General features: G+C 41.5%; 2 long non-coding RNA genes across 4 annotated transcripts; both read left to right on the top strand.

Moving 5' to 3' along the window:
* Nucleotides 1–2891: 2891 nt before the first annotated feature.
* On the top strand, nucleotides 2892–42946 carry LOC135324875 (uncharacterized). The gene is made up of 3 exons (XR_010386108.1): nucleotides 2892–2984; nucleotides 39138–39215; nucleotides 42785–42946. It is a non-coding gene; the product is annotated as an uncharacterized LOC135324875 (long non-coding RNA).
* Nucleotides 8501–11389, top strand: LOC135324947 (uncharacterized). 3 transcript variants are annotated; one of them, XR_010386170.1, is made up of 4 exons: nucleotides 8501–9131; nucleotides 10025–10073; nucleotides 10167–10296; nucleotides 10885–11389. It is a non-coding gene; the product is annotated as an uncharacterized LOC135324947 (long non-coding RNA). The 3 variants fall into 3 exon arrangements; XR_010386169.1 differs by having other exon boundaries at nucleotides 10025–10296; XR_010386168.1 differs by lacking the exon at nucleotides 8501–9131 and having other exon boundaries at nucleotides 9265–10296.
* Nucleotides 42947–72089: the final 29143 nt, after the last annotated feature.

The following is a 72089-nucleotide window of genomic DNA, read 5'->3' on the forward strand; positions in this document are numbered from 1 at the left end:
CACTGAGAAAGCATCCATGCCAGTCTCTGGATTATCAAGCCATCACCACACAGAGATTTACCTCGGTCAGGGAAATTTGTACAGGTAAATTTTCCAGCTGCTATGTTATGTTTAAGCAGGGCAAAGCATCTGGAAGGAAAATAGAAAGGGTCCAGTCTTCAAAATTTTTATAACAATTTTTGTTTTAATAAAATCAGTTTCTCAACAAATTATTTTATAAGACATGTGAGAGGAGCTGACATTTTATTTGCCATTGAAATGCAACCGCTTCTGGGGGGTGCAGTGACTTTGTAGCAAAGGTTAACACAGCTGCCAAGGGCAGCAGTCAGTGGCACCATACACCAAACTGGCTGCAGGGAAGGTGAGTAACAGGTTGAATGAACCTATTTTTACTGGAAAGTTTTCCTAACTTAATGCAAAATCGCTGCAGGACTTGTAGTGACCAGGAATGTGCTGACATCACTTTGATGTTTCATTGGTATTACGGGTACTCTTCGTAGCGCAGTCACCGCCCTTGCATCTCCACTCTGGAGGACCCACAACGGGGCCACTCGACGGGCGCCCTGTGAAGCCCCCCGTGCCGTGGGACGGCTGCCGAAGCCTCCTGCGGGGAGCCGGCTCCGCAGAGGGGCAGCGGGGCGCTTGCCGGGGCTCTCCTCGCCGCCTGCTCTAGCGCAGGTTAGTCAAATGCCTCCATGCGCACCGCGGAGTTTCAGAATATTGCCAGAGAGAGTCCTCCTTTGGGATAATATTCTTGAATCTCTCTGATGAATTTTGTGAATATAGTTTTTGCAAGAATACGTGTGATTCGTTCAGAGCCGAAGAAGGGTTGGAATCTGGTCTGGCTTTGACTGCTTTCTTGAGCCAAAAGCTCTCTCACTGCAAACTTTTCCTCTCAAATCTTAAAGGATTGTGCTTGCAGTAACTAACAAAGTACTGCATATTTTAGCACATTCAGGTTGATTTTATTTTATTTTTTTGCCAAGCAAATGATTCCTAAAAATATTGCTCCAGTAGATGGAAGGAAAATTTCTAATAGTTGTGGACACTGCTGACATCCGCAAGGCCACATCTTAAATAGTCCTTGATTGCATAATTGATGAAATGAAGCCTTCATTCTCAAGAGAAAATTACAAAATAATGAAAGGTATTAATGCACTCGACTCCACCAGCCACATACTCCGTGACTGAATACGTCCAAGCCGTTACCGCAAGCCCGAGATCCTGACGTGACGGACCTTTCCCGCGAACTTCCCCAAGCTGCACCTTTCCTCGGACAAGAAGTCTCCGAGGGCCTGGCGATGCCTGCGCCGCTTCTTTGAGCTCGCCCAGCGCTTGGCGTGCCGCAAAGCGGCTCTCCCTGTGCTCGCTCGCCGCGGGGCGGAGGAGCTGCCGTACCTGCTAGAAGCCCAGGGCACCCGCAGGGTTTTCCCGGGCGAGCTCGCTAGGTCTGTCTGGGCAAACGCGGCGGGCGAGCGCTGACTTGGAAACACCAGGTGTTCTGGTTGGTGCACGAGAATAAAACAACTGAAAAAGCTCTATGTAAATATATTAATCTAAATTCAATGTATTGTGGATTAACAATTAAAGCTTTCATGAAAACAAAGAGCTGTAGCATTTGACACTCTCAGTACTCTGCATTATTTGCAAACATCTCTCTTGCACACACAAAAAAAGAGAAAAGTAACCTCCCCACTCCTTGTTAATTTAACCAGTAATCATAATGGCAGTTCTCTGAAAACTAGTAAGGTTATCAATACTTTGTGACTAACGCAGCAAAGCTGATGACTTTTAGGCATCATTCTAATTTTGCAGATATATTTGTAATCCAATAGTCTCTTACTATTGTGAAATTGATTCCAAAGTTCTGCACTTGTGCTACAAATTTAAATATATATGTAACTACATTTATTATGCTAACCCCAAATGTATTCCCTCCAGTTGCCAATGTCTTGGCAACTTCGCAGTAGTGGTCTCTCAGTTCCAAAATACTGTACAATGTGGTGATTTGGTTTAAAGAGAGAGTGGATTGAATAAGTCTGTGAAAATTATGATTTAATTATATTCTTCTCCCACACTTGAAGGGGATCATGGAAGGAAAGGAACAGGTCAGCTTATGTGAAAGCTTTTTTTTAAGGGGAAAAAAATAATGACAGTGTGTGTCTTTTACATCTGTATTTCATTTTGAATTTAATATATAATTCACAGTTCTAGGGAGAAAAATATTACAGGGTTTCATATTACAATTTGTCTTACTGAAGCAGCTGTTATTTTCATAAGGCATCCGTTTAGTTGCAAGCCCCCTTTTTAACAGTGACAACATGAACACTGGAATAACTGTGGTACATACAGCATCCTGGATGACTAGAAAGGAAGAGTTATGAAAAACAAATATACAACTCAAACACGATTTAATATGGATGTGCAGTATATGCACAAAGCAGGACTCTGTTGGGGGCTAGAGCTATTACAGTTAAATTAAGCAGGTGGTGACTTTTTATACTCGAAACTATTTTCATCTAGTTGGGTAAGGAAGTATTCTGTAGAGCAAAAGAGAAATCATTTTTATTATGTTTACAACTATTAACATATCTGTTTCCCATTAAAAGAAGCGCCATTTGCAGCTCCTTCAACTTCAAGCGAATTGAAAGTGTGCTAGAGCTGATAAGTAAAAACCTACTTTAAAATATATAAAAAGTGGTGCTAGGTTTTTGCTCTCAGACTGCTATGAATTTCCGTGTTTTGGAATTTCTCTTTACGTAAAGCACGGCGCAGGAGTGCGTATGTGAAGTGCATCTTTTCAGGGGCAACATTTAAAAGGCAGGCGTGCCTCATGGCTGCGCTGAGGAGCAGGAGTCTCGTTACGTGGGGGTTGCTGTGGTGTTTTTGTTTTTTTTTTTTTTAATCCCAACAGAATGTTAAGTCTGAAAAACCAGAGTTTTAACCAGCTGGACAATGAACTGCTTCGAGTTACTCGGAAAGAAGTAAGTCTCCTCGACGGCGGCCAACTCCCCTCCGCCAGGGTCCTGCCCTGGCACCCGGCCGGCCGCGCAGCCCCGGGGGGGGGGGGGGGGGCGGACACGGCTCCCTGGGGGGGACACGGCGCCCCGGGGCCCTCGGTCCGTCCGGGGCGGCGGGAGGCGGCAGCGCGGGGCTCCCGGAGCGCGGCCCCCGCAGCCGGGGCTCTGCCGCTGCCGCTCCGGTGGCTCCGGGCCGACGGGGCGGCTCGGGGCGCTGCGGTGCTCTCGGGAAGCCCCGGCCCCCTCCGCTCGCCTCCCCTCTCGCTCGGCTCGTTTTGCTGGTGTGCGTTTGATTTCGGCGTGGAGGATCGGTGCGCTTTCCTTTGAGAGGCCGGGCTGGACGTGCGCGCCCGTCCCGGCGGGGTCGGGGTCGGGGTCGGGGACGGGGACGGGGACGGGGACGGCACCCGCGGTCGTGGGGTCCCGCGCAGCGCGGCTCCCCCCTGCCCCCGCGCGCTGCGGCCAGCCGGGCTCGAGGGCAGAGCCTCGAGGGGACGGTCGGGCCGTGCCGCATTAGCGCTTCGGGTGGCTGGAAGCAAAAAGAAGAGGGCTGAGGTGGCGCCGCTGTGTGTCATCTCTCGCCTCCCCGCTCTGCTCGGGCCCTCGCGGCCGGGCCCCGGCCCCGGCCCCGGCGCCGCAGCGGCTGCTCTCGCTCGGGTTGCGGGAAACGGGCTGCAGCGCAGTACCCGGACCGGGGCCACGCCGCTCGCATCCTTTTGCGGGGTTAAAATAAAATAAAATAAAATAAAATAAAATAAAATATAAAATAAATAACCCCCGGGGCTGAACACCTCCGAGGCGAGCGGCGAGACGACGCGCCGGAGCCGGCAGGGGCGCCCCGGCGGGGAGAAGCGGCGAGCCCGGCGGGGCGGCCCGGGGCCGGGGACCGGGATGCGGGCCGGGGCCGGGGCCGGGCCCCGCGCTGCCCCGGGAGGCCGCTGGCAGGGCCGTGCCCCGCCGCGCCGGGCGCCCTCCTCGGCGGTGGGCTCGCCCGGGCGGTGGCCGTCTGTCCCGTCTGGAGGACAGACGGGACATGTCTCGGCTGCAAACAGTGTGAAAAACCTGCTTTTGTCACGCTCCAGCTCGGCGTGCGGACAAACGCGACGAGTCTTCAAAAACAGCGTAAACCAAGGAACGGGATCCCAGAGACAACTAAAAGGAATGATTTAAAAATCAGTTTTCCTCCTTTGCTTGGTAGAAGTCAGGTGGTTTTCGCACTTGTCGGCTGGGAAGTGTTTCAGGACCAATCAGACAATAATTACAAGTAGTTTGTCTTCACTTCTTTTTCACTTTAGGTATCATGTTCAGTTCAGTTTTCCACATGATCCCCTTGACAATTGCTTATTTGTTGTTTGTAATAACGACTGGAGCCTGAGAATAATTCGTCTACAACACAAATGCATTGCTATAAACTACTTTTTATGTTGGGCTGTAAAAGCTCTTTGCACTCCAATACACAGGCAATACAATGTGAAGCTTTTTTTTTTTGTATAAAAATTATTCAAAATGATCGCTTCAATAAAAGTATTAATTTCCATGTTAGGTTATTTTTGTAATTAAATGATACTTGTATTAAGATCTTTTAATGGCAAAAGTAACTAATATTTTACTACTTCTCTAAATTTCATCTAAAGACACAGCTGATGAAATAATGGAAGAAAGCGAGTTTAATATAAAGCATGAATAATAAGTGATCAGAAAAAAAAAAGTGAAGGGAGATTTCATGATTTTGATGTCTCCTGGGAAGTGATTTTTTTCCCCAATATCACATATAAAACTGACTTTAAAAGATTTTCCTCCATATGGCTGTAAGATTAGTCATAACGATAATAAATAGTAATGATATCGTACATTAACTGTGGCAAATGAAATGAAACCTTCATAAAAAAAAAAAAGGAAAAAAGAGCAGGTAACTAAAGCACCACTTTTCTGGTCACCTCCTTCAGGAAATTCTCAGACTCTGCCGCTCATCCCTTCCCTCTCAAATATGTTAAGCAATTTAAAGGTTCAAATATTTGAGCAGAATGGTAAATACGGAGGCAGCTTTTATGTGGCATGTTTAATTACGCTTATTGCCGTACGGCCCAGGCAGGCTCCGCCACGCATGTGGGGCTTTGCTTTGTTCCAGGAAAGGGACCCCTTCCGCGGGGTGACACCGGCTGCAGCCACTTGGGGGGGGGGCACACCATCCTCTCACCCCCCTCCCCCGAGCCTCAGCCCTGGGGATGCTAATTCCTGTATTTTCTGTGCCTCCCCACACCTGTCCTGCTCGTGTGCCCCCCAGCAGCGGTGCCAGGAGCCCCAGTGGCCCCGGCTGGTGCTCTCTACTTCGGTTTCCCTTTCCCCTGCTGGACGAAGTAAAGGCGCAGCTTTTTCCAGGTGGGGAAACTGAGGCAGGAGCTGGCAGGGCACATCACTGGGGCCATTGCCTGGCCTGTGGGAGAGCCAAGAACAGACTCCTAAATGCTTGCGACTCCTTCTCTCCTCACCTCTCCCTCCAGCCGTTTTGGTGTCCTCTCACCCCGCCACGCTGCCTGGCAGGGCTCGGTGTGCAGCCCTGGGGAGACAGACAGCCCTTTCTTACACACCGTTAGCCCCAAAACAGCAACGGGTGACCACGGCCGTAGACGTGTGCCCTCTCCTCCCCCGTTGCTCGGCTTCCTCGCAGGCCCAGCCGCGCTGACTGCAGCGGGGCCGGTGGGAGGTCCTGCAAACCCGGCTCTGGTAGTGCCCAGCTCCGTTCCCGGCTGTACCGGGGAAGGGGCGGATTTTGTGAGGTCTGGTTATTCCTGAGAGAACTGTGTGGCCCCTGGCAGCACTCTGAGCCATGCGCTGAAGTGTGTGTGACCCAGGCCTTGGTGTCAAAAGGGAACAGCAGAAAGGGGTCTCTCATCAGAATTTACCCCAAATCCCTCAAAAAAAATGGAGCTTAGGTTTCAGTGATTTAGCAGGTCATACCCAAACTGGTTCTGCTTATTCTTATTGGAGTCGAGTGGGGATTTGCTTTGTGAGATAGCTTTAAAATGGTAATTTATTTTCCCTAAGCATGCAGAGAGCCACAACAGGGTTCTTCTGCCTCGGTTTCATCAAACTTAGTAAGGCATCAGGCAGCACTCCTCTTTGCAAAGATGAAAGAATGATTTTATGGGTTAGAAAACTTCAGCTTGCTTTGTAGTAGTAGTAACATAAGCTAATAAAAAAAAGCCTGTTTGTGTTAGTGCCCCATTTTCAGGGGTCACATGAATACAAAGACGCCCATATCTTACTGAAATTTTGTTGAGCTTTATGTGGGAATTGGTCTTGAACTCCTAATGAAGGAGGGAAGCATGAGACTTGAGCCAGCTGCCAGTGCTTTCAAGAGCTGTGCTTATTCTGAGGCCTTTCCAGCACCTTTCCAGATCTTTGGAGAGACATGGACATTTACATAGGATATATACAGCAATTATTATTATGCTTCATAAAAATTAAGAGAAAAAAACTCTGAGTGAGGAAAGAAACTATCTTCGATCTCTACTGTGAACTACTGGACTTCTGGACATGGTGGGGGTTAGAAGAGACAGTAGAGCTTTTTAACTATAAAAAATATAGACATCATGCATAGCTACTGCTGGAGTTGTAGACTAGCTATCACTGGCTGTTTTTAAAAACAATTTAGAGCAGCACCTATCAGCACAGGTTCAGGTATTCTTGTCTCTACAAAAAAGCCACTGAAATGGATAAGATGTCTCAAAGTGTCCCTTCCCTGTGTTTTTCCAATGATTTTTAACTGGTGATGCTCAAGGATACACTGCCTCCATCTCACATGGAAGTTGTTGTATGAATGAAGTGGTTTGGTTGGGTTACTTGGACCATATTTTTGCAATATGATCATCACCATAAAAGGATTATTCCCACTGATTATGGTAATTGTTTGTCAGGGATTAGGGCAACATTTGACAGTAAAAATTGCATTTTCACATTTTCAGTGATGCACAATTATCTTCATGGAAGCATAAAAGGGGTGAAGTGGAGGCCACCAGCTGAAACGTTAAGGCCATCACCCTGGTATTAAAGCCTGGTTAAGTTGATGTAATTCCCTAAATACATTTACTGGTCTCAAGGTAGCTGGGCTTTTTTTGTTTCCTCCACTGTTCCTGTAAGATGGCCATTCCAGAAGGTGATTTCTGCGATTATCTTCAAATTTCTAAGTCTATTCATGGCTGGTTTGTATTCGTTATCTTTTGTACAAAACATTTCTTTTCACTTTCATTGCTTTCTTCATGCCTTCTTTCCCCCTACTAGCATACATTTCCAGAGAGTAATCATGCTCTCTCACAGCGATGCTTTAGCAGGTCAAAAGGTCCAGTTGCTGATGCTCCGCTGGCCCGCTGCGTACCCCTCGCTTCTGGAGGCAGAGCGGTAGGTATGCTGGACAAACCAGCAGCAGCGGTAAAACAACTAACGTGTTTCTGTCTAATACATGCATAGCAGCTCTTCTGAAACTTGCACAGTTTTAAAGTCTATAATGGTGTAAGCCTCAGTATGACAGGCTTGACGCTCCATGATAGCTCTGCAGAAAATAGAATTAGATTTCAATGTTTTATGAAATTCAGTGTTTTAGAGTCCTTATATACCTGTGAGAGTACCTGAACCAGAGAGAAATAACATCACAGCATGAAAGAGAAGCTACTTCTTCAAATGAATTGGCATTTCAAGTCTGGATTTAAAGAGAGTAAACATGATGCTAGGGATTTTTAAACCATTGCTTCTAAGCTGCAGTAAACCAGCAAGAAGGTTTTTCTTGTGGTGCCGCAGCAGTGAAATAATGACATCTCAAGGCCTGTGCACAGCATTAACAGGGAAGGAAAGTCCCAGAACTAGGTTGACTCAGCAGTACCTGACCAGACTGCGGGATGAGCTTAGGAAATATCATTGCCTTCAGGAATTAAATGTAGAGGTTCTTTTAGCTTGTGTAAAGTTCTCTGTGCCATTTGAAAAAGGTACTTGGAGAAAAGTAGGCTGTTTTTTTAATTTTAATGTTTTACTCATCTGTTTAAGTACGTCTCTAGTTTGCTTTGTAAAATGTGAACAGGCATCCCAAGTGAATAACATCTAAAAAAATTGAAATTTCTCTATTTACTCTAATATCAACTCAACAATGTGGATATCAATGCGTACGGGTTCATCTCTCCAGCAGCAAAACCCCTTACGGCAGTTATTAAAAACATGCCACTTTACGTTATCTTCTAAATGCACAACCTCTTTATTGTATTCTGATCCAACAGGATAAATGAGGAAGTGATATTCGAGTCTTGTTGCTTTTCAGCCTGCTTCCAGTTCTGATATCAAAACAGAGTATTTCCCCCAATACACAATTAACAACTGCAAGATGCTTTCCGTATGTGCGTGGCTCCTTTCTGCAATTTTCTGCAATTTTCTTCGTTATGTTACAGTTCAAGCGAGGGCCTGTAGGAGATGGCTACGGCGCGTTCCCCTCCACGCCTTCTGAAGCAGGTTTTTTTAAAGGCCGGGGGAAGAACCTTATGCGATGCCTCAGCAGGAGCCTGTTTGACTCCCCCCGTCCACGGCCGCGGGAAGCGGCCCTGGCGCCATGCCCCGATTACTGCACGCTGCCTCCTTCTTTGTGCACTCTCAGGCTTGACTGATGCTGCCAAGATCTCTGCCCTTGGAGGGTGGTTGATGCCAATTGTTTCAGATTAGTGGGCAGTGATACTTGCTGTCCCTGGGTGGTCCAGAAGAGATATAGATATATATCTGCACGGTTCAAAATCTTTTGCTCCCCATGTGAGCTTCACTGGCTCTTTCCCCTTTTCAGCTATCCATTGCACAGCTGGCAGGGGACAATATTCAATATGCTTTTGTCATTGCTGCCACCACCGGATTGAGAGGAGAAGGGATTATGGTTGGAAAGGGAAATGGATTAACCCAAGCCCCCACAAGGCCCAGAGAAATATCAAAGTGGTGGCAAAGAGGAGCAGGAACCAGCGCTACCATGGTGTCAACAACCATGATTTTTTTTTCTCAGCTTTCAGTATTCCTGGCCCTTGTTCTTGCTCTGCTAAGGACATCAGAGAGATGTCTTCCCTTCTGACATTGCTTGCTCTCTATGCTGTGAGTCTGACCTTTTTTTCCTTTCAGCTCTATCTTCTTCCTGGCCAGGCCAGTTTATTTCTCCTCTTATCTGCTCAGAGATTTCTAATCCGTAAAAGCTCTTTGCCACATTTGACTTTTTGCTTCAAATCTCATCTCTCCTTTTTTTCCTTGTTTGCTGCCTCTACATTTCTCTTATTTTGCTTGGGATTTTACTAATTCCCTGGAAGAAGGCTTGACAGTGTCCGAAAAGAGCTCTCTGCCTGTTATCGCCCTCTTTTTGTTTTATTGCTCTCTCTCTGCTTTTTTTACTTCTGCTGTACTTTGAGATTTCCAAAGTTCTCCCTAGTTCAAATCCTTTGACTTGTGCATTTGGCCCCCTGGTCATGTCTTCTTTCTTCATCCTGTCTCCTCTTAATGCTTTCTCCATCTCATACCCATCCCTTTTTTGGTGGGGGTCTCTACATGCTCCTGTCCCAGGTCTCCTAATGGATGAGCAGAGTTCATTTCTCTCTCTGTCACATTGTCATCCACCCTTGCTTTGTCTCCAAGCTCATTGATCCAGTTGCATAGTCTCAATATTCTGACTTCTTCCTTCTGACCACTTCTACAGGACCTTCTGGTCTGAATTTGAAATATTTCCTCTGTACTGAAATTGTCCTCACAAGCCACTATCACTTTACAAAATGCTGCACATGCTGCAGTTCTTTTTCTCTGACACCACTGGTCATTTCTACAGATTATCTCTTTATTAGGTTTTCATGATCTTGAATCAGATTCTGAACTAACCAGAAATGTAGCCTTGCTGTCCTCTTACTTTGTTACCATTCCTTCTACTTGCTAACCGCTTATCCATATCAGCATATATATATATTTTGTATTGAGAGATGAATATATTTTGTTTTATTTTACAGTGTCCATGCATGAAGTGAAGTGTTGGAAGGTGGCTCTGACTTGGCCACTGTATGTATTATTGCAGCCCATTAAACCTGTCTTTGTTAAGGTGTCTTTCTGTAGGTTTACATCAATATACATTTCAATACCTTCTCTCACCAGTCCCATCTTGCAGCTTGGTTTGACTGCAGAAGATTGTGTGAGAATGGATGCTGCTGCTTTTCATTATATCAGAGGAGAGGACCCTGAGCCCAAAACCTTTCTATCTTTTCCAGCTGTATCTGTTGGTCAAGTAAGAGATTTTTATCTTTTCCTTCAACTCTTGCTTTTCTACATTAGAAAGCGAATTTCACAGCTATCATATAATGACCTTTCCAATTGTGTTCAAATATGCATGAGGGTGTGGCACTAGGGTGGGATTTTTGAAGCAGTCTTAGTGGTTGTTACCTATTTTCTGCTGATTTGAATGAAATATATTTATCTGAAGTACTTTTGAAAATCTGAGCTGTGGTGCTGAGATTTTTTACTGCAGTTGTGGGGCAAGGAGAGTTCAGAAACCAAGTGTTAATGCTGATTTATAATTCTGCATTTGCCACTCTAGCTCCTCAAAGTAGATTGCTGGCTCAGAAAAGTGATTTCTAAAGTTCACAAGCTAAATACAACAGCTCATAATATCAAAATGATATTCTTATTAGAAAATCTCATTCCATTCTTCTTATTAGAAATTATTGTCTGTCTTGCTTCAGTTTTTACATATGATCTTTATGAAAACTGGTTGCATATATCCAAAGTATTGGAGTGTGCGTGACATGAGCAATGTTCCTCTCACATATGGTTGTATCCCTAAAGCCCGGGTCTCAGCTAGATGTGTGCTTTTCAGGGCACATGCCATGCTTCACTTTTAAGAAAAATGCGGACGTTGTTGCCCTTCAGCAGTGTGGACTTGACTCATGGCAGGCCACCATGCCGGTTCCTGCCATCGGACGCTTCTCTGCCGCATGGCCGTCACCTCCTCCTGGGACGTGGCACAGCCGGCAGGCAACGTGGTCCTGAAAGGGCCCTGGCTGTGCCAGACAGGAAGCTACTCTTTCTCCAGTGGCCTGATTGTGACAGGGCAGTGGTGCAACAGCTTCCTTTCCTGCCTTTCCTAAATACACTACTCAGCATCGCAGATCATACTGCCTTGTTTCAAGCCCTGTGTCTCTAGCAATGACTAGCACAAAAGAGAGCGCTTAGCAGTGTGGAGACCTGGATTTTCACCAGCTACTTTGGATGTTGCTACCTGTTGAGCTTCAGCCTCACAAGCTGCTAAACCCACCTGAGGATCTGGGTGGATGAGCCCCTGCCTGGGGCACCCTTCTGCCAGCTGTAGCTGCTATACGAGCCAGCCAGTTTGCAACTGGTTTGAGTAGCTCTGCTCCTGTGATCATTGTGCAGCTCCATCCCTGAAGCTGAAGAGCGCTGGGGGGGTCACTCAGTGTCTCTGATTTGCTTCAGGATATCAGTTAGATGTTTTCTTTCACATACACTAACTCAGAAGTGGTCCAGTATTGGGATATGTGAATAATAAGAGAGGACAGTAGAACAACCTCTGTCCTACTCCTATTCTTTTATGTTGTGTTTATTTTTTCTTCTTTTTTGGGGGGGTGTGGGGGAGAGACATAACTAGGTAGATTCCCATAATTAGAATGGGAATCTAATCCTTGGTTTTGACCTGTACAGCTGAATTCTTTCTCAGCTTAAACCTCTGAAACTGTGCTTTCACTGTTCATGACATGAGCAGAGCCCTTCACATAGATTATTGCTTTGTAGTCACTGTTGGGCCATCTGTTATCCCATATCTTCTACTGCTTTTGAAAAACGTAATAAACTCACCACAGGAGATCTGCACTGTGTATCTTTACATATATTTTCCCCCTACGTTTTCTAGGGTTTTTTTAAGCCTATTTCACAGGATCTGGTATTACTGCAATGCTGGCTCAGTTGTGACGCTAACATATGCTTCTTAAATGGAGGAACAATGTGTGCAATCCTGACAGCAAAGGGATTGGAAATTTTCAGGAACTGATGAATAGCTTTATGAAACCATCTTTCCAGCTGAAATGAAAGAGCAAATTCTGCGTGCACACCTTGTGTAGTCAGATGGATGCATGCAAGTATTTAGGCTCTTCTCTGTAGGGCACTCATGCTGAGTGAGTGTGACATATTCCAATAATCGAAATGCTATAATTGCTTACTTCAGAAAGGCTATGTTCAGATTGCTTATGAACATGCACAGCATGTATTTTGTTGCTAGGTAAGCTTGTAGTTGACTTTTACAGGGAGAAAGCAGAGGTTTCAGAATCGTAAGTCAAATACGCTCACGTTTCTGTACTGGAACTCTCCATTTTGAACCTGCCTGTGGTCTGTGTGAGGTGCTGTATTTTTTTTTTCTCCTTGTGAACCCAAAGCCAAAAGCTGAAGTGTATTCTTGTTTATGCATTATTGGCCAATATTGTAGATTTCCGGGTTCAAAAAGCTGATCTGGTCCCTGCTCCCACGGCTATAGTTAGCTCCTGGTAGCAGTGTAAGTACAGCTCTGCTACAGCTGGGGGGAACCTCTGGCACCACGCACAGGTTGGCAGCAGGTCGTGGATGGCTGGATAAGGCAGGAGAGGAGGATGGAGGGTGTCTTGGTACACGAACGCTTCCTGTCTCTCTCAGCTCTGTTCTGTCCGATCGTGTTCACAGACTCCTGCTGGAGTGGTGGGGCCATAAATCAGCTCTGTCTGCAATATATGTATTTGCCCAGTACGGTGGATGGGGAACTGACCTCCTGTAAGTTCATCTCGGCGTGTGACTGAGGGCTTGTGTGGAAGAGAAAGCTAGGCTTTCTTAGCTTGGTATAATTGGCTTTGGGGCCAGTTGTGTCAATGCCACATTCGCAATTATGATAGGCCTATTTGTGGGTTAAGGAGGGAGAAGAGAAAGTTGTCTTATACTCCTCTCACTGCACATCCATATTATGACACGTCCTAATTTTAGGGCATGTCCTAAGCTTAGTGTAATTGGCTTTGGAGCCAATAGAGTTAATGAGGCATTCACAATTGGGATAGGATAATTGGAATTCATTTTACACTCCTCTCATTAAACACCATGTTCAGGCGTGTCCTAGTGTGGGCTTTTATAGGGAGATGAGTGGTCATTTCCACCTGTGTGCTGCAGTCGCCAAAATGCAGTATTTTTCTGGAAGATCATGCTATAGAGCTTATTTCACAGGAAGTTGTGGTCAGGAAAAAAAGCTCTTCCCCCACAACGTGCCACCAGCTTGCTGACATTGATAGGGGAGTTACGTAAAGGAGGATGAGTGAGGAGGTGAGTGAGCAGCATACAAGAGAGGGGACGACTTCCCTGTACAATTAGCGTAGGAGTTTTGTTCTTCTTTGTACCAGAAGAAAATTGTGATCCTCTGTCTAACAAGAAAAAAGTACAGGGAGGATCTGTCCTGTGGAGTGCACCTCAGAAACTTTTTCCCAAGCACCACACAGGCTTTGATTAATTTTCAGACAGTAGAAATCCTTTACCTTGCGCCTAAGGTTTCTTTGAAGAAGAACATTAAGTACTGGAGCTTGGCTACAAACATGGTAAATGCTTCACAGATGCCAGAGATTTAACTGACTCACACAGTTGCACTGCAGACCATGGATATTTAAGGAAATAGAAAGTAGTCAACATACTGTAAGAGAATTACATCCTTTTATTTCAGCTGCCCTGAATAACATCTTTCTTGCAAAGAACAAGTCAAGCACTTCGCAGACAAGGAACGTAACAGATGAGTATAATAGGAGTTAAAAAGAAATCTCTTTACTTTTAAAGTGATCAGATTTGGATCTGGAAGTCATTGAGAGATGAAAAGTATGCACCCCATGATACCATTTTTACAAATGCTCTTCTCAGAGTAGAAAGGCACTTTAAACTATAGAAAAAAAAGGTCCTGGAAATCAAGCAACACAAATCCCATTTTCTGTTAAAACTTCGGCTTGTAATTCTACTATCTTATTGCAAATTTAATGTTGGAAGATAATTTGAGTTCTTAATAAAAGTATTTTAAAATTAAAAAATAATTTGATTTTCTGTACTCCAGGCTATAATTTGATGTTCTATATTCTAGAAAATGTTTTCAAATTACCTTTTATCTGATGAATAGAAAGATTAAGCCAATCTTGGAGAAAAGATAGTAAGTAATACACCAAGGGATTAAAAAATAGATGTTTTCGTTGTCTGTCTATTTTTGGTTAGTGCCCCAGAATTATGTGATATAAATTGTCTAAACTGCCAGTACTGGGATTCTGCTTTGAGATAGAGGTTTATAGCACTGCCGTTCCAGGGGAAGATGTGGGAGAGGAATGTGACTCTAAGGATTTGTCTTTACTATGAAACAAACGCTTTTTCTTTTCTTTCTTTTTTTAACTTTGGGGTGACTAAGAAGAAGAATAATTAAAAGAGTTACAAAGAAATAAAGAGGACATGCTCTGCAGTGGGAAGGCAGGCCCACAGTCACAGCTCTGGATCTACTGCCGTCTTGTGCCAGTGAGCGGGCAGCAGTTTAAGGATCTCAGTGTAGAGTATAGCTCTCCCCATGCATCAAGACAGCCACCGCTTCAGGATGCTTCGGAGCCAGTTTTTAAATTCTTCCTGCCCATCCCTCATCATCTACACAGGCTGGTCTCCCTCCGTAACACAGCTGACGGGTATCTGACATACACAAGGGAAAAGGGCCATAAGGCAAAAGGATAGTCTTGTCTAATATGAATGAGTACGGCCAATATTGCCAAATACCCCACTATGTGTGAGTTAAGAAATAAAATGCCAAGTAAATATAATCTGAGTAAGGCCTGTGTATCAGGATTTATTTCTGTTTTCATTTTTCAATAATTTTTTGTTATGTTTCAATTTTTCAATTTTTCAATTATAATCTTATGATCCTTACTTGGGTTCAGTCTTACGGAGGTGAAGTATGATGGTGATGATTCGCAACAGCAGAGAAAAACAATAGTAATGCCTACTTTTGCAGTGCTTTCTTGTCCCTGTATTTCAAAGCACTTGTCAAGCATGTACATATCTTTGCAGCCACTTTACTGATGATATCCGTAGGCTTTAGTCAACTTAATTCCATTTATATAGCAGCACTGATTTTCTTCAGCTGAGGACCTGGCAGTATTTAAAGGCTGGCTGGAAACATTAAGTAACTAAAGTTGTATGGGAGAGGGAGGGCGGGGGGAATGCAGAGGATGGCAATGAGGGTGATCCGTTCTGGAAAGCATGAGCGAGGAGGAAAGGCAGGAGGAACTGAGGATTAGCTTAGTTTAGTGAAGAGATGACTGAGAGGAAACTGATAACCTTCTCCAAATGCGCCAAGAGCAGCTAGAAAAGGGAAAGGAATAAACTCTCCTTTCTGTCTGCTGTGAATTAGATGGGAATTATGAGTTCATATTACAACAAAGGTGACTGAGGTTAAACATCAGGAAAAGCTAATGAACAGTAGGGAGAGTTAAGCACTAGAGTCTGTGTTTTGTCTTGGTAAGCTCTAAAATATCAATTGTTCATGATTTTCAAGAGCAAGTTATGAAAACGTAACAGGAAAGAAGCAGATGTAGTCAGTTCTGCCTTGTACAGGCAGTGTTGATCACAGCATATCCTGAGATCCTTACAGCCCTGATTTTTAAAACTTGTAGCTATGAAGAATCCTTTTTTGTAAGTAAATTCAGTTCTCTTTGTGGGAATCCAACAAGTTTTGACAATTCAATATTTGTAAAAGCACCCTGTCTTACAGAGCCAATAAACCAAGCCAAACTCATGGTCACTTTGAAATTCATTCTCTACTAATTATAAAATGTAATTTTACTCTTCAGTTCTGGGGGGTTTTGCAAACCATTCAGGACTTGCCTTTAGAATTTATGATGTCACCAGGATCCATCAACAAAAATGCAACCTTTATTCATATTCATTTTTACAGAATATAAAATCCACCAACAATTTGAAAAGATGGATGTGGAAAGTATCACCAATAAAATGAGCTCTTCCTATAACTCAGCCATCGAGGTGTGAGCAGCACTGCTACATTGGTAATGTTGGAGCCAGGGTCAACTGGAGTAGCACTGCAAGCAGGCTGGTTGTGCCTCCATGGACACCGCACACAGGAGTGCTGCTGGGGCTGCTGAAGGACGTGTACGCAACACTACATAGAAAGGTTAAAAGAGTATGTGATGTGTATGGCAGTCCGTTTATTTTAAGAAACACTGCAGTTTACTGATACTCTTAACACAGAAACGTGGGCATAAGTTTCTTTTTAAATAATATCAGAAAGATGATACCTTTCAGCCTCCCCTCTCTGATCCTTGAAGAATCCTAGCTAGCTGAGTACCCAGCAAAACTATCCTTACATTTTTCTGAGAAGTGATGTATCTCTAACATTAAAAATGCAGTCCATTTTGTACAGTCACGGTGCCTGTGTCAGAACCTAACCTATTAGTGGAACATGGCGCTCATTAATAATGTTCTTAATGTTCTTTTACTGTCCAGAGCTAGAAAAGACGAGCAGGTAAGTCTTTCCTCCGTCAGGATAAATGTCTGCGAGTGCTCTTACTTGCAAAGATCAGTCAATATAATCCTTCCTCCAAACCCCCAGAGAAGATGTGCTCTTTTGTACCTATACACCAGGTCTGAGAAAAAGGAACATGGCATTTGGGTTCATTGTTCGTCTGATGAATAAATTTGTATTTCTCCCCTACCTAGTAATTGTTTTAGGATAACAGGAGCACAGTGCTCAGGTCTGAGGAACTTCACCTTATCATCTTGAGCAGGATATGCAAGGAAAGTCTGCCTTTATGAGTGAATTCCCCCACTCTCTCCCCCTACCCCCCGGCTGTTTCTCACTGAAGATCCATTATTAATCCTATAGAAAGGGTTATTCATGCCCAAGTGACATCAATCATTCAGCGCACACAATACCTGACTGTAAATTATGACATTATCTATGAACAGGAGAACGATGATAATAACAACAACAATAATAAAGCTTGAGGCACAACACCAGTAGGCCGAGAGCCTCCACTAGACCTGTCAGATTTGTTTTTAACATGAAAGGGTTGTTTTTTTCCATTCCGGGCCCATACATCATTGGAGCTGTCACGCGTTTCTGTAGGACCAGTTGACATGGCTCTGAACAGCAGCTGCTCAATGGCTTTGGAGAGCTGGGCTCGAGAAAGAGTTGCTGGGGTACAGGAGCCGCAAGCATCCTCCCGCCGGCTGACATCCCGGCGTGCTGTCCCGCCGCTGCCCTCGCTAAGTCACAACAAGGAGTAAACTGCTGTCACTGAGATGAAAGGCCCCCTTCCTCTGATCTCTCCACTACAAAATTACTTCAGTGCCACACTGTATTTTATGTCAATACCTATTTTATTTTTCAAAATTGAAAAAGATATAAGTACATTGTTCCCTGAATTCCTGATGCTCTGGGTAACCTAGCAACTCCTTATGCTACGCAGCGTACAGCGGAGTGCTATCATGCAACACATTCATACTAACAAGCGAGCAATGCAGCATTTCACTTGCAGATGATTTAGCTAAACTCATAGTCTTTCTCTCCCTTTAATTTGAGAAATAATAAAGTTCCCTCCCATGCCTGCTCTGCATCACCATCCTCAAACATATGCATGAAAAAAAAGAGAATAAAAGATCAGTAATGATTTTCATTCCCTTTCTTTTGGAGAGCCCTAATTGTCCGAGGGCTCTCTGTTTTCACCGAAGCTGAATTCTGGAAGCTATTTGCATGGGATTTGTAGCCTACAGCATGCTGCAAATTGATAATCACTGGAAACACGAAGATATATTCAGAAGCACATTTTCGCATCATGCAGAATTTGCAAGTTCAAAATGTACCTGTGGAAACAGCCTCTAGGAAAGGGGTTTTAACAAAAGGACAGCTCTCCAGGATCAGGTGGCCCAAACCACACTGATGCGAGCCCAGGTCATCCAACAGCACAGGGGACAACCTCTGCTTTTTCTCCCCTGGCAAGCAGTAGCCCTGCTGCAGGTGTGCAAGGCCAGTAAACGTCAGGGGCAGGAGAGACTGGCAGGAACCTGGGGAGGGCAATAATGACTTTCGTGCCAATTGGTAAAGAAAAGGGCTGGAGAGGAGAAATGAAACACCGTTAGGGACTGGTGGTACCATTAATCTTTCACAAGGAGCATTTTGGTGGAGATGTCCAGTGGTTCTTCCAGTGACACAAGTTATTGTGACACTTCTCTAATCTTACTGTTAGTCCAAGCAGAACTAAAAGTAGCCTCACAGATGCTTCAAATTAAAACCGCCAACAAATCAGGCCATGCTGGTGCTGTGAATGCTACTGGCAAGGCTACTTTGGCCAGAGTCCAGAGCTTTGGAGAAGATCTCGTAGCACTGTATTATCTGAGGAGGCTTTTACACAGGGGAATCATCTAAGACAGATTTATGAAGCACGGTAAAGCAATCTTGTCCAAAGAGATAACTAAGAATATTTTATTCTATTTTCATACTTAACAAACCATCTGTGTGGTTCTTTTTTTTTTCTTTCTTTTTTTTTTTTCTTGATTCAGTGGCGTTGGATGTTTTTGTTTACTTCATTTGATCTCATTCCTTTAATATAAAGTAAAATTAAATATCTCCTCCTTCCCCCCCCACCCCAAAGAAAGAGGGAAAAACAACCCCCCCCTCCACCAAAATCCCAGTAAAAAGACCACCACACTCAGGTCATTGTCTGGTGAAACACTAGAAGTTTCAGTGAATTCCTCCAGCACTTTGGAAGCTGAAACAATCCTTTGAATAGCCATGCTGTGTTTATTCAGACTAAAAAGACCTAGGATGTGGTGGGAGAAGAGAGCATTTCATTGTTGATGTGTTTTCCTAGATGTCAACATTGTACAGGGAAAGGAAACATTTTCCTCTCTGGTGGCTTTTGTTGGCAATGCTACTCCTACAAATCTCTTTTTACAGATTCACAACAGTAGTATAATGTTATATGCACTGTCTTAGCCATACAGAATTAATCTAAGTTTACTAATATGAAGGTAAAACATAGCTGCCCATAGCTGCTCTTTATTTATTCTAGCAGTATGAAAAGGCCCTTAAGTCGCAAATAAGCAAATTACATTCACATCCTTTTTACACTGGCAAAATTGGTTAAGCGACTTTGTTTAAAAGAATCGGTATAAATAGCTCTTTTCTCCCCATCTCATGTTCACTATTCAAACTCACAAGTTTTACACATTTTTTCCCAAAGCCTGTGCACATTTTGATAATAAAAGTTCAGTAAATAAGCATCTCCCAGCTTGATTTCTCAATGTCTGTGATTTGTGCTGAATAACAAATGACCCATTTCATTAAGCCTGTTGCCACTGACCGACTGACAAGATGGTAAATATTATTGCTAATGCAGCATACCATGGTGATACTAGGAGGGCAACAATGCTGAAAAGCATGAATACAATGTACAGTCTGTCTGGTACATGGCCAAAGGGTAAGCTTAGTCCTGAAATCAACCACGTTCGAAAAAGGAAGAAAAAAGAAAAAGAGGAATGCATTTGGCTTTGCAAGATCCTGAGTATTTTAGGAGGTGGCAGTCCTCGTGCTAGTTCTTTCAGGCAAGTTCGAAATCCGAAGTAGCACATGATAAGAAAAGAAACATTTGTGTTTTTGTATCAAAGTATCACAAAAGTACAAATAGGAGTAGAGCCTGGACCACCCATGGGGCGCGCGCTCTTGTTGGAGCGCCCGTCGCCTGACCTGTGCACTAGCGGGTTTCTGTTGCTGAGGCAATGGGGAGCAGCCCAAGGCACACGCGCTCTCTCAAGCCGCAAGTCTCCTGGAGGCTAGTGCTTTATCAAACCCCGTTTCTGCCTTTTTGGAAAAGGAAGGACTTAATTGAATTCTTTTTATCATATGACAGTTGTGCAAGGCAAATAACGGTGGGAATTAGGTTGAATAAACACCTCAACCAATGTGGACCCATTGTAAGATGTTGCTCTGTCAAGCCCCTAATAATTGTAAGATGTTGCTCTGTCAAGCCCCTAATATTGCAATTATTTTCTGATGTGGCAGAGTCTCTTTGGGAGGGCAGTAATAGCAAAACGTAGCCGGAGCAACACGAATGCCTGTGAAATCAGCTAGGGAGCATGACTGAAACAGAAGAGCTAAACTTTAATTTGGATAGCAGAGCTGGAGTCAGGCAAAACGTTGACAGTTTTGGTTATAGTCACAATTGTGGCAAAGTAGACATCCTAGGGATGATGTATAATTGATGGTGCTTTCTTCGACGATGAAAGTACAGTGCTGTATCAGTACCCAGCATAGCCAGGATATAAAATAAGCGTTGTGCACACTACCAGCCCTGTAATTGCTGAGGCCCACTTTGGCCCTTGTCCAGTGGGGACAGCTGGGAGGGCTATTCACAGCCTTTGTAGAAGCTAACAAATAGCCCAAGCGCAGCATCGCCCACTCCCCACGCTCAAAGAGGGCCTTTCTTCTGCTGCTGAGATGCCCCCGGATGCCTCTTCTCCGTGGCCTCCGAGGGGAGCGCAGGCCGAGCAAAGAGGAGGGAGTCTTGGCCTGGCTCCGTGGCTTTGTGGTGAAAAGGTCCTACAGGGGGACTGTAATTTGGGCTCCCCCCCAGAGGGACCTCTGGAGAATGTATAGATTTGACATTGTGATGGGAAAAAAACCTGTGTAAAATAAAAACAGGCAGAAGAAAACAAAAACACAACGATGCGTTGCGCTACATTTGGTCTAAAACAAAACCTTTTTGCCCAGTTGAGCATTTCTGTTAGAATAACAGCTCCAGACAGGCGAGGGAGGCCCACAGAGAGAAACACGCAGCCAAACAACGCCTGTTTTGCACTCCCTAGAAAGAAAAGGTCACAGGTTTTCAGAAACATTTGTAAAATTTTAGGAGGTGGTCATGTTTTCAGTATGCCCTTCATCCTCCGAGGTATGTCCGGGGTCCCGTGGTGGCTCCGCTCATGGCGTCCCTGTATTATGGGTTAAGGGGTGCTGTGTGGAGGGAGCAGTTGGCAGGAGGGATCAGTGACACCACAGCGTGCGGCAGCACCTCCGGTTACAAGCAGCGCGGCACCTTGCCTCGAGGAGCCGCAAACTTGGAACCCGCTCTAAAAGCGAGAGCATTAGCAAGGGGCTCTTCTCAAGCCCTGGGGAGCTCACGGCGCGGGATCGCTGCCCACCTGCGGCCTCGGGAAAGCCGCCTGCCGCTGCACCAGCGGGGCCGTGCTGCCGGTGGTGCTGGCGCTTGGCTGAGGCCCGGGCACCCCGCGGGCGGCTGGGCGCAGGGGCAGATGGCATGGGGAGGCGCGTGGGGCACGAGGGTCCCCGGCGTCCGGGGAGGCAGTGCGTGCTTCTGCCCAGGAGGCAGAGGGCGGCTTGGCAAAACCCAGAGCTTCTGGCTCAACGGCAAACCAAAATATGCTCGGGGAGGAGGGAGAGACTGTGGAGACCAAACAACAATAGAAGCTTTTTAAGTTATTTAGTAACACAGCAAAGGAAAGAAACCCTGTTTTGGGAAAGCCTGTGTTTGTAACTCAATTGCAATGCTAATTTTCTTTCGTGCTATGTTTTCTTTAGATTATTCATGCAAATAGTCATCCTAAGTGGAAAGCTGAAAGTTTCATTTTTGAACTACAGAAACTAAATGTTTCTATGGCATTGAGGTACTCTGCCTTTTCTCATGTCCTGGCTGAAACCATTTTCAGTCTGCCATTCCAGTTTCCAGTGAATTCACAACTCACCCTTTCTACTTTTTTTATCTTACTCTAGATTGAAAATAATGGCAAACCTATGGAGATGTGCCCGGAAAGGCTGTGCAGGTTATGACAGAGGAAAGCTGCGCGCGGCTGGTACAGCTTTGCTGCAGTAAATATACTGTAGATTGCAAGACAAGGAACTCTGACAGGCAGGAGAAAAGTTGCTGGGCTCTGAAGGAGGCATTCAGGGCAGGCACATGAATGAGTTATGACTCAAAGAGCAGGAAGGATGTGCTTGGCTTATTATCACCTCGGAAAGGCACTTCTTCCAAAAGCTCCCTCAATCAGAGGAAGCACTCGCTGAAGAAAGGGCAAACGGCAGCTATAGTCTGAAAAGATAATGCAGCCGCGATTTCTGCTCTCCCTTTGGCTCGGTCCCTTTGTGCCCCCGCGGGGAGCTCGGCGCAGGTGCCAGGGAGCCGCCGGGAAGCCTCTCCGAGGTTAGCAGCAGCGGGCTGCGCTTGCACCTGGCCAACGGATGGTGCCGGGCTGTGCCGGCTGAAGTGAAGCAACCGAGGATAAACCCTGGCCGCTGCCTTGGACGAGGTAGCGACATCTCTGCAAGGAGTCCTCGCGAGCATTGTGTTGCGCAGCCCTTCTTCTCCCAGTGAGCCCTTTATCAGGGAGGGGATTTTCAGGGCCAGAAGGCAAATCACTTCAGTGGCTGCGCAGAATATTCACTTTCTTTCCTCTCATTACCACTGAATACCTACTTTCTCTGTGGTTTGTAAAAGGCTTTATAAATAACTCTCCAACATTTTATTTCTCATCAGATGTTACTTTAGGAAGAGAGGAAAGTATTCCTTGGAAATGCAAATTTCAAAGCAGGGCCTAATCTTTCCTTTTTTCCCCTTTTCTTTTCCTTTCTTTGACCACTTGGCAAAATGCAGTCAAAACAATCTTAGGGAGAGAAGCAGTCAGGACCTCTTTTTGAAACTTGTGGTAGGAAGATCCTGCTGAGTGCCTGACAGGTAGGCACATCTTCCTTCAACCTATTAATGTGTTTGAGATGAGGACAGTAACCTGATCTGTGTTTCTGTGCCCTCAAATTTGGATAGTGAGTTCCCCGATGCTGGGTAATGAGCCGGAGCAGGGGAGACTTCTCCGACTGCCGTTACCCTACACACCACGGTTTTTACAGTCAAAAGCAAAGAGAAATAAAGAATTTTTCCTCCAAAAGGGCCATTCTTCTTCCTGCCAGATTCAGGCATTAGTCACGATGATCCACATATCCATAACCTATGGTCTCAGTTACGAGGTGTATTTAATCTATGTGTATGCTTTCTAATTTTGAAATGTATACGAAAGCTAACAGTGTAAAATGGTGGCAGGTCTGGGGAGACACAGAAGATCCCTTCTGTTGAAAAGAAGAAATACACTTTTTTAACAAAGCCACTATTTTTCTGTCTGCACAAGCACTAACTGGTACCTTACGTAGGAAATAATGTATGGCGCAGTTACTTTTGCAATTTGGCTGTCTGGTTTTGAACATTCTTCTTACTAGAAATAGAAATCTTGAAAAATTCCCACACCGTTTAGTATGCCTGCAAAACTGTATCAATATCCAGCATGTATAATCTTTTCTCCGTGCATGAAACTAGGGTAAATTGTAAGACAAATACCCATGTGTATCCTGGAAAGTGGATATATACAAAGTTTTGCAGGCAGATGTGCTAGATCAGATGCTGACAACTGAATCTTGGGTATTAAAATAATGGATCTGTTATTTGGTAACTCAGCTGTAGTTTTCTTATCTTTCACGGCATTTTACAATGTGAAGCAGAACTGACTGTGCACCAGAGTTTAACACAAGCTTACACCAAAACATCAATATTTACTGTAGCTTGTGTTAGCATACATGTCTGAGCGAATATTCAGGGTAGTCATCATTTTGTCATGGGGGCTTAGCTGATATGGAGGAATTCTTTTCCTAAGAAAGAAAATATGGACAAAAAAGAAAGTAAGAGGTCTAGTTATTTGCGTGGGGGCCAATCCCCAAACAATTCGGGCTGTCACTCTGAAACATCAATAACTCTCTCGTACTCTCTGTGTACCTCTTAGACAACATCTAATGGAAAGCATTTGTGTCATGAAGAGCTTGAAAACTGTATGATTAGAGTATGAAGGATTTACAAAATAACATTTGCAACACAATTCATGCTAATTAAACTGGGTTCTATATTAACTTTTTCAAAAAATGGGGTGTGTAGTTACGCCATACACTTTTCACTAAGAAATACGAAGCACTTCTTTGCTCGCTAGCAGAGAGCCACTGACTGTTTTTCACCCAAGAGGTAACAAAGATGAGTATTAAGCCCCGGTTGAGGTTTCCGGATTATTTCATACCATTTAAAATTCATTCCCTTCATGGTTTCTTTTCTTGTCTCTTTAGATCATCTCCCATTCACCAGTGGTGCCTACTGACAGTGAAGCCACCTGTTCCCAAAATTAAAGTGAAGCATGGCAACAAGTACGGGTCAGGTCAGCGGGCGTAGCGCCAGTGCGGCATCATGGCATGCGTGTCTCTCTCTTGATGTAGGCTCTGGATTACGGCCGCTTCATATACAGCTAACCTCTGTGCAATCCAGGCAGTGCCGTATGGAATTCCTGTGTATTACTAGTCAGAATCACATGCTCCTAGGAAATATTCTTATAAGACAAGGGATATACAGTGCTGCAGAACTGTAGCCTTCCCCAGTAATACACTTAAGATTTTATAGTGAGACTGCAGGATTTGAGCCTGCAAGTGCTGAGATGTGACAGATTCACTTCAAAAATAGGCATATTTACATGTGCTTTTTATATCAAGTTTTAGCACCCAGTTTTCTACAAAGTAATTCCAAAATAACTCATTTCTTTTCCCCTTCTTCAAATCCCTTTCCTTCCTGCTCCTGTCTCTCCCTGTTTCTTATATTCCTAAAAATATGCATCATTTTAATAATTTTGTCTGACTTTGTTTTAAGTATATATGCTTTTCTTTCATATATTCTTTTCTGAATGTCCTCTCTTTCTTCTCTCTTTCCTTTCAATGATTTCTCATAGTCTGATATTGTCCCTGTGTACACCTGTATTTATTTTTGTCACCTACTTCCTCTCCTTCTTTCTCAGATTTTTCTTTCTCTGTAGTTTTCAATCTCTCTCTCCTCAGCCCTTATGTCTACTTCTCCATTTTCATTTTTTTTCACTCTGTGCTTTTCAAACATCTCTTCTTTCTCCTAATCCTCACTTCAGTTCTGTTGCTCTTACTCATCTAATTCTAGCTCTTCTCTTTACCTCTACAACTTCCTCCTTTCTGATTTTTTTCGTATTCTTTTGACTCTTCTCACACGTACTACACTTTGAGACAAAGCAGTATCTGAGAAATGAATGTATCTGAGCACATCTGCAAACAACATTTTATTCAACTTTCTCAAAGAGCCAGTTTCTCAGGGAGATCAATATTTGTGGTGCACTCTTCAAATTCATGTTTGAAGCTTTAGACGTTATGCAGAAAGTCTCCATTTTTCACAGTACCAATGGAGCTCAGGTCCTTGCATCATTGCCTTTTTCTTTCTTCAGGATTACTAAACTTTTACATTTTGCAAGTAGCCATTATCCAAGTAAATGACAGTTGTTTGAATCCTATCCTGCTTCTCTACCACCATTGCCTGCTTCATCTCTGCATGATTTTTTTGTACTGGCAATCCAGTTTTCACATGTAATTAGTGCAAACTACTTATCACAACCAACTTAGCAGGACTGGGAGAATTAGTATGTTTTTCTCCCATCATAAATGATGTCTTTCTATTTTATTTCCAATGCATATAATAAACACAAGCAGCTGTATATTCAGTCATACTAGATTATTCTCCTGTTCTACACTTTTTTCCTTCCCTTTAATGAGAAAGATTCTTTCCTGACTGCAACTGTGCAGTCCTATTGAATTTGGCGATATGTTTCAATAAAGTTGTTTGGCTGTAAAGGAGAACTGAACCCAGCTCAGTATTATTATCCTGCATTATGTTCCTCCTGTCCTGAGTTGTATATCCCTTCCATAGACCCTTTGATTTTCTTCTTCAAGTCCTGTTGGTTCTGCTCAGCCTCCTTCCCTTGCCAGCCTGTAAATCCCTCACTCCCGGCTCCATTTTGCCATGTCCCATCCTAAACAAAGACAGAGTGCAACCTCTTGGGAGACTTGAATTGCAGGAAAATTTTCACTTCCTTCCTCAAGTCAGAATGAAGCAAAACAAATCCAAATGAAAAATACTTCATTTGCATGAACCTCACCTTCTTCACAGATACCAAATTATAAAATGTCCTGCAGGCTACAGACCCACAGATAAATATTTATTTCTACCACAGCGCTGGGCGGGATGCAATCGATCAGCTCAACAAGGGAGGGAGGCTACATCTGTAGCTTCTTCCTGTGTACAGAGCGAGATGGATTCACTGGCTGAGGTTCCTGCTATGTGCAAGTTAGTCTAAAACTAAACTAGTCCTAAGGGCCCTTTTTGGTCAACGAAGAGAAATAAGTTCCCGTTGGGACCGCATCCTGAAGGCAGCTGCTGAAGATAAGTGAAATCTGCTGTCCAGCGGAAGGAGCTGTTTTACCCCACGGCTTAAGGAAGATACCCGCAGAGGCCAATTTTCAGATGCCTGAACTTAGCTGAGGTGAATCCTAGGTAGAGGGTCTAATGTTGAACTGGTCACCTTCCAAATCATCCATCGCTGTGATAGGTTCACATATTTGAAGTATTGTTATTTTATCTTCTTCTGTTACTGAATAATTACTTTGGGGTTTTGCATGAAAGTGCCTGGTACCAGAACCCTTCAGGTGTTACGTAGTTTTCTCTTGAATGATAGGGCAGTGGACATGGACGATGGAGAAGCCTTCCCCTCCCAGACCACTCTCGTCCTCCATTCCACGAAGAAACGTGGCCTCAGCCTCCGACAAACCTTGCAGATCTTTATGTTCCTTAGTTAGGCTTCCACAGCCTGCACAGGCTTCCCTGTGCTTAGGAAGAGCTTTCCCAAGCAATAATGTAGTAATCCTGCCGTTATCCCTCCTATTACCCAAGCCCAACCTTTTCACAGCTCTACTTCACCCAATCATTTTATCCACCGTGGATTTGGGGAAATAAAGCAGATCGCTGAGGAGCTCTGTTGTTATAGAGCAGTTGTTCATACTGGAGAGTGTGGCATGCTCTTCCGTTGCACAGCCTTCGCATTGAAAGTGATAGTATAAAGCAGCAAACTGCGCTAATTTGAACTATGCTGTTTAAGCAGCTTCCAATTTTCTTAAATCTTTTTACTCTGTCTGCTTAAACATGCAATACACAGTCTTTATATTAGGAGAAAAATGTTCAAAGGTGCAGATATATTGAAATACATATTACTAGAATGTATACTGTATTTAGCAGATTTTAAAATAGTTTTCAGTAATTTGTAGAATGGGATACAGAATGTCAGAAACAATGCAGTGTGGAAGTAACGTATATTGGAATTGCAATATTTTTCTTCAACAGGACATAGCATGAAAGTGTGCAGCAATTTGGACTTTTATGTTCAATTATCGATCAGTGATTAGAGGTGGTCAAAATGAAAACTTATATTTAAAAAATATTTTAAAGTTATTTTAATTTTAAAAAATGTATTTCTTAATTCTTCTCTTCTTTCTCCTTTTTCCAAATACATTTATTGCATCAACATTGTAATTTTGGTAGCGAAAATTTTAGTAACCAGTAAGGAAAATGACTCTGACACTCTTATATCCCATTTGCTTGCAGGGAGTCACTTACTCAGTGTCAGGAGGGTCAGTTCACAGAGTGAGCAAGCCTCAGGTACTGGTGATAATTTTGCTGTCTGCCTATCTTTGTATCAATGAGGAAGTGCTACAAATGCAGCCAGTTTAGCTGAAATTTTATTTCACTGTTTAGTTTCAGATTGCCACCTGAACTTAAGTCCATACTTGCTTGCCCATCTCAGTAGTATCTGGCTCTGTTTCAGTGACATTCAAAGTGGACCTGATTTAAAAAAAAAGGCCAAAATATTGTCAATAGTAAAAGAAAATAAAAAAGGCAACAATTGCAAGCTGGAAGGTGTCAAGCGTTGAAAGGTGTCAGCTGGTGCTACACCTCTCTGAAAAAGCAGTATCAAAAGCAAAGCCTGTGATAGCTGGTTTTGAATCTTTTATTGATTTTTCATTTTAATTCTGGATTTTTGTTGAAATATTTCACAAATCAGAAATATCTTTGAATGTCACTCGCCAAGGATTAATATTTTTAGGAAGACCACACAATTTTGCTGTAACTGAAGGCCAGTTCCTCACCAGTGCTGATGACAACAAGATTCTGCAGATTCGCTAAGCCTCTGCTCTTCAGAAATGGATGAAATCTTTAGAGGTGGGAAAACTACTTATCTGAAGTTCTTTTGGCTCTAAGGAAGTCATTTTGCAGGATTCTCATTCAAATATCCTGATTGCCTCAGTACACGGAGGTTATTGTTTTGGATGCTTTTCTCCTATGCCCTGGTTTTTGCTTTTCTCTGAGTCACAGTTGCTGGTCACCTCAAATTAACTTTTCTTTTAAAAACAATTTTAGATGTATCCCACTCAAAAGAAACTGATTATAACTTTCAAAAACAACATCACATTTTCATTTTCTTTTCTCCAAACCGAACACTTTCAGCAAGGACTGTACAAGGTGTTAACTGACCGACCTTCCACTTGAATTAAGGGCATGTCTACCCAACACACTGCAAGTATCTACCCCTGTTTTAATTTAGAGTTGTAAGTCAGACCTTCATCTTCCTAAATGATAAGAATCTATTGCTGTGTTATGTTTCAGGAAATGAATGCCAAATGTTAAGAGTTTGAGTGTAAGTGATCTTTTCAGCACAAAAGTTTTGGCATTGATTTTCACAGAAGCAGGATTTTACCTCTGCTTTTTAAGGAGGTAATTAATACAGCTTCCATCCACCTTGCTAGGAAGTCAGTATTACTGGAAATCAGTTCATATATTAAGATGTTTAAAGTTCGATAGTTAATTTATTTCCTGTATTTGTATGATCTTTCGGTTTGCTTCTCAAACTACTGATAAAACTTTTGTACCAGCTGATGCTGGCATGATACAAATCTCATCCAGCCTTTAGTAAGAATCTAATGTCTAAACAAATCAGACATATCTAGGAGGCAAGCCCCTTCCAACGCAGAGATATAAAGCCACATGAGAAGGCATAAACTTTCTTTTTCAAATTGTTGAAGCTGTGTCATTCTCTCTCTTTTGATTAATTTCTGACATAACCTATGATGAATTAGCAGAAAATGGAATGAAATGCCATATAGATATAACAGAAAAGCAAAAATTATACACAGGAAACTGGACTCCCCAAGCAGAGCGAATGAATACTCTTCCAATTATTACCGCCCGAGTGCTGGTGCGCCTGCTCTCTCTGCCTGCCATGGTGCTTCACCGAGGAATTGCAACTGCTGTGTTCAAGGCACAGATTTATGTTGAAGTGCCAGATCCTGGCTCCCTGTGCGCTCAGCAGAGGGGAGGCACAATATCAGCAGGCTGCGGTCTGAAAACAGCCTCTCAGTTTTTCAGACAGCCCAGTGCAGGTGGACCTTTGTGCCTAAGCTGGTTTCTTTTGATTTTGTGTCATGATTATAGGGACGTTCCACAAAGAACCAGTAGCAGGACTGGGGCCAAGAGCAAACAACAGGGAACAGCGAAGTCAGCAATCTGTTGGCATGAAAAAATATTAGGAGTGTTCCTATATATGCAGGGTGCCAACTGCAAGCTGACAATAAAATATTCAAAAGTAGGACTGTCATATTTTCACATGCAGTTAGGTTTCTCATCACAGTTTTTTTATTTCAGAATACAGCAAACACATGCATAAAACTATAGAAAATTTATTAAGCCAAGCTCTGCTAGGGCTTTTATAGCTAAGGTCATGTCATCTTCTCTTTTTCAAACAGCAAGTATTAATAAATTCAAAGAATCCAGCATGTGAAAGTACATTCATGTTTTAATTATGTCATATAGTAGTGATCATAGTCATGATAATCTGAAGTTGATGCAATCAAGCTCTCTGTATAGGGCTGTGAACATTCCTGTTCATTTCCCCAGTTGCTTTCAAACTTGCTGACCAGTTGCAACCAAATCTGACAGAGAAATCGCAGCCTCAGTGATACTAAATTCTCTGAAGTTTTAGGCAAAGCTGGCTGTGTAGTGAAGGGAGTTTCTGTTACTGCCCCAAGGAAGAAAAGGCTTAGCATGTGCTAAGCTGCTCCTAGACACTGGAGAAACAGGGAAAAAAAGCTGTTATGAGTGCTGCAGTCATGGGAGAAGCTTAATGTGGTGCTCATATCTCATTAAATGCCAGAGAATCTCACAAGAGCCACAAATCCACTGAAACCCAGCTTCATTAGAACTGTTGACTTAGATCTATTTGTTGATGCTCTTATCATTTGCATCACCCTCTCTTTGGTGTTTCAGGAAACATTTACAAAACCGTCATACCAAGCTAACTGAAGCCCGAACCTAAGTTTACAGCTATTTGCTATATCAGTATAGCCAGCTTCTTAAGTCAGGAGCTTGACAAGCAAATTATGATTATTTTTACGCATAACTAAAATCCTAATCCCATAATTTTTATTGGTCCATAACCGTGGTACTTCAACTCCAACAAAAAGGGCATCAGACTTCAATACCAGTACCTCTAACATCCATTGACAATGAAAGGTATTAGGGTTTTAGATCTGCAGTACCAAGTATTAGTTTCCCTGCATCTCAAAATGAGTTAATGCAGCCATCATTTTAAGCAGGCAGCATTTAAGGACAGGTTTGTATCACAGTCCTGCCAAATTTAAAGCAACCTTTAAAACTCAGCATAGAATTTTGCACCTGTATTTGTTTGAATCCATAAATGCACAAGTACAATCCCTTGCAAATACAAAATATCCATTTCAGCAACAAAGGTTTATAGTAAAGAACTCCATATTCTATTATTTTGCACTTGAAAACAGTGAAGACCCAATTAATTGCAGACAGAAGCCTGCAAGTGTGGTTTCTGATGATGCATTGTGTCTAAATACTGCCTGTTTCTACAGGTGTGTATGCCAGTTTGTGGGAAGAGAAAGACAGGGAGAACGAAAGATTATTTGTAAGGCTCTTGTAATCACTGTTACCAAACTGCAAATGGAAGCCCTGAAGTCTGTTCTGCATTTCCTTCCTTTATTTCTTTTGATGTTATGCAGAAACCAATAGACATAGCATAATGGAATCAGAATAACAGGAACTCCTGCAAGGCTGGACTCACAGGCACATCACACAAAAACGTATGAATTGGAATGGAATGGCAGCTCAAAATATTGAGCTCTAAGGAGATAATAAACGGCTAGACAACGCTTTTATTTACTGCAAGCTTGGATTCACTTTGGTGTTACAGTTCTAATTGTGTTTTGATTTGTTTTACCATTATGGACTGAATCCTGCTTATGTTGCTTTTATAGGTAGTCCTTTCAAAATATATGGAACTGAGTGAGCAAGCAAGATTACCTTCAGCCCTATTCAGCAATGACAAATATTTAACAAGCTGATTATCCTAGAAAAAACTTAGATTGACTAAACTTCTGATATTCTGTAAACACTTAAGTACTTGCATAAAATTAAATATTCAGGGTAATGATTAGTTCACATGTGTCAAGACACTGAAAAATGGAAGTAATGTTATATCATAATAAGAGATTTTACAAAACATCTTTAGGTAAGCTGATCTAGTCATATTTTAAGAGAAGCCAACTTTGTGTGCCCATATACTAGTTACCTTCTGTGTTTAAAGCAGATTATTCTCACATTCAGAGTCTTGTAGATTCTTTTAAAGGTTCCAGGTTTATAGGCAGCTATGTGGTGTGAGTTGCAATTATAGCATGTAATTACAACAATAATGTTCTACATTTGGAAAAAATTAAACATTTTTATCCAAAAAAATCTGCAAAGCTTTTGAGAGAGATTGCTTGGGACCAGATATTGCAAGGAGTTTTATGGCTGAATCCTCTACTTTTTCATTCCCTCTCAGGTCCAAGGACCTCAGACTGCTTTCTTCTGATAGTTTTCCACAGAAAGAAACAACATTTACCAAACTCAGACTCCCACTACTGTCGTGTCTGGGTCGCTCCCCATCTTTAGTACGTAGGGCTCCCCGGAGACTGGGAAAGATTTTTTATTAATAGGACACTAAGTGATTCAGCTGCTGACATGGCAGTGACGAGTGGCTTTGACATCCCATGGCCAGGACACGCAGCTTGAGGGTGGCAGATGAGTTTTCAGACTGTGAGGTACTTAAGCGTGGCTTTCCCGTGTCCTGAAGCCCTGACTCCTGGCCGTACCCCTTCGCTCCCGGGCGCGTTTCATGGCAGCAGCTGGCTTCCCTGAGCTTAAGGGGTGTGGGCTCCCCCGAGCTCATCTTAGCTAGGGGCAAAGCTCTGTGCTTGCCTTTTGCATTGCCTACCGGCTGCCTGAGCAGCGTTGCACTCAAGTGCATCAGGTTTTGTAAGGCGCTGGGGCTCTGCGCGGGGGCCAAGGTAGCTGCCCCTTGCCGGGCTTGCGCTGGGCAGCGTGGGGCTGCAAACTGGACAGCCTTATGCAAAGCTGGCTTAAGGTGACCCACGCAAGTCAACACTGATATTCTGTGAAGGCTGGAGAAATTAAGCCCCCAGGTCTTACCTCCCCCGGGCTAATGTGCTGAATGACTCCAGTGAGGCTGGGCTTTCAGCCTTTGTGTTGGGATCAATATGTGCCGGTTCCTGAGCGCAAGGGCTTGAGAGAAGGCGATGAAAACGGCACCAGAAGAATACACCTTTCCTATCGCATTGTGGCTTCCTTTGTGTCTGTTTTCTAGACATACATCCTGACAACCTATGGCAGAAAACAGGCTGAAACTGCATACAAATCTTTATGATTGAGATCTATTAGAGATTGATAATACATTTATTGGAAGTCAAGGTAAGTATACAATGATAATATACCCATGAAAAACAAACCAAACCAAATCGCCCCTGTAAAGGAGAATGCCTCCAGGTCCTGTTTCCTGTGGGACAAATGGTATGCATTTTAAGAACATACATGGCGCTGGCTCTGCACTCAGGGCGTCTCCAGTCCAGTCAACAGACTGTGGAATTAGAGATACGATCCCGCATACTTCTCCCTTCTCTTACTCACAAAGGCGTCAGTGAGGAAGGAGTGTAAGCTAAAACTGTGAATCTTCCGGCATTTCTCTAGTTGTGCCACAACCGTAGCATTTAAACACTGTGCGCATTGTATTTATGAGCTTAAAAAAATCTGATCTTGCACTTTTACCAGTCTTAGGAACTGCTAGGGGGAAAAGGGGACAACCACACAACACAGTGTATAACAAATCTCATTAAAATGCAGGAAGTGTATTCAGGATCCTAATTCTATTACAGCATGGACAATGAATGTATTTGTGTTAGTTAGTTTCCCACTTTGAGGTTAAACAAATCAGTGAATGGAAATCTGGGTGGCAGCAGAAAGAGGTACTACAGATGATGATGCAGGCAGGCAAATGCCAGGCGAATGTTTTTTAAGAAAAACACAAAACCCAACTTTTTCCCTGCCTTCCCATGACTTTCCACTAATTTGGAGTCTACACATATGTTTGAATGGTTCCTGCCTTTCTCTAATGCTTTCATTCAATAGCTTGGTTTGGAGGCTCACGTGATACATTTGTCTCTGTGTCTGACTCTAGCAAAATATGCCTTATGTAGACGGTAGCTGAATAAGCCGCAGAACATTTGTTCCGTCTCATTCTGTATTAATATACCTCGCTGCCCCTAACGTTCCAGTTTACAGTGATTACCAGATTGAATGACATACTGTATTTTCTCCACCAGTGCCACCACAGGATTTTCCCCCGCTGATTTGATTAACCTATCATACTGTTATTAAATTAAAACAAAAACCCTTTTAGATAATAATGCAGCTTGAGTTCCCGGCCTTTAGCCATTGTACCATCCATCTGTTGTTTGTAAGAGTCACTTTCCCTGAAGGGAGATGGTGTGTTGAGGCTGAATCTACCACCTGCCACTTTGTTCCAAAAAACCCCTTTCACTCCATGCTATGAATCAATACTATTGGGACACAGAAAGCTTTATAGAAAACCTAAGGATTATGCGATTAACTGGTTTGGCTTTCTGAAGACTAATCTTCATAGGTAAGGGATGCTGTATCAGCACGTATGGAGCAGAGAAAAAGGAATATTTGTAATTCGTGTTTCTGGCACCTCCAGCAGTGTAGATACGTGGTCATCCTACAGTTCTGAACACAGTGTGGCATCTTACTGACTACCTCTTATCTCCTCAGAGCACAATATCATCGCCAAAGCTGCAGTGAAACCTTTATTTAATCCAAGTTAAAACATGGGCATAGGAGCTGATCTGGAGATGCGCTAACAATGCGTTACCTCAAGGAAAGACTGGTGTCACCCCAAATACTGTGACTGTGCTGGGACAGGATAAGGGCTGGGAGAAGCTACTGTACTCCTGGGCCACCCCACAAAGGCTGAGCTGAACCAGCACGTGCTGGCCACCTCTTCTGTGTGCGTGGGAGGATGGCAGAAGCGGCAAGATCTGCACGGCCCAGCTGTGAAAACACAACCTAGAGGTGTACTGAAGCATTTTAGCAAATCCTTCACACAGAACGTGGGGGAGTGGTAGGGTTAGGTGCCACAGAGGGTTAGCAGTTACTGGGAATAGGGCTGCTCTTGAGGAAAGAACTCAACTTGCCAGCATTCGTGAGATGAATTCTGTAGATTTTAGTCATTAATCCTCCAAGGCCGAATGCCCTGCAAGTCTTTGCATGATGCTGAACTAACCCAGAGGAACAGTTTTGAATTAGGGACTTTTTTTCCCCCCACATGGAACTGAATTTTGAATCTGAAATGCCTTAAAAAAATCTTGGTCCAGCCATCTATCCACCAGAGTGGTATCAAAACTGGCGCCATCATGCTGCTATCAGTTCATTTCCTTAAAATCTTAATCAATTAGATGCCTATAATCAGAGTTATTAAACACTGTTAAAATTGCAAAATTTACTGAAATTGTATAATTTAGTGGCTGATATTCCAGTTAATCTTTTTCTATGTGCCATTTCATTCCATTCAGAATCCCTGGATAAATTTGTATATTGGAAATATATTGGTAAAAATTAAATTAAATGCTATCCTACAGGAAACTGTTGAGATACTCTTTGAAGACTCTGAGCTGATAGAAGAAGTGGGAGGCAGAGAAGTGTACATTTCTTGGCAGAATACCCAATCCACCCCCAGCTTCTTCACCAAACCTACCAAGAAGGAAGAAACTCTCCCAAAAGGCAGATTTTCTTTCATCTTCCTGCTCCCTGTATTTTGAGAAAATGTACTAGATTAGTCAGATTACCAGGGTGATCTTTTACAGCAGAAACCTGTTTTATAAATTCATACACTATAAAGTCTAGATTAGAACCAACCAGTTTTAGCCTCTGGAGTCGGTTAAGTTACTAGTCTACATATTTAGTGGAAAACAACAAATCTTAGGTGAGGTGAGTTGTTCTCTAGAGATGCCTATCACTGTCCATGAAAAAAAGCAAGGTTTGGGGCTCCTGACACAGACATCTCAGAGAAATGCTTAAAGTCACATGGGCCAAATCTAGGCTGAAATCCCAAAAAGACCATGGTGCCAATGGGCTTGGACCTCCTGTGCAGGGTACATAATTTTTCCACAGAAAGCAGATTCACAAGGTAGAGGAAACCTGGATATTTCAATGATGACAAAGACATAGCACGAAGAAATCAAAGAAAAATGTATCTAATTTCTGCACTCCTCATTTCCAGCAGAAACGTATTTTAGAGCCCAGGCTGGCTATCCATCCAGAAGAGGTACTGCCTTTCTACTCCTAGCTCTGTCTTGATGTGCCTAAGAAGAAACTAGTCCTTCCCTGAAGAGGTTTGGCAGTCTTTGTTCTGTGAGGGCAAAATTGGCCCATCACAGCCAATTTTCAACCTCAGTTAATAGAGTCCACATAATTTGTGCACATGTGGGCAGTAGCTGATTTCACACGAGTTACAACACCACGGCGGTACCATTTATGTAAAATCCCTTCCAGAAGTCTGCTGCCTGTTTATGGGTAAATTCACAGCTGGGCTCAGGAAAACTTTGTATTTGCTGGTTTGACCAAAAAAATGCCATGGCAAATGTATTATAACTGCTCTTTTTCCTGCAGTTTCGAAACTGTAAATAACAAGTTTCAGAGATATGTCACAAATTAATAGTCTGCTGATGCAATCGTTTCTACTCAAAGCAGAACAGACAAAGCCCCTTTTTCTGAATCGTATACACAAATATTAAATCAACAATCTTTCAGTTTTGGAGAAATCTATGCTTTAACATTTCTTAAAAGCTTTTTATTAAAAATAATCTTGAAATACAGGATTATAATGAATTATTACTGCACTGTTTCTAGTACTCTTGGGAAAACAGTGCACTGTTCTGCAGGTAGTCCTGCTGAGCAGTATGATATATCCCACTAGAGTATATTTGATGCAGATAATAATGGCATTTTACTACTCCAAGTTTAAATAAGTAGTTACAAAGCAGCTTCCAGAAAAACACATGAAAAGAAATACCAGTAAACAAACCTCTGGCAGAAAAATGTGTTATTCAATGGTTATTAAAAAGTGATGTTAATGTCCGAACGAAGAGTGTGGGAAAGTGTTCCTATTTGTACTGCTGGCATATATTTATTTTAGAGCAGTTGAGTATAATCCCAAGTTTGGAAGACTTCTGCTGAGCCGATTAGAATAAGCAGAGTTTTCATCTGATTTTACCTGACAATATACGGAGGCAAGAAGCATGTTGTGACCACACGTGCATACAGTTGTAACAGAATGCTATGCAGAATCGGAGGCTAGGATGTCATCTGCTTTTGGCTGCTGTCCTCCTTCAAGCATAGCTGCTCTGGGTGTCCCAGGGAAACTTCACTAATTTGCATCTGTGCTGTGAGTCAAATGATTGAATGCTGTTTATCAGTGAGTAAATGAGCTGATACAATTAAAGAAAAGGAAAGACAAAGCATCACAAAATATACTTCGTCTAACTGAATTGCATGTCTGTTTTTTTCCAGCGTATAGTAGGATGGGAAATGGACTCCAGAAAATACAGTAAAAATAATTGTCTTAGTAATATGCTGTGGCATTCACTATTAAATCTTTCCTAGGAGCTGAAGAGAGTCTACTGTACTTTTCTGTAGAGTATAAAATGTGCATCTGCATAAACCTGGGTAATTAGCAAGGTTCTACAATAGAGAAATCTGTCTTAAGGATGTCTTGTAAAAGGAAAGAAATATGCTTGATCTCTTATTTTTCTTTTTTTGTGGTATATAAGAAGGGTCTAAAGGAACAGTTTTAAAAGAAAGTATTTCGTTTTGTGTTTTATTTGGGCTATAAATTCAAAATTCAGGTCTTAGCTGTCTTCTTTATCTTAGAAGACTTCTGCTGACTGGAAAATTCATAGCACTGCCATACCAGGAATACAAGTGGAATCTGATTAATTGACAGAAAGAATTATCTTTACTAGGCTATTTAAAACTTTTTTTTGTTTTTGTTAATGGGTATTTAATGTCAGTGCTTTAGCAACACTTAGGCATAGAGATGGTCTTTGTTAAGATGAATCATTCTCTGCCCTTTGAATTAAGTGTTGAAAATGCTCACAAACAACACCTTTGAAACCCCCAGCGGGTCCTCAAGGAGAACCAGACAAGGAATTTCTCACATTTTTGTTTAAGTTGAGGATGAGGGAGGGGAACAAGAAGGGAAAATAAGCAGTAACTTTTATCAAAAGACCTTAGAAGTCTTCTACTGTATATCACTTAGAAGGAGATAATATAGAAGTCCAAGGACTCTTTTAAGTACACTTGTCAGGAACCAAAAAATAATGAGATGTTTTGGAGTGGTCATTTAAGATGGGAAGTGGCTTGAAAAACACAAGTTGCTTTTATAGGTTTTACTGTAAAACAAAGTATGTTTTATCACCACTGAATGGCTCTCCGAAGAATAAGGAGAATAAGGTGGAGAATAAGGTAAAGCTGTGTCTCTTGCTGTTATCCTGAATATTCAGGTAGTGAAAAAACCACCACTCAGAGAATTATTCAGTGTATTTTTAACACCATCTTTTGAAAGCCACTCTTCCATTAAAGCTGTCAGTTTTATAATACAGCCATGATTTCAAAGCACAGCAATGCAATATTCTAGCTCAAATCAAAGACATTACATATTTTATGTTTACCTATTCTCAGACCTTAACAGTAAAGCTGGTTGCAGGGTTTTTTCAGAATTTGAATGTAATAAAAAAGGTAACCACAGTAAGGATACTAAAAAGAAAAAAGCAAGATGCCCCAGGAAGGGTATTTTTCTTTGGGTATCTAGGTGAAAACCAGATGACTTTCCAATAGCCATCTTTCAGTTCAGCTATAAATTACTGGTATGGATGTAGAAAGTATGCAGTGATGTTCCTTGACTTATTTTATGAGGAAAGACAGCCTTTATGATCATAATAGTCTGTATGGATTAATCCATGAGTCCTCCTGGCAAATAAACTGCACCCACTTGCTCTTACGCTCCACCCATTAATAGAGAAATCAGTCATCATTCATATAGCACCTCTGTGTTTAGTCCATCACAGTAATCTAATACAATGAGTTTTTAAGAGCTGAAACTATCCTGCTGTGGCCACCATAATTTCTTCACCCGATGAGAAAGCCTAATCGTTCTACTCTGTCCTTCTTGGACATGTGACTATGAAGTAGACAAATGAGTTCTTTTTTAATAGAACATTTTTAATGTTTTTGTGTTGATGTTGAGAAATTGTCCTACCAAAATCATGAAAATAATTTATTTAAAAGGAAAGTTAACCCCAGCAACAGTAAACAGCAGGTTGCATGATGAAATTGCAATGCATTTATAACAAGTAGATGATGACTAGCATCTCAATTCAAGAGGTGTGATATCGACTTTTCAGAAGCAGCTGCTATCCTGTCAGTAGCAAATTTCTAGTTCATTCTCTAAGAAATCATGTTTAAATAACATAATGACCTATCTTTAAGATTCAGCCTTTGGGATATGGGAGCACGGAGGCCAATCTTAAATAATATTTATGTATTGCTCTACTATATTACTTGTGTCATTTTCTTGGTCAAGTGAGAAGATGCTATAATGATAATTTAAAACATGAACTGGGAGACAGACCTACACTATTTTTACATTCTCCAGCAGAATGCAACGATTACAGAAACATAGAGCCCGATCCACCGTCTTCTGAAATCTGTGAGAACACTTCGGCTGAAATCGGTAGGTTTGGATCAGACCCTATTTTGGGACCACATTTCAGAGCTTTTCAGATTCGATGCCATGCTACAGGCAGGTCCGTGACGGATCCTTCTGCTCCAGCATTTTTCACTAGGCAAAGCGGGACGGTGGCGCTGGTTCAGCGAGGTGCAGGACCCTGCACCAGCTCTCTCGCCACACAGAGCAGTACAAACATTACGCCTGTGTGACAGCTCCACGTAATCGTACGCCTAAATTCTAGATCTTGAGTGCCAGCAAGTCAAAGTCCTAGTGTTAAAATAACAGGTTGCCCTTATGCCTGTGGCTTAATAACTGATATTGTTCTTTTATGGGGGTGGAAAAAAGGACCTTCCAGATAAAGAGTGTGAGCAGGCCTTGCTCTAATTACAGCACATTTGAGTAGACTGTGAAATCACCCCTCCCACTGCCCCCCCGCCAGAGGTTTACCGGGAAATGAACAGTGAATACACTTACACTGAAGTGGATCTTTGTATTAGGCAGACCGAAGATTTTTCTCATTTATTTTTTAAACCTCAAACATGTTCTTCCTTCTTAGAGACATTTGCTTTTTCATTAGCATATAAAAAGTGTCCTATGATATTTAAAACAAGCATCCCTTTGAAGCTTTTACATAGTATTACTGCTATCTTACCAAATCATTTTAGAAATTAAATTGTTTTTCATCACTGGCCCCAATCCATAATGCATCTTACCTAGTTGTTATAGTGCCATGAAAGGGAATTTATACTTTAAAAAGAAGCTAGAAAAAGGAGAGTTTTAAGCCTTATGCATCCCCAGCCATGGTCTTGCCACAGTTGAAAACCACATGATTTTGTAATACTGTTCATTTTGTTTTGAAAAAAGGAGGGTCCAGGTATCTTCAGAAGGGAATCCCCTATTCAGCCTGCACAAGCATGTAGACTTATCGCATGTGAAAAGTTACAATCACATTAACCTGCAAGTGTACTTAACTTTGATCTGAGAGGAAGGAGAGAGGGACTTGCTCACCAGAAAGGTACAGTGAATTAAATCTTTAGAAATTCAAGTGGGAATCTTAGAAATTCAAGATTCTCATGGCAATGCCCCCTTTTTAACCAGGCTGCTAGTGCAAACTTTATAGATCTAGTCAGAGAGAATTTTGCTGCTCCGCCAGAAGAATTTAAAAAGAAGGACAAGAGAAGTTCAGCTTTTATTAATGATGAAAAGTCTCAAGGATCATTATATATTGAGTTGGATGTCATTTGAATACTTCCCTGGCTAGAAGCAGCGAGATGGAAATAAATGTTTCTAACAGTAGTTTAAAGTTTTAGTATAGAAAGATTTTGAAGAGCAGCCACAAAGAGGGCAGTAGAGGGATTTTTAAGGGAAGTGAATTGTGAGAAGGAAAAAGAACTACTATTCAGCGGTGAGTGTGCTATACTGAACTGAAATGACTTCACAACTCAGGTATAAAGCTAAGTGGGGCTACTTGAAGAACATGCTTGAGTCGGTAAAGATCACGAGTTACCCATTATCCAAGAGGTACCCATGCTTTCAGAGGAAATAAATTATATTCCTCAAGGATTGCATAGCTAAAGCAAAGCGACCACACATGTATGTCATTTACTCTGAAAAAATATCACAAGCGTTGATGGTTGCTTGACATTCATTGGTCTGTTTAACTAATCAATGGGGAAGCAACTGATTGAAAAGCTAATGTCACATGTGGTGGGAATACAAAATCTTTTGTTTCCTCATCTGTTTACAATAAGCGATTCTCTAAAGATGAGCTTTAGTAAGCTGCAATTCTGTGTTCATCAGTGCCTGAGAAGTGCCAGAAGTGTGAATTGACTTTTTGAGAGAATGGCTTACGTTTTAGAGACTGGAAAAAGTGCAAACAGCTTCACAACACAATGTCATGTCTGGATCAGAACTGAGTGAGCATTTATTATTCCGATAAAAACCTGTGGCTATTAGAACAAAAAAACTTATAAGAGTTGAAGGATATCTTTGAATGATGGATAATCCACCATTCTGATGATATGTGCTTGATATGTTTCTATTACTGAACAACACTATTGCTAACACCATTAGAACTATCACTTCTATAAGCAGATGGAGGCAGCGTATCTTTCAGAAAATAGCGTGCTGGTATCACAAGAGATGGCCAGTGTGCATGAAAACCAGCTGCAAAACTCCAGCGCAAAAATAAGCTTGGTGTTTCCCAAAGTTTGTAGAATTGGATACATACTTCATTTAAAAAGTATGATGAAACAAAAAGGCAGAATATCATGGTGTACTTGCACAGTGCAGGAACACCCAATACATGCTGTGTAACCCAGATGCCTTTATTTAAATGCCAAGGAGGCAGCTTACTCATAAGAGTTAGGCTGAGTAGTCCTGTCCAGTGCCAGCTTCGGTTTTGATGCTTCTTCCCTTTGGGGTCCACTGAGGCAGTGGTTCTGGGCAGACGCTGCTAATACCACGGCCACTGTTAACATTCAGCGGAGTTTAGGTGTACAACTCCTTAAGCTTTTTTACTTAAAAAGAGTAACATAAAAACACTAAGGTGTTGTCTTATATGCTCTGTACCTTTATCATATAGAGTAGATGTACCCAAGGTGGCTTTGAGCGGGTTTGCAGGACAATTTACCCTGCAGAGCTCTATATTACTTCATGCTACCCTCCACGCGGCTCATAGCAAGCTGCTGTGTGAGAAAGACACTTGGTTTTCTCTGGCTTTGTCTACAAACAAAAACTGTATGATTACTTTCCACCTAACCTAGCACCGAAAGCATCTGCTAAACACTCTGTGCTATGCCGCACGGCTCCTAATCTTACCTTCCTTTTTTCAGGCGAGCTATGTGCTTGCTTCCTCACTATGCTGTTCCTAGGCCCCACCACTTGCAAGTGCTTTCCTCGTGCCAGAAATTTGCCTAGCTGACAGGTGCCATGCTATACTAATCCCAAATATTATCTTTACTAAAGACAGGGAAAAAATGTCTCCATGGATGTAAAATCCTATCACCTTTCTTGACCAGCTCAAGCAATTAGTTCCAAGGGATTTTTAATTACATTTCCATATGATTCATTCTTACATGATTTAGATGATTTTTTCTTGCATTTGTAGAGATCAGTGGCAACGTGCAGGTGTGGGAGATCATATTGTGCCTCCAGAAGGCACTCTGGGAAGTTAATGAGGAAAACAACCTGCCAGTTTTTTTGGCCACCTCCAGCAGATTTACATACCAGTGCAATGAGACTGAATGGCAACCTGGTCATGGGGCCACTTGTGGAAAAACCGTTTTAGAAGCAGATAAAATTTAGATTTTGCTTAGTATGAGGAGAAAACAAATCATTAGAGATGTAAATCTAACAGTGGTCATCCCAGACTGAAAATAAGATTAGCTGAGCTTTCAGAACCTTTGGAAATGAAGGTGGGTGTTTAGGTCATTTTTAAGACTGGATGGGCTAAAAGAGTAGGTTTTTAGAATAGTTTGTCAAGACAGCTATGGCTTGTGCAGCTGGCTTTCAGACGAGTCCTGGCTGATGAGAAGGATCTGCCTGGGAGCTGGGCTTTTGCTATTTTTCAGTTCACAAAGAGCACTGGAGAGGCCACAACTCTGATCCTGAGCCTGTGTCTGCTAGTCGCAGAGGTCTGCAGCGTGGTCACAGCAACTCCAGTTTTAGGTAAGCTTGAAATCTTTATGGGTGAACAAAAGTATATGTTTGAAGGCTGAGAATGGTTGTTCATGTAGACACAACCCTTGTCTCCATAAACATTTATAGCTCTATTAGTACCACTAAACCCACAACACTGGTGAAACACTAGTGCAACACTTTTTGGCCAGAATACAGCCTGTAAAGATTCACTCTAAGCCCATCAAAATATTATTATGGTTGTAGAGATGCTTTAAATATTTCCTTGCTTTTAATTGGGCTCATTTTTCAAAATAGACTTAACTGGTCTCATTCTTCAAAGCAAAATAATCTTTCCTAATGCATTCAGACCTGTGATAAAGAATAAGGCTACTAAGATGAGGCAGAAAAATCTGTGAGCTAAAACACATGAGCAAAGCACATAGACAAGGACGGTTAGGCCTGAGGATCAGAATAGTTTTTGCCTTTTTATTCTGGGTAGGCTCTTCTGTAGAATAATATTGGTAACCTTACAGAAATAGCCACAATGGGAACTGTGTTTGATTTAGGAATAGGATCGGAAATTTGATTATTTTCAAAGCAAAGTTTTAAGATTTTTTTTTTTTAACTTTTGTGGAATTTGTCACTTAAAAGCAGAAGCTAAAACACCACATATAAGCGATTTTGTTTCCACAAACAGCATTGGAAACCATTTTTTATTTTCAGTAAAAGTCGCTTTGGTGGAAAATAGGAGTATTGACAACAGAAGGAAGTTACTGTTTCGGTTGGAAGGCTATATCTTAGTGGAATAATGTTCTGATAGAAAATTGCTGATTAGCTTTTTAGGATAACTTGCATGAATCAGCTACACTTCCCTGTTCTGATAGCAAAACTGTTGTAGAAACCATTTATGATATTGTAATTTTTAATAAACAAGATGGATTTTTTTGAAGGAGCTTTCTAGCATAAACAATTGTTCTAGTCACAGAAGGTGTTCACTCCGACCTGCACGCTGCCTCTGTGTGCTAGCAGCTCTCTGCTGTCTCCCACTGCCCTCCGTCATGTGCCTGGGCGCAGGCAATGCTCTGCGAAAGCAGTTTTAGCTGCTTCTCCCACAACCAAAAAATCTTTCCTTCTCTCCTCTCTCCCATTCTAGCTCTTTCTAGTTTCTATGTATGTACACATACACTTATATATGTCTACATTCATGTGTAAAATCCAAATAAACATGCACTAATGGGACCCTTGACTCCTGAGATGGCTGTGATGGAAATGGAGCTGAAGTAATACAGCAAAGTCTTGCCCAACTGCCCTGGGAACTTACCAGCCAAGGCACAAGTATCGTTCATCGTCTCCGCCATAGCGTGGCAATGATAAGGGCACACGATCTAGAAGAAGAGGAAATGGCAAGAAAGTCTGAAATGACTGACATATTTTTTAATGAAATAAATGCATATTAAAGCAGATTGAAATAGCTATGGAATACTGATATAACTGATATAAATTAGGTTGATGAAGCTTTTGGCTTCTGTAAAAACAAAGAAGCTCCAAGCCTGTGGAAAGCATATGCCTTACATTTAATATGTTGAATGTAGACAATTGATGCTTTCCAAATACAGACTGTCAAGTGCACAAAGAGCAAAGTTTAGTCAAAGTTCATCCTAAGGTCATACACTCCCTGGAACCATTAATCTGGACAACCTCTCGGTAACCTCCACATACTTCCAGACAAGATCTGGGATCCTTTGTGTCCTGATTAGAGCATGCAACAGTTAATTTGTTTTAAATAGGAAATTAAACAGTCATGTAAAGTGTTATATGAGGGTCATAAAATGGTTCTTGAGGTGCATTGATGAGGTCTGTTTGGGATTCTCACTCAACATCTTGCTGAGGCGAAAAGAAAGAAGAGCAGAATGATGAACAAAATAATTTCAAACTCTTTGTGATGAAAAATCACAAAAGAAGAAGTCTCAAGTGAGTGCTTTTACTAGATGGAAGACTGCATCTTAAATTGAAAGGTCCTAAAAATGGTTCAATTTGTGCAGACACTGTTCCTCTGCAAGCTGATTGCACAGATTTATGTTCTATCTTTTAATGACAGAAAGACTAATTTGCTATTAGAAGACTGAAAAACTGATATCTTTTCCTGACTTTTTCCTCATGCAAAATGTACAATTTTTAGAAAACAAAATAAATTAAGTATTCCGGTAAATTGTTTTGGACCATCTCTAGTTCCTGTTTTTTATGTGTGTGTACATATATATCTGTATCTCATGCCTATTTTGAAACAGCATTAATTAAGCAGATAGTAATGGGTATCTCTCATTAGAGATAGACTACGGCTATCTCTGAAAAACGTCAAGTAAGTAAAACACTTATGGCGAAGTATCGTCTCTGTATCTGATCCTCTGCAATGTTAGATGTCAGCGGTATCAGGCTTTAGTCCCCGAATGAAATGGAAGTTGCTGCTGCCTTTGCAGGGATGAGGATTCCCGAGCCTCCCGTTGCTTATGGTGCTGGACTTCCAGAAACAGCTGGTGAAAGTGGCAGTTTCACCAGCTTGCGCCACCAGTAAGCGGATCTGCTCCTCTGCAGCGAGAGAGCAAGCCGCTTGCCACGCGGCCGAGCCGGACTGGTGTGCCTGGGGCGCCGCCAAAAGCCTGCGCCTGCTGGAGGCCTGCAGCAGCCCTGCAGGCCCGGGAGGCTCCCGCAACGCAGGTGCAGAGCTCATTAATGCTGAAGGGAGAGCAAAAGTAGAGCCGTAAAAAAGCAGTAAAGCGTGTCCTCCGCACTGGCGCTGGGACACAGATGCTGGGAGCGGCGGCGGTGCCCAGGCTGTGGGAGGCAGGGAGAGCCGGGGCCGGCAGGTCGGGCAGGGCACGGCCGGCCTCGCCGCGGCCACGGGGACCCGCACGCACCCGCCTCCGGCCAAGCACAGCAGCTTCATCCCGAGTTTAAAAATAAAGATGGCAATGGCTGAGGAGGAAGGCTTTTCACGAGTAAAGAGCTAACATTTCTCTGCTTTTATTTCTGACCTATGGAATTGCCTAATCCTGCTGACAAGACCAATTTCATCTATCACCATCAGGATTTAAAATTCTTTAATTACAATTTTCTACCTCTTTCCTTCCTTGGACAGTGAAGTTATTTAGGAGATTCCAGACAAGTGCTTGCTGATGCCTACCGTTATGTCCTTATCATTCAAAAAACAAGCAGAAAAGGATTTAATGGGTTAAAACCAATTTCAGAAGGAAAAGAATAGACTCAAATCCAGGCTGCTTCATTTCAGCAAGATGTGATTTACAACTGTTGAAATATTAACCCCGAAAATCATGATTTATGAATGATAATGGAAACACTGACAAGACCCCTTGGTGTACTCACTAGTGTTACAAAATCCTGATATATGCAAACCTGATGAGATAAAAGAAAACTAATAAAGAAAAAATAAAGCACTATTGCAGAAGACAAACAGTTTTAATCTGTTTTAATATCAAATAACACCAAAGGCTTGATTTCCATGTTTTCCAGAACTAAAATTGCTACTGAAGTCAATGCAGGTTTACTTTGAAAAAGGTCAGTGGGATAGAAGCAGAAGTAAGATGGAATAAAAAATAAGTTGAACACTGATAATAAGTAATGAGCAAGTCTCTGAAGATGTGGTGATTTGATTCACCAAAGCATCCCAAAATTTGCAAGTTTCTTGTTTAAATGTCTCTCATCTAGAAGCCAGGTTTTCTTGGGAGATTTCAATTGATTACTGTGCAGGTAGATTACTCTGAACACAACTTTCTTCTGGTTTCAGTGTCTGCTTCTTGTAGATGATAGAAACATGAAGAAGAGCAGCACAAGTGAAAACAAAACCATTTAAATGATTTAAAAAATAAAAATTTGTTGCCTTTTATAGTGAGCAATTGTCTTTTTTGTGTTCAAATCTGGTCTGACAGTAGTGTGAAAGTAAGACGATGTTTTTTACAGTTCTCAGCAGAATGGTGCTTTGGTATTATCCATGGAGTCAGTTCCTACATGCCTTGGGTGAAACACAGCAAATTTTGAAAAACGCCAAGTAATACTACATCAAACGTTTCCAAAGGAGATGAAAAAGGTAGTATGATCTGAACTGGATGTCTTTATGACAATAAATGGCAGGAATGCTTAACCTAGACAGGACACTGTGATACCTCTGTTTTCTGTGAGCTATAGATTTCTGAGATGTTACTGTAGATGACACTGTATAAGGCGTGGAGGTGATTTTTGACATGATTTCTACTGGTTTTTAATTAAGAACTTCAACAGTAGTCATATTGTAGAAATCCAGATTATGATACTGGAAGAGATCTCATGTGGCCACGTATTCCTCCCACCGCCCTATGTTTTACAATGTGCCACTCAGGGATGGTATGTGTGGGAAATTTATAATCACCTTATATAATAAGAAACGACAATGAACTGGCTTATCATGAAAATAAAAGCAATAGACCAAAATGCTGCAATCTTTTATGGTTCCAGGCTGTAACAACTACATATTCTTCTCTTTTATTCCTTAATGGCCATTAAGCATGGGGAATTTTAAACATTTTAAAGAAATCCAAACAGTGCAGAAAATGACAATAATGATTATTTTTACAAATAAAAGTGCTGATATGTATTCACGATGGTTTGTGGATTTCCTGCTGTTTGTTACACATGCGCACTGTAGTCCCACTTCCAGAAACTGGGAAGTCTGGACCTCCAGTGCCTCTTTCCCCAGCATGTGCATCCCGGCGGACGTGTGGGCTGGGCGGCTGTCAGCTACTGATAGCGATTAGCGCTCTGCTTTAAAGACCTTCATCTTCCAAACGAAGAGTGGTAGCAACATCATGTGACCAAAGTGACCAGTCATATAGTAAGATGAATAAATGTCAAGCAGTCAGAAGAAACAGTTTGCAAAGCACCCACATGCTGAAAAATCATTCTTCAGACCTACTTAGTGAGCACTTCCGAATAATTCACAGGTTTATGGAAGTCAGCGTTGGGTCCTAAATGATTCAGAAAGCGCAAAAGAAGAACATCAATTTGGTAGGCAGAAATCATGCTTTGCCTCATGCGCTGCTATTCCTCCGTGCAGGCTGCCTGCGTCGGGGATCGGGACCTGCTCAAGTAGGAGGAGGGAGGCCAGGCAGGTAACGACAGCGCCAGGGCTCTGCCGGCGCTGCGCGGACGAGGGACGTCTGCACAACCAGCACAAATACTGTCAAGGAAGACCTGCGGCAAGCGGCGCACGCCTCACCTCTTCAAGTAGCTGTGGCAGAGCAGAGACCGTGTCCGCTCAGCACACGGGTAGCCCACCCAAACCAGTGCGCCCTGTTGCTGGGCCACGCTGGACTCTGCCAATACGCAGTGACTCTTGTCCTGTCGAAAGTGCTCAGCTGGCTGGAAAAAAGCACACACAAAAGGCAACACCACGTCCTCTTAAACAATTGATATTGACGTGAACTATATAACCCAACGAAACAGTTCTTATATATTAAATAAACATTACAGTATTTTATTGCTTCCTGTTAACTTGCTCTGCAGTGATATATAAGTGGTTTGAGTCTGTAAGTAGAAATAAAAGCATCTGCAGGGTATTCCCAAGGTTATAATTTCACTGAGGATTTCTCTGATGTCATAAACCAAAAGAGCTAAGTTGAGCTGTTTAGTCATAGGAACCCCAAGATGAAAATTATAGCCCTGTAATGCACAGCAGGCAAGACTTTATACATTAACAGCTTTAAGTGGGCCATCTGTGACGATTATACCTTCTCTAAAGACTCAGGGTTCCAGTAAAATGGTTTTCATACCTACAAAATGAGTGGGGGGTTTTCATCTATTTTTTCCCATTTTCTCTTTGAAGAAGGGGATGTCACTCTTTATTCAGCCAACAAGAAGGCATAAGTGTTACCCAGTTTAAATTTGATCATAAAAGAAAAGAAAGAAAGTTTGAATACTGTAGCTTTTAATCTGGCTTGGATAAAATTTCAAAGTGCTGTCACACTAGTCACATTATCCTCTGCTGACATCAGTGTTGTAAGACATATCAGAAAATAATCATATAATTCTGACAAAGATAAACCAGTGCTGAGCTTACACTGAACATACAGAAAGGTCGTCAAACAGTCACATACTGTTCATATCATATTTATCTTTTGGATCTTCAGCCTTGAATGCCAGATGTGGACTACTGTAAATGTTGCAGTTGACAAAAAAACATCCTAGCAAAACCTTATTATGAGAGCAGGAACAGCCTCCTGCCTGGATCAAAGCTTTCTTTTCTGTTAATTTTAACAGATTTGTGTTGATTTGTATAGGTCATCTTGAAGACTGACACTTTTAATGAATAATTTCCGAAATAAAATGCAAAAAGAAAAGTACTTTTAGAAAATAAAAGCTATGTCTTTGTTCTCCCTTTCCTTGATAATAAAATATTATTATGTGTATCTGCTTCTGCCTCTATGTAACAGAAAGGTAAACCAGAAATAGAACTAGCTAATGAACATGCTTCAGCTGAGTAACTTAAATGATATGCACAAAATAAAGTCTTTAGACACCTATCAGCTAGCACATTGGTGTGTGTGCACTACCTTTTACATACGAATTTAATACAGAGGTTAATGTATCTACTGTGTAGTCTACGTATTATGTCTGTGGGGGAGGCGGTGTGCTCTGCCTGCGCATCTCTGGGGCGAGAAAGGAGCGACTGGATTTGCCGGGTCTGTGGTGGTAGATTATACCCGCATGTTTCAGAACAGCGATCACCTATGCCACCTGGCATGTCTTGCTCTTGAAAAAGAGAATTGGCAATATCAGCCGTGGTCTCAAGACACCATTTCACAGCAGAACTTCTAACTTTCTGTTTTGATTAAGGCCAGAGTGTGTCTATATATATCCATTATATTCACATAGCCATCTATAAAAACCCTATATATATACTATTAAACATGTTTCTTTTACATTAAGTGTATACACAGCCTCATATATACAAATGCTTGACTGTAGAGGAATTCTGGATTGATGTTACCCATCCCCAATTGCCTAAAGTTCTGTTTGTTTATTCCCTCTCCTTTTTTTGGGTGTGCTCTGACCTGTTGTCTAATTGGTCTCCAAGACAGTGGATATTAAGGAGGGGAGAACATGACAGTAGTTCCAAAAATAAGAACTTTTTTCAAGAAGATTAGATATGGAAAACACTTAAAAGTGTTATTGCACATTGCTTAATCTTTTCCTGATGCAGTATCTATTTTCAATTAAAACTTAATGGTGTATTTTCCGCAGTGGGAATAGGATTTTGTTTTTGAACTTTTCTGGTTAGAGCAATATAACAGATTAGAAAAATACATTACTTTGTAGAAACTCATAGCCAAGATGGCCAAGGCAATATTGGCAAGAAAATACTAACTTAGTTGCCAATCATTTGAAATAATGTATTAGTGGTTTCCATCAGGGCTTGCAGTATGTAATTTACTGAATATTTCAGTCTATCCTTTGGCATCTTAATTTCTCCAGCAGTTCTCCCATGTCAAAAGCAACTGACTACTAGTTCAGTTATTTATATTTCTAGAGTGAATTAACAAAAGCAGCTTTCATGGTTTTCTTCGGTGTTTCATACCACAGATATGCCTGATTGGAAAAGTAGGTTTATATTGAATTGCCATTGAGAAAAAGTTTAGGATGATTTATGGAAAAGGATTTTACATAATGGCTGCATTTGGTAAAGCTGAAACCTACTTGGTTGGTTTTATAAGTTTGTGATGTTCCCAAGGCCTTGAAATGAACTCCCCGGCTTCAGCCACTCTTGTCATGACATCTAATCCATTACATAAAAAATATCCTAAGACATATGTCCTGCATCATTCTTGTATTTCTCTAAGGAACAGTGTGTTATAGAAAATAAACACCCAGGAGGGTTCAGAACGGAGTTACTATGTATAATCTATTCCTTCTACTTAAAAGATGCTTTTCTTTTTAAAAACCTGCAGTAAACTCCAGGGGTGAGTTGTGAAGCACAGGGCACCTGGTGGCGTTTCTGACTACGCTCACCTCTGTTTTCTTCTGGGGACTCTGATGGCACCTGAAAATTTCCATCGAGTATTTAGCACTTTTCAGGATCTGTCCCCGCATAAGCATATGCCTAAACAGCAAGAGTTTAGAGAAAATGCAAGACAATAAAGCAAACATCTCACAGCTCTCCTGGAAGGAGCTCAAAGGACAAGGGATTGTTATCAGCCTGGACAAAGCTGCACGGCTTGTATTTATTCTGAAGCAAGAAATGCTTACTTTAATTGGCTGAAAAAATAGTTAAGCCCAACAGCAATTAATGAATGGAATTAATGCCTGAGAAAGGGCAACCCAAGACTGTTTGACAAGTGACAAATGTTGGAGATTAGATGGAGAAATTAACACCCTAAAAATACCCAGAAGCTGGAGTGGGTGACCTACTCTGTATCTGTCGCTGAGCATTCTTTTATACGAGCCCATAAAAACACAGAAAAGCTTCTTTCTCTGGGTTACCTTGCACCTGGCCTCATGGCCTGTCACTTTTGACTATTTAATGCTTAGAATCAGCCCTTAAATAGTCAAAAGAAAGAATAGGAAAATAGTAAAAGTGATTGTATAAAAATGGCTCAACGCCTCCTTTGGAATCTCTAGAAAATGAAAACAGCTCCCCTTTGTCAAGTATGAAAGACTATTGTTCTGGAAGAGCAAGAGCCATTAAGCTAATTACACATTTGCATTGATTTGGTGAAAACTGAATGAAGTTAAATTAATACAAGCCAGATGTAAACCAATTTAAATGTGTTCACATAGGGGTTTTCACCAGTTTAATTGATTTAAAACCAATTTTGTGCATAAACAAGGCCATATATCCTTTTTTTTCTCCTTTACAGACTGAAAATTAAGTAATCATTTCAACTTGGATTTTGATAACTCTACATTAAAAACAGAGCTGTATTGCTATGTAGGCATGATTCTCATAATAATTATTACAATGTATATCCTTCTAAAAAGAGATCTCAAATTCAAATTTTTCTTTTCAAGCAAGTCCCATATACAATGAGTTGGATTCAAGCCTAGATCTAAGCCACCTTGGCTTATAGAATCAGAAACATGTCATGATGGTTTTATGGAGGTGATATTGTTTCCTGAGTCTGTGCCTATGTATTGCATTGTCAGAAAGTAATATCACGCAAGCTTCGCAAAACAGTAATTCAGAACTCAGCCAGTGACAGAATTAGAGTAGAAGAGCAAGACAACAGAGTCCTGCGCCTATTGTTCTATGCCTGTTCCACGTCACTTGGTAATTTTTCCTCAGATTCTCCGTCTACAAAATGGACATAGGGGTGATTTACTGCCATGCTTGTTTTCTGCTGCTTATCAAAAAAAAAAAAAAAAAAAGAAGAAAAAAAAAAGGTTTAAGATTCATAGCCTACAAAGAAATGAAGAATACTATTTTAAATTTGATGGTACTTCATATCTGTACAGCGACGTAAGAATAAAACAATGGTACGTTTCTTTCTGATTAAATTTCTGTGAAGGCATTTGCCTAAAATGTATGTTTAATGGTCAGGTCTATGCCTAGGTTGCTAGTACTGCGTCTAGGCCCCTTTTTGTGCACACTTTTTAATACCCAAGCCCACTGCTTGATGTGGTTTTCAGGCTGCCACAGCCCTTAGCACTGGGTGTGAGGCAGCCAGATCCCTCCAGCGCCGAGTTCTCGTGGAAGGTACAGCAGGCGCGGGGGCGAGCTGGGGTGGGAAGCTGCTGCCGGCTGGAAAAGAGCTTGACTGCTCTCCTGCTGCAGCTGGCAGCACTGGCGGCTCTGTGGGCGTTTCTCCTCCTCTCTGGACCTCAACGCCTGGGCGAAGCTGAGCGCAGGAGCACGGCGCTTGTACTGCGGCCCTTGGGGCCAGCCCCTCTCTCCCTCCGTGGGCACGACGAGCTGCCGCTGTAAGTTTCTAAGGGCTGGTTAAAGGTACAACATAGGTGTAGCCTTAATAAAAGAGTTAGGTCTGCTGCTATCACCCTCATCTGGGCATCTCTGCTACATGTTTGTATGACTGCAGAGGTCCTTTGGTCACTCCGATACAAAATTTTTATATTCATAAGCCCAAATACCTTTTAGTCAATATTGATGAGATTTCAAAATGGCCAGAAATCTGCAGGCTTCTTGGACGGAAAGAAGTCACATGTGTCTTATTCTCTCTCATCCCTCACTGACCTTCTGCCAGTGAGAGTTTTGGCAGAGGAACAGTGTATGCTCCATTGTTTGTATTTAAATTCTCGTCCTTAAAATTAGAGCTTTGGAGAAGTCGCAGGTGGAGAATGGGAACTGACAGAATTCCTAAAATCCATGCGAAAAGTTGCCTCCTCTGCCTGACGGAGGAGTGAAGACACTAACATCAAAGCGATGGGCTGGAGTGGATGCCACCAGGGACAGGCGATGGAGCAAAGGCACAACCACGGCAGCAGACCCTGGCCCCGAGCAAACACGGTCAGCCCGGCAGGGCGAATGGCTTGCCACAGTCATAGCACAGAAATGCAGCCTCTTAGACTGCCTTAAGGAAAGGCCATTTCGGAAATGTAAATAGAGCGCTTGTATACATGCAGGCAATGGAACAATGCTGGAGACTTATTCTATAGTGACTTACACATGCACATGCATAAGAAATAAGGAGTCTGTGGGAATGAATATTTGCATTCTGGAGAAAAAAGATTGATTCATTGTATTAAATCAGGTTAGACAATCATGGACTACGGTTTCCTATATTTAAAGAAAGTTAAATGCGTCTCCTTTAAAGCAAAGTTTCATCTATAACATGCTAAAGCATTGAAATTTATGTTTATTCTTCATAGTTTGTTTAGAATAGAGAATTCTTTATTTGTCATAATAAAATAGATACAATTTACATTATTTAATTATATATTATGTTATATTTTACTTAATTATTAACATTGAAAATTACTCACTATGGAATAATTCGTAATAATAATGATACAGACAATTCATTAATTCAATTAAAAATTGTATATTTAATGCATTTACCTGCTTAAAAATGTAGACATTAAAAATTGTTTTTTTAATTAAAAAGTTATCAACTGTGATTTGACGAGTCATTTTCTGCCCTACTGCAAATGCTTTCTCCATTAAATATTTCACGTCCTGTAAATCAAAATGCAATGTTTTCTCCTCATCAAAACTGTGTGCAGGCTGAAGTCACTGTCATACTTCCCCTATGGTAACCAAACTTGTGAGGTCTAAATCATCTGTTTCCATAGCTCCGTTTTGTTGGCTCATTTCATTGCAAATAGCTGCAGGAGTTCTTCACCTGAAAAAGAAGAATTCCTGCCAGTGACCCACGCTCTCTGGTCTACAGCTGTAACAAAATGTCAAGCCTCACCGTTTTAGGGCTTTCTGGGAGTCTCCAGGATCTACGCATTCGCGTGTCCTGACATCTGCGTTGAAACAGCTGAGGTTGCTGAACCCTTAACACAGGCTGCCTTCCTCCAAAACGAATGGAGTTTAAAAAAGCCACAGAGAAAATTCTCTGTGTCAGAATTTGGTTAATTCTCTGATCGGCAGGAGTCTCTCCATGGGTGGAAAAGCCCTGACTTCACGTACCCAGCAAAGGGCAGTAAAAACATAAACCTCCCATAATTTGGAAACTTCCCTTTAGCCCCTTTTAGGAGCAGTAAAAAGGCAAAGGTTAAAGGTATTTGGAAATATTTTTGTACAGCCTAAGGGAGGGTGTTGGAGACAATGCATGGCTGCACCGTGCTCTTCTCTCAGCTTGCTGAAGCTTGAACGTTGCAAAGATGCAATATAATAAAGTGGAGCCAGAAGGTCATTTCTTAGCGGTAAAATTGACCTGTGGTTTAAGTTATGCGGGGAGTGCTCAAACTCCCTTTCCCCATTCTAAAAAATCCTGCCGGTTCCTATCATCCTCTGGATGTGAGGGATTTAATGGATCAGGGATGTATAGAGAAACCTTTTGCTTCTGTGCTGAATTTTCCTATTAAACTGCAAACTCTCTGGGTCAGAGACTGCCTACTACTCCATGTCTGTACCAGGTTTAGCTTAACAGGGACTGAACCCACGGCTGCTGACAAGACACAGACATAATAAATATCATGGATAACGACAATTTCAAGCTGTTATAAAAATTACCACTCCCAACAGTTTCTCTGTTTGAAAAATGATATTGAAAGGAAGTAAGAAAAATTTGTCCCCAAAATTTGGCCATCTGATTTGTTTATTCAGACTGCACTTAATGATTTAAAGTATTGGCTGTGCTTATCCTAAGTTTGCTAACTGTGTCAGGCTTAGAGAAAATTTCAGCATAAACAGTGTGTGTTCCCTTTTTTTAGTTCGTGCATTTATGTGCGTCTACTTTCTTCCTGTTGTCATTATCTCACTCTGGGCACTGTCCCAAAGAGCTCACAGTGGAGAAGATAAATACCACTGCAAGGGGGAGAGCAAGACGCAGTCAAAATATGCTCGATATGCTCATTGCTATGTGAGCTCCCTTGTGGCAGATGAAAAGCCTAATCCACTTATAGAGACGGTAAAAATTTCAGAAATGCTTTCTATACCTATACTTTTCTATATAATACTTTTCTATACCTTGCCGTTTCAACTGCAAACGTAGCACTGGAATTGTCTTTTAAAGTTTTTCCAGCTGTAAAGTTGTACAGAGCCTTAGCAATGGCGACTCACAGCTACTTCTGCCACGTTATCTCTTCCCAGTGTACATTCGTATGACCTTTCAAACACGATCCTGCATGTACACAGGTCTGTTAGCATGTGTATGTACTTCAGTGTATTTACAGTGTCCAAAGCGTATTTACAGTTGCATATTCTCACAGGCACACACACCCCCTGATTTTGCAATGCTAAGACAAGCAAACAAACCCGTTCTAACCCATTTTATATCCAGACACCAAATCTAAATTAGTAATCAGTTTAGATATCTCTGGTTGTCTGTTTCTCTGATGTAATGACTAGACTGAGACAACAACAATACTTCTTTATGCTATTCAAAGTGCGTATTAGGATTCAGAGGGAGCGAGACTCCAAACACAGTCCCAGGGCTGACTACGGAGATAATGCATCTTTCTACAGCAACTTTCTCCCGCCGTTCCCGGAGCATCCACCACACAAGCAATACCACGTTGTCACTCACACCTGACACGTGACAACACTGCCGAGATGCGTTTTTCAAGCAGGTGTGGATTTCCGCGTGCCGCTTGCAGTGGGCAAATACACTGGGAAAGAAACAGTTAAGTTCAAGTTTAGCAAAGCCCTGCTCGCCCCATCTGTCAAACCGCGGGTATGACATCATCAGCTCTGCTGCCCTTGTTTGCAGCCATTCAGCCCAACCTGCCCCACAGCCCCAGCTTTGTGCTCCAGCTCTCTTTACAGGGGCAGCGGGCTGGAAAATTACCACATGCTGTCACAGTTAGCTCAGCCAGGTCTTGTTATCATTGTTTCCAAGGAATCCATTCATTCCATTATTTTACATATTGGGCAGACGTCCTGCCACTGAGGCTTGGGCTGCACTAACTTGAAGGGCCAAACGTTAATGGGTCTCTATTGTTGGCGGAATAGCGGTGCAATACGTGGGAAAAAATACCCAGACAGCTCACTGACACTGGTTTAGGACCTCTAGACTTAGGGGGTAGCCTGTGAAGAGCTTTTATGTAAACAAGACTTCAATAAACAAAGAATATCTTCTGTGTCAATATTCATAACCCATAAATTTTTCCTTCTTTTTTTCCCCCCAAAGCAGCATAACTCTTCAGATAAAAAGAGGCAAGAAAGTGGTATGGATGGTCAATGCCTTTTGCAGAAAGACTCTCTAGGATGTGTGCAAGAAACCATACAACCAATCCTGATTTATAAGGGATATTATTAAGCTCCTGGGTGGAACAAAGCAGTTTTATTTCGAGCTTGCCCTAGTATCTGTGTGGTTGATAATGGAGCATGTGATTGTGGAAATTTAAAGCTTGTGATTTGTGTTCGCTATAGCTGATATGTCAAAACTAAGGTGGAGCGTGTCTTTCTATCTTTCCTGGACGTGGGATTTTAAGTAAATGGATTGTGCTAACAACAGATTTTATTTTCCTCTTAGGAAACCAAAAAGCCAAACAACCTTCAGAAAATATCTAGTAAATTTTGACCAATCAAAAAAAAAAAAAAAAAGGATAAAGGAAAATATATTCAAGTTAGGCTGTTGTTCCCTAATGCTGATGGTTTCTTTTTCAGGCCAGTTCCTTTTCTCACTTATTTCCCACACAACTCCTTGACTTCAGTGAGTTCGCAGAGAGTTGGGCTCTGATCTGGAAGAGCTCTTACTCTGGGGCAGCTTCACTGACTTCACCGTAATTCATCCAGTTTTACCCCGGTACAAACGAGAGGAGAGCCAGGCTCCCAGGAGTGGAATTTGGCACCGCGTTTCAAAGCAGGACGTGCCCTCACAGCTGCTCCCGGGGATCCCACGCAAATCAGAAAGAGATGTTCACGTTCTGTAATTTGAACGGAGTCAAATGAATAAGATTAAAAATGTTTCATGCAAACGAGTTGCAAAAGCCTTCATTCCAAGAGGGAGACACTTTAAAAACTGCTTAAAAATTAATCCAGAATGAGAGATCCTCTCCAAATGCCTGAGGCTTAATTGTCAGATCTGAATGTGCTCTCCTGTTTCTGATACCAGACTGGCACTCAGGAGGGGAAGGGGCCGGACTTGGCATCTGCTGCCCACAGTCTTTATTTCAGGTGCTGGGTATTTTCCTTCCATTATTTTCTTTGCCTTTGGACAACAAAGGTCTTGATAACATGACCTGGCTGCTCTAACCGCGACAGCATGTGGTAATTAGCTGAGTCCACTGGCATTTTAAAAACCTAAACACAAGTCTCAGCTTTTTAAACTTGTCCATAATTAGCACAGCTGTTATTTTAGTTAATTTGTTTTATTGATACTTTAAGCTCTCCAAAGAGCCTCACAAAAGTCAGCAGTACAATATATCTTGTTTTCTACAAACATTTTCAGAATATTGGAAAACAGCTCTGAATGCATGAAAAGAATTGGTAGGCTTTCTCTAAACCCTGTCTGAAACATATTTCAGGTAGTAATAAGATGTGTTAAAATACTTGCACTACCCAAAAGTCAGGTTAGCCAGTTCATGTCTTTATGAAATATATTCTAATTTCAACTAAGATTATTTCTGTGTCTGGCAGCTAATTTTAAATAGTTCCCTTCTTCAGATGACATTAAGAGCCAATTGAGATAAATTTATTTTTCCATAAAAGTAATGTGTGTCAAGGCTAGATTTCCTAAGCCAAGCCCTCCAAGCAATCATCATAATCATTTTGTAAACCGTAGATAATGTCATCTTGGAATAAAAAGATTTTTTCAGTGTATGAAATGTTACATTAAGATAAACATTAGAACTTAGCGTTTCCAGTTTGAATTTAATCTCTTAAGAAAATCTTCCAGGGCTTTAAAATAAGCGTAAAAAAGAGAGAGAAGCTGAGAGAGTACAAGAAATAAGTAACACTTTTTAAAAATCAATTATTTCAAGCATTGTAAAATGTGATGTTTTGTCCTCCCCTTTCCAAGCTCTTGTGTTTGTGTGCATGCATGCCAATGCGCTTCATGGAGGTGGGGACTGGAGGAAGTGGAACAGGAATGAGTTAACAGGAATGAGCCCTGGATTGTATGTTTTATTTTAATTATATCATCAAATACACAAATTGCTTTCTTCAGCACAGTGTTTTCTTACATGGGAGCAAAAATGTTTTTGAGTGCAAAAAAGCACAAAATGAAAGAAATTTTAAAGCACAATGGCAGATGTGTGCCTAAATCCCATTAACTTTTAGGGACATTAGTCCACCTAACAAACATGTTGCACACATCTTCACCCTGAGAGGCCTAATTTTAGCCCTCAAAAATGACAGAAAAAGCATCACTTGCCCAGGAGTCAAAACCTGTCCCATGAGTAAAGGATTGTTTCTCTCACTTAATACTACACTACTGTCAGTCTTTTGGGACAGGCCTGCTCTCCCTGTTTGGCGTGACTCGCCGAAGTTTCCCATTTCAGAGGAAGTAAAGCAGTGTGCTCTCTAGAGTTCCCCCACCTCCAAGCCCCCCACCTCATTGCCATCTCCAGACCTGCTGTAGTGGCATCGTACGTTGTCTAACTGTCGCTTGGTTCGTGTGTACTTAACCCCCCAGCCTCTGGCATCCAGCATCCTCTGGCATTAACGTGATAGAAAACATTACGGGATGTTTTCACTTATGGCTTTTTCTTATTCAAAAGAACTTCCCGTTGCGCAGGAATACTTCCAGGATTCAGTCTGTGCTAGCTATCAAAATCCCCTATTCTTCCTTAGGTTGCATTTGCCTTTGGGGTGGTCTTTTTCATCAGCTGGCTCTGGAGCTTTTTCTTCAGGAAACTGCTGAAGATGTCCCTGCTAGCAGCGAGGCACTCCAGCTACCCAGCACTGCGCTGGTGGAGACAGAGTCCTTCACAAAAGTAGGCTAAATAAAATCTTCTCCAAATTACAAAACCTATGTTATCTGAAATGTTTGGGATAAGGTTTTAGAGGAGAAGAAAAGGAAAGAATTAAACATTCTGATCCATGGCTGAGATAGTTCCCTCAAAGCTAGTAAGAAAGAGTTTAACTGCAGGCTACCGAGAAACCTCTTTTTTTTTAATCTTCTGACCATGAAGTATAGCACAGATAAGTAACTTTTATTACTTTCCCACAAGCAAGGACAGCTACCATTACTTTACTTCAAAATTTGAAGCAACTCTTTTCTACAGCCTGTGACAGGAACTAGACAGACCACTGCCCAAAAATTAAAAAAAGAAAAAAAAAAAAGAAAAAAAAGGATAAGGCGGGTAGAACAGAATTCTGTGTTTATATATGTGAATATTTTTACTTGCAGCTGGTTGTACCAATACAGGTTCAGAGGAGATAAAACTGCATAAGCTGTCTCTTGCAGTTTGGTGAAAGGCCTATCCTTCTGCATGGCCACAGTACAGATTTAGGATTATACAAAGAAGTCCAGTGAAGAGAAACAAAAAGACATAAAGTCAGGGGCTAAACTCAGTTGTGAACCAGCTCAGTGTAAATTCTTAAACCCATTGATTCCAGTGACACAAGTCACAAAGAAAAGGTCTGAAAAATCAGACTGAGGATCCTTAGAGATGCAAGGAGTTGCTGTGATGGCAAAGGACATAGAAGATCCATTTTGGGGACTTCCAAGTTCAAGGACAATCAGCACAGTTTTCATTCACCCACTTTTCACAGGGACTGAACCGCTACTCAGTCAGGCTATAAAAGGTTGCCCTGGAGATCTTTTACAAAATAAGAGCTATGTCCTAATAGCATACCTCAAAGTCATTTTGCAGCTCCAGGGATCTGTTTGCCCAGTTGATCTCTCTCTCATCTCCTGTTGGCCTCCAAGGTCTGTCTGAACTACCACTCTAAAAATACCAGTGAATCTTAAAAGAAGAAAGCTCTTACTGGTTATGAATTTCTGATAACTGAGAGTCAAAATTACTCAAAAAAAACTTCATGCTATTTTATCAGATGGAAAGCAAGTGCAAATAAAAATATCTGTATTCTTACAAAAGCTTCTGCAGGATTTGAGAAGTTGTAATTACGTGCGATTGTGACCCTTGATGTCATTATCATCCATGTAAACAGAACTTTCTTGTGTACAAAAGCTATATCATTAGGCTTGACAGCCATCTTTTCCTAATGAAAGTGGAGATAATTAAGGGACTGATTCTGGGCCTTGACTGAAGGAAATAAAACAAATGCAGAGCAGTTCTAACTGAATTTCATGGGATTTCAACCAAAGAAAACCATCAGCAGTCATAAAATTCACACAGGAGGGCATACGAGGCATTCAGCAACCTCAGCATTCTTGTCACTTTGTCACTTTCCATTCTCTTTGTAGAAAAGGAGTAAAAATAGTTCAGCAAAGTATGTGAAAACAGTATGAACTTTACCTAGATGACCCATCGTAACATATTAGCAACTTTCTATGGTATTAGCGATTTTCTATCATGTTATATTAATATCATAGAATTTTAGCATTTGATTGCCCTAATAAGATATGACCTTGCAATCATTTCAAGCAATTTTCATATCAAATTAGTGAAAACAAAGGCTAATACACTCAGATGCTAGCACAGAAACTACTAATAGAACATGACAAAATTTTTCATATTTTGTTTGTGTATTAATGTTTGTCTCTCTCATTTCAACATTTTCTCCTGACTTTTCACCACTGGATGATGGAAAATGAGCACATTACTGCTTACTTTTTAAATTAAGTCAGAAAAACAGGAAGAATCACTGTAGTAGCTTTTTAACACCTTTTATCAAACAAACAGCTCTTATCAGAAACATTGATGGCTATTGGTAAGGACTGCATGAGAAAACAAAATTGGAAATGATGTAATAAAGGACTGAAACTTTTTTATGATGTAGATCTAGAAAAATTCCTAGAGGAGCTCTCTCTCTAATGGTATAATAATTGCCTCAAAGAAGTGGTGAAGGCCCCTTCACATTATATAATGAACATTAGACTGCAAAAAGCATTACAAGGTGCCGTCTAGGGAACAATCCTCTGCCTGGCAGAGAGAGGACCTGACTCTTTCCATCTTCACTTTCTCAGATGCTATGATTCAAGACTAATTCGGAACATGAAAGACTAAGGGTATCTAATGGATCGCCAAGTTCTTATCCAATAGCTACAGAGTTTTTGCTTTCAGAAATTAAATAGTTTAAGAAGAGAAGATGAAGATTCTTACATAGTTTCTGGATTCTTTTTCTATGGTCATATTGATTTAAAAAGATTCAAACAAAGCCTTTTCAGGGTCTGGCTATACCATAAAAGTGAATCAGTGATAATGCAAGTGGTAGAAAAGCAATGATGCAGCATGTCTGGATTGGTGAATGCAGTTCAGGTGAAGATTTATCCTGTATTCACTTCTTTCTCTGAAAATTTCCTTGTAGTTTGTGCTATCTTCCTTGCATTTTTTCTCAGCTCCAAAATACCTTTTAAGAGGTTTTGTAAAAAAATTTCAGGGTTTCAGGAAAATCTTGAGAGGGTTGCTGAGAAAAGAGATCATATGCGCTTAATTGCCTGGGAAACTCCGTAAGAACTAGTGCCATTTCATAATCCTCTCAGGATCAAGCTCTGGCTGAGAGATCATGTTCCTTGCTCACCAAGAAGGCATGTTTTCTGGAGCTTACAAAGCATCTGACATAACAGGGAGGGTATTTTGGCAATACCTGGTTGTAGGGAGAAGGAAAGGAATGAGAGATCAGAGAAATCCCTGTTTGTTACACTATGATACACTCTAATATATAAAAGGTCATAATTTCAGGTTTTGCCTTGGGCTTGTGCAATCTCTTTGTCCCTTGCCTGTGAAAAGGGCAGACCGAAAGCAGCAGTTCCTGAATTTATTACTGCAATGAGCAATTCATTTAGAGTGAAAGGATACTAATTGCAGCAAGCCTTGAAACCCGTCATTCCCCGCTTTTCGCTGAACAAAGTCAATCGCTTTTCCTCTGCCATCTGTTCATCCTTCACTGTAATCCCAGCAGATCCCATTGAGATCTCAGCAACATTTTGGGCATCTTCTGAGCTCTCTCCTCATGTCTCTATCCAGTCTGTTTTCTTCCGTCTCCCTGTCATTATTCAGATAAATGGACAATTCAATTAGTTTTATAGTATCCTGGACTGCTAGCCACCTTTTACACTTTTTTTGTACCTGACATAAACTTGCTGCCACTGTTTCCAGGCCTTTTCTGTGGTTGATCTTGAGGTCCTTGGTGTCTCCTGCATGTGCCTGTCCAGCTGAGCAACACAGCACTTCCCAAGGTGCTTGGCTGCTGCAGAGGCAGTGTCCTGGGCCACCAGCCGCACAGCCCGCTGGTTTGTCCCTCCTCACTGCTGCACGTAGGTGCTGTTGGCAGCACCTCTGCGGCTGCCTCAGGCCAGAACGCGTACAGATAGGAACAAAGAAGATCAGCTGAGAGGAAAACACTGCTGGCAAAATAGCCACTCCTGCTGCATGCTGTGCTATGCATAAAGGTAGGTGGCCTCAAGGAAGTTGGATTCCCTGTGCTGCGACGTGCACAAAAATAGGCCTTTACCTGAGTGTTAAAGGATATTGAACCTTAAACCTCTGGCTTTGTTACACAAATTCTTTCCATCCACATCCAGAGGACATCAGGTAGAAGTGAAATTCTAGCAGTTACTCTGGTCTCATGTCATGCTGAAGATTATAAAACATCAGTCATGATAATACTTGAAGTATGTGTCCCCTTTACTATGGCTGTGTCTACAACACACTGCAAACACTTCTTATCTCTTAAACATTAGGAGTGGAGTTAACATCACTATGCTTCATTTTTAACATCTGTTAAATGGACAAATAACACAATAGCTCCCACAGAGGAGTGTTGTGAGGCTTAACTAATTATTGTGCACTTGCAAAATGCTTTGAGATCTCCAGATGAAATATGCCATCAAAGTGCAAAGTATTATTCTCATATAGCAGTTGGAGAGCACAGTTTCAGAGAGGCTATAAATCTGTTTCCACCATGATCCAAGATGGGTCTGTCAGCTGTAAGAAGAACATGAATGTTTAAACATTTATTTAAATATTAAATCACAGGTCTTCAAAACCCATACTAACGGCTTCACTGCTGTCCTAAGTGAATTCTAGGCATGTATTAATGTGCAGCTAGAGTTGTGCAGCTGAGGTAATTCACTTTTCCTACTATGCTGGAAACTTGGATGGCAGCTGAGGTGAAGGCAGTTGTCCTGCACTTCTATCCTTTTCCTGAGGAACAGCAAATCTCTTTCTACCAAATAAAATGGTTCTTAGATTTCCTTAAAGCAATAATAACCTGTTATAATTGCAATGCATTGTTTGGGGCAGTATGCTATGGATTACTTGTTTCACTGTGGACCTGCTGAACCCAGGGCGCTCCTGTTTCTACTATATAATGCCACTTGTCAGGCAATAAATGATTTTTAGTGCTGGTCCATGGGCCAGCTATTCGCAGGCATTTTAACTCATGTGAAATAGCCACTCTCCAGTCACTTTTGCCTTCAATGTTCAAAAAATAGCAAAAAAGGGAGATTGCTCCAAAGATTTTGGATGAACTCCCCCTGTTTTTTCCTGTGGCCAAGAAAGGAACAGGCAAGAGAGGAAGGGTACCTAAAGAGCTGGAAGAGGGGGTGTAAGGTGGCATTACTGGCTCAGAGAAGCAGCAGAAAGGGCTGTCTACACTGAGGTGCATGTCTTCGTTGGAAGGAACAGTCCCGGGCACAGGCTGGGCTGATAGCTAGGGGTCTTCAGCATGGCAGAGGTCTAAATGGAGGAGCTGTTGAGACAGGAGCGTGGACTCTGTGGCCGGACACAAGTTTATTGAGGGATACAGAACATGGAGGGCGAGCTTCTAGTTACGAAAGATGGTAACGGCTGCACGCTCCCCTCCTTTCCGTGTGGCTGGACCCAGCCTCAGTTGCCACCTTGAGAATAGGCAGCTGGTAACAAAACAGAGCCCAGGGCACATCACTTCCACCAGGACCACTTTGACAAGTGTCCAGGGCTGCGGCAGAAGTTACCCTGCCCAAGACAGAGATTAGAGATGAAGGGTAGATAGGCCTCCTAGTTTGATGGTAAAGGTTACAAGCAATGTGGGCTAGGGACAGTCTTTTTGTTCTGCATTCAGACAGTGCTTGCTGCAGTGATGTCCATCTTCTGCCAGTGTATGGACATCAGTAGCAAGCAAGGAAACTCTGCAGGCAGCACTGGGGTTTTCTCTCCCGTCAACCCAAAGAAATATGTATCATTAGCTGTCACCCTGAACAATGTCAGAAGGTCTTTCAGACAACAAATTCAGAATGACTGACCTAGCCTAATGGGTCCTGGGCCTGTATAGGTCTTCAGCATTAATGTGAAAGAATAATAAGGAAGATAGCTATTGCCAGTGAAGGTGATCCCAGAAATAGGCTTTCAAGGGATATGGCATGAATCCCTGCCTTCCTAAAAGCTGTCCAAGGATCCTCTACTTCTCCAAGCAGGGCTGGGTGTTTGGCACAAACTGTCTACAGTGGGAGGCCCACTTCTGCAATAATATCAGGGCTAGATCTGTATACGGCATCTCCCTGCTATGCTGCAATGCCAATAATAGAGGCTGCAGTAGTAAAGCAATAGTAGAGGCGGGAGAAGTACAAAGAAGAGGAGCAAAGAAGGAGTTAAGCAAAATGAAAGCGGATTTATAATTTCTGATATTGGCCTCTCATACTGCTACAGTCACAAATTATATGAATTGTCAGCAAGATGGTAGCTGATAACACAAAAGGCTCAGAAGTGCCAGTTTTAAATTAAAAATGTATTTTCAACTCAATTCACACGATGACAAATGCTTCTTGCCATGTGAACTCTCAGCATACTGCAGTGACCACAGAAGATACAATTTCTTTTATAAGTCTTTAAAATCCTGGGTCCTGCAATATGGAATAATAAATAAAAATGAATTTTACTGGGACCACCAGGCTAAGTTATCAGTTGGTATACAGTGACTGTGGACTGAAGGTGTCAATGGAGCTATACTGAGATACAGAACAGGATCTGAACCATTATTATCTGATTACTGATTACAAGCAGCTTTAAAACTACTAGTTAAATTTGCTTGATAATTCACACTTAGAGAGCTTATTTTCCACTGGCTTCTAACTTTGCCTAACTTTGGCTATGTGGAACGAAACCGTCCATGACACAAGCGGAATCTGTTTGGAAAGAGACAGTTATTTTGGCAGATGAGGTTAGGGAAGAGCAATGTCCCTAAGATGCTGCGAGTGCTAACCCCGGGCATGGGGCGATGTTTGGGGTGCACGGACTGAATGTGCTGGCAGGCAGTGCAAGGCACGGGATTGTAGCAGCTTTTCCCATGTTCAGCTGGAGTCCTGCAATGTAAGTCTGGGCCCTGACAAAGCTACCAGCAGCGGAAGGTGCAGCAGGGCACTTCTGGTGAGTTTTCTCTTTCAGACCTGCCAGGGCTAGCTCCGAGGTACCTGCCGGCCTCCCCGGCTGCCCCGGCACTGTGAGGGTCCTGCAGACACCCCGCTGGGCCTCGTCCTCCTCCCTCTCGACCGCGAGATGCAGCATCCTCTTGTGGTGGGCAGCTAGCAGCTGCATTACAGATGCAACGGGTGAAATGCCCTGCTGGGATGTCCCAGCCCAGCAGGGAGTCGGGCACGTAAGTTCGGAGGAGTGCATCGCTGAGACTTGCTCAATGACGGACAAAACTGGTACGACTGTGCATGGTGCTTTGCTGGTTCTTGGTGTTCCTGAACTCGGGATTTCCTTTGCTTGTGCTAGCTAACAAGCGTGTCCAGATTCCCATCAGGTTTGGTAGCACACTGTGATTTCCCAGACTACTAAGAACAAGGGGACATTGCAGACTGTCTGAACCTGCCAAGGAGACACCAGCTGCCAAAATGTAGTTTATCATTTCTGCAAAGTCTAGTTCCAGATGCTGAGCTATTTACTTCTTCGGTCCAGCACAATCGAAACTTTGATAACAAACATACAGCTCTTCAGTGTTCTTTCTTTTATCAATCAAAAAACTTTTTTATAGATTATTATTCACACAAGTCATCCATTTCAAATAAACTATTAAATACATTTAGATTAGAAAGGGGAAAATGTACTTATTTTCAGTCATAAATCCATTATAAATAAAAAAATCGAATGTACTTTTTAATGTTGGTTTGTGTCCAGATCACCCTGTTCAAATATCATTAGTCATGCTCATATAATAATGTGACTGGGTAAAATAAAGCAATTTATAAAACAGTACTTGTAGCCTTCTGTTTATCTGCTCTCTGATTTCTGACTCTTTCAGGCACACTGGCTCACCGAGCAATTCTCTGCAGCCATGAAGCCTAGAAGTACACTTTTTAATGAAAGCTGAGATTCTCATGCCTTTTCCTGATACAGGTAGTTGTTATTTTAAGCGAAACACTGTATATTGTGAGAAGTATGATGAATTTGCAAGAGTTGGTACACCAGAAAAAAATCAGCAGGGAATCACTGCTTCATAGAATTTTTCTCTCTATTTAAGCTACGTATTGCTACCATGTATCACTGCCATCGCCTTTTGAGTTCTGCTTTTAGAACTCTTATGCCAGTTCATGGATAAAGTATAATGGCACATAACACTGAAATAGCACCTTTTAGATATTGGCTATGGGGCTAATATTTTATTTGGAAAGTAAGAAATGCATTTTTGTTACTATGGTGCTTGGAAGTATTCCTAAGGAGCAGACGTATTTCAAAGGAGCAGACATATTTCAGCTGAAGAAACCTCTGTTAGATGATAGGACTAATAATTTTTGTCAATTAGAACTCCTTAGGGAAAGGAACCAGTAGTCTTTATTAATAATATTAATAGCAGTTGGAATCACACCATCTGTCTGGAGACATGGGTAATACTTTTGAGGAGAAATGTCTACTGTTTAAAGAACAATTTTGAGAGGAACGAAAGGGAAAAAAACCAAAGATGTCTCTCGGTATCAGCAGTAATTTCTCCAGTATCTACTGATTCAGACTTCTGCCCCTTAAGTTAGTTTTTGGATTAAAACTTTATTTTCCAGTATTTTTATTTTATTTATATATATTATATTACTCAGCTATTCTTTCAGTGTGGTTAGTTGTAAGAAGGGCTTGTTTTAACTGAGAAAAATTTGTACTTCTTATTTTCGTAATGTAAGAAATTGATAACTTAGCTTTACTTTCTGTCAAGCTCTCAGTAATGGTGTGTGGAGCCACACCCTACGCTTTTACAGCATAGAAAGTGTTATGATTTCAAATGTATCTTCTGGTTCAAGTTGTCACAAAGCTATCACTGAATATTTGCCAGCATCTCACCCAAAGAGAATGTGAGAATGATGAACACATTTCGTTTATTGAATAAGATTACTCAAAGCTAAATGAATGTTTTGAATTTCGAGGCTGCTACTCCATAAAGCTATATTTTCTTTGGCACTATGTCTTAGATATGAATTTAGTTATTATCTGGGTTTCAGAGATGTGGATGGGACAACTTGTTTGCCCTGTGTGAAGAATGGATATCCTTAAACTTTTTTAATCATAGCAAGCACACAGAGATCTCAAAGCTGTGTATGTATCTTTCTCTTTTCCTGTGTTATGTGGTGTGAGACTGGGACTTGCCCATTCCCCTTCGCTTTGAAGTCCGAGAATTCATCAGTTCTTCACGTCTCCATTTTACTCTGGTGGTTACATATTGTCCACTTAACCTTACATGTTTTTTTCTTAAGGATTTGTTGTCTGACTTGGTGGTTTATTTTTTCTTCCCAGCTTTTACCAGCTGTTAATATCTCTGTTCACAATGTTTTGCCTTCTAATACATTCACTAATGAATATAAGGCTTTCACATTTTCAGTGATTCAGTCTTTTTAGTACATTTTGAGGCCAACACATTTTGAGAGACATATTTATTTAGTGATTTAGTAGTGTTACTGATTTTTGGGAAGGTTTCTCTAATTTTATTTATTCAGTCTGTTGGCTTTCACATTTTCTTACTTTTCATAAACTTCTAAGAAAAAGTAAAGTAAAATAAATAATTTATGCTGTATCTGCTCGATTAGATCAAATGTCCTTTTCCCATCTAGATGGAGTAGCTATTGAATAAGCTCAACAGATTCACTATAGCTCTTACTACTGATTTCCTTATTCTTCTATATCTCATTCAAGATTCCTCAGAAAATTATCAATCAATAAACTTTTTACCCACTTACTAGTCTCAGCTAGAAAGGCCCTCTAATTTTAGTTCCTTGGTTAATGTCCTTAGGCATAATCACTTCTTGTGTCTTCCATATTTATTTTTGAGAATCTTTTTTGTTTCTTTGGCAGATGTTAAGACTCTTGGGACACATTTTTTATTTCTTTAGAAAATTTATTGTGGGGAGGAAAAGGGGAAATTAGAAAACCATAATTTGAGTTCCAAAGTAAGCTGGATAGGAGGCATTAGAACGTTGGAACAAATTCTGAAAGAAAGAAAAAATGAAAAAGTACTAGTAAATGGAAAGTGGGCTGAAATGTAATGTGGCTTTCCTAGAGGTGATCTTTTGCCAGTCTAACTATCTTAATCAGTATTGCTCAAATTTATACTTAAGAGAAATCTAATATATCGCTACAGATACAGGTATATAAAATCTGTCTGCCTTCAGTAAAACATCTGATATGCTGTTATAATGGGAATTCTCAGTTAAACTGGCAAAATGGGAATCAGTTGAAAAAGTGTGAGATGAGCATGGAACTGAAAGAAAAGATGACAATGTTTTACGCTGAAAGGGGAAGCCTCAGGCTGGAGGGTGAATACAATGAAGTTCTTTAGGGTTTAGTGTTCGGTTCTGTCTTAGTCAGTAGTGACTTATTCATTAGTTACTTTGGCATAAAAAGTGGTACTGTACTAATGAAAATTTGTGAACACTCAAAATTAGGAGTCATGAGCCACACAGGAAGCTCGGAGTACAACAGAGGGAGAAATGAACCTTGAGAGCTGGCACAGTATGAATTAGGTGCAATTTAATGCAGAGTGCAAAGTCTTTAACTTAGGGACTAATAATAAAGTTTTTTTCCCCTCTAAAAGGTGGTACTCAATAAGATTTGAACATATTAGTCATTCAATGACTAGAAGCCACCAATATGGATGCAGTCATTGCAAAAGCGGAGGTGAGGTATTTCCACTTGAGGTTATTTGTCTTACCTGCAACCCAGGGCCACACCAGCTGCAATACCCCATAGCGCTCAGGCCACCCATGTGTGGGAAGAGCGAAGCCAAACCAGATGAAGTCCAGTGGCTGATGAGGAAGGGAGGAGAAAAATCAGCCTGTATTATAAGAAGGGAATAAAACCGGCTTATTTAACCCAGGAAAACAATACCTGAAAGGAGATATTATTGCTTCTGAGTATGTGACAGAAGTAAACACCAGGGCAGGAAAAGAGCTATTTATGCAAAAGGATAGCATTTGCACAGAAATAAATGGTTATAAAATGGCTACCGATAAACTGAAAGTCAGCTGAAGGTTGTGAAGCATCTGGGGAATGAAATTCTGGACCAATCTCCTGTACGAGTTAGCAGGAAAGAAACATTTATTAAAATAACCACACAATGAGATAGCACCTGATGGCAGAGCAACGGACATGCAGCCTGAATTACCTTAAGTAACACTAGCATGTCTACCTCAGCTAGTATCTCTGATTTTCCTTTAAGAAAACTAACTTCCGACACAGTAGTGATGGTGAAGAAGAGAATCTGGGGTAGGTGACTGGATGTGAAGTGAGTGGCATCAGTATGTGTTACAATTTCATTAAGAAATTGACCTTTTCAAGCATAAATTGAACCTAACATTTCTTTTTAAAGTTGAAAATAGGGGTGAATAATTTGAATGGACAAAGCTCAAGTTAGTATTTTTCTTCTCCATTGAAATAGTCTGCCGCTCTTATAACTTTACCATCTAAGGGAAATCTTATCCGTTTGTGTACAAACTACTTCGGCAAGTAATGCCAGCTCATGCTTTGCATCAGATAGAAAAAGTCGGGTGAAATTGACTGAAAATCATTATTGTCATTTTGTATCTCAGTTGCTCTCATGCAGAAACTGCTTGTATCTCCAGGAAAAAGAACCCACTGTTTTGCTGATATCTTTTACTAAGAAAACTAAGAACTCAGATGCCTGCAGCTGATACAGTGGTCTCTTCAGGCCTGACTCAGCAAGCTTTGATCCTTGAGCATATTCTTCATTCAGTCTGCCTTTCCTGTTTTAAATCTCTAGGGGTAGGTGTTTTGCCTTTTGCCTGGAATGTTATTTCTTTGTTTGAGTCTGGTTTTGTACTGATTTACTGCATTTTGCAAAGGTACAAATCTATTGATTTCAACTAAGATGTACCAGGAAAAGAGACTGGAGAATATGTCATGGCATGTTAATCACTGATAGATACTTCTTTGAGGGCAGACAGGATTTTATGTAAATAAGCCATTTTGGGAATAAATAGGGAAAAGGGCTGCTGTATAAAGAGAACTAAGTATCTCGATGTCTGTGACACTTCCTATCTGGGTGAATTGAATGGACAGTTCTGTCATTGAAAGAGCTTTCTTTAGCCTTCTTTAGAGGACTGAAAAATAATAATAATAAAAAAGGGTTTAAAAAAGAAGCATTACCAAAGAAGAAATGTGCATGAAATTTTGCAAACAAATCTGCTTTAAGTCTGCAAGAAAATCACAATTTGAAAATTTCCTCCATAATGTTTTTCATGTTGACCAGCTGTGTTTTGATTTCTTGGTTGTGCATATTCCTGTAGCCATCAAAAAGCTCAGCTGAGGAATAATAGTCATCAGTAAAGCCTATCCGGACTTTCAACACAAAATAGAGTTTTGTTGGAAATGCTGATTGTCAGAACCAAAAGTTTGCAAATGCATCTGTTTGGATGAAAATTTTGAGCCTCAAGGCATAGTTCCTGCAGAAACCAGCCTGGTTTCTTTGCTGTCTTGCCTACCTGGCTCCTTAGAAGCCTGGGCTTTTAAGGCTTCTGGGGCAACACTGGTGCATAGTTAAGAAATACTGGGTCAGGGTCCACAGCACTTGGTTATTATGTCATTTGGGATCCTGGAGGCTTATTTAACTGGAGATTTCAGGAGATACATGCCTGCTTTTTAAGGAGGATTTTAAAGGTCTGCCATACAGTTAAGGACTTCTGTACCAGCTGTCTCTTGGAGATGCCTGATTCATGAAACTGGTTTGAGGCACTTTAGGAGGCCAGCCAGAGTTAGTCCTGTAGTCCTCAGATACTAGATAAATCTATAGATGGGCTGCTCGAGAGCTGTGGATCCTGAAAGTCCTTGCAACTATCCAGTGAAGAGACAAAAATCACCAGGACTGAGGGAAAATAGAGTTTTACAAACAGTAGAATTGCTGAAATGAAACTTTGGAACTTTCTTTTACTGCGCAAACAGCATTTTGAAATGTTGATATTTTATTTGCAACATAAATTCTGTCATTCAGCCTCCTCCAATTATCAAGAGCTTATCCAGCTCGAGACCAGAGGCTCACCAACAACAGCAACACACAGCTTGGTACAAGCTAATTAATTAATTTGCTAGCATCTCTGCATCGTA

The sequence above is a fragment of the Dromaius novaehollandiae genome, chromosome Z (assembly GCF_036370855.1).
Source record: "Dromaius novaehollandiae isolate bDroNov1 chromosome Z, bDroNov1.hap1, whole genome shotgun sequence".
NCBI classification, from domain to species: Eukaryota; Metazoa; Chordata; class Aves; order Casuariiformes; family Dromaiidae; genus Dromaius; species Dromaius novaehollandiae.